Source organism: Pristiophorus japonicus, chromosome 12 (assembly GCF_044704955.1).
Source record: "Pristiophorus japonicus isolate sPriJap1 chromosome 12, sPriJap1.hap1, whole genome shotgun sequence".
In the NCBI taxonomy this organism is placed as follows: domain Eukaryota; kingdom Metazoa; phylum Chordata; class Chondrichthyes; family Pristiophoridae; genus Pristiophorus; species Pristiophorus japonicus.
In genome coordinates this window covers 172,568,448-172,638,128 of record NC_091988.1, presented here as the reverse complement: position 1 = coordinate 172,638,128, position 69,681 = coordinate 172,568,448, and the positions used below count along the sequence as shown (strand labels likewise).

General features: G+C 45.3%; 2 protein-coding genes and 2 non-coding genes across 5 annotated transcripts; 1 reads left to right on the top strand and 3 right to left on the bottom strand.

The window, feature by feature from the left end:
* Positions 1 to 21,191: 21,191 nt before the first annotated feature.
* On the bottom strand, positions 21,192 to 36,826 carry LOC139277053 (pancreatic progenitor cell differentiation and proliferation factor-like protein). The gene is made up of 5 exons (XM_070895066.1): positions 36,467 to 36,826; positions 36,146 to 36,218; positions 27,355 to 27,453; positions 27,182 to 27,263; positions 21,192 to 23,701 (listed from the first exon to the last, which is right to left on the bottom strand). Exons 2-5 carry the CDS (start codon positions 36,198 to 36,200, stop codon positions 23,689 to 23,691), a joined length of 249 nt encoding a protein of 82 aa, XP_070751167.1. The 5' UTR covers positions 36,201 to 36,218; positions 36,467 to 36,826; the 3' UTR covers positions 21,192 to 23,688.
* Positions 36,827 to 43,855: 7,029 nt separating this feature from the next.
* LOC139277052 (pancreatic progenitor cell differentiation and proliferation factor-like) lies at positions 43,856 to 48,378 on the bottom strand. 2 transcript variants are annotated; one of them, XM_070895064.1, is made up of 6 exons: positions 48,217 to 48,378; positions 47,432 to 47,519; positions 46,562 to 46,650; positions 45,376 to 45,453; positions 44,280 to 44,379; positions 43,856 to 44,142 (listed from the first exon to the last, which is right to left on the bottom strand). In XM_070895064.1, exons 3-6 carry the CDS (start codon positions 46,614 to 46,616, stop codon positions 44,064 to 44,066), a joined length of 312 nt encoding a protein of 103 aa, XP_070751165.1. In that variant the 5' UTR covers positions 46,617 to 46,650; positions 47,432 to 47,519; positions 48,217 to 48,378; the 3' UTR covers positions 43,856 to 44,063. The 2 variants fall into 2 exon arrangements, with proteins under 2 accessions (XP_070751165.1, XP_070751164.1); XM_070895063.1 differs by lacking the exon at positions 47,432 to 47,519.
* Positions 48,379 to 48,707: 329 nt separating this feature from the next.
* On the top strand, positions 48,708 to 48,779 carry trnae-cuc (transfer RNA glutamic acid (anticodon CUC)). Its single transcript has one exon. It is a non-coding gene; the product is annotated as a tRNA-Glu (tRNA).
* Positions 48,780 to 49,018: 239 nt separating this feature from the next.
* Positions 49,019 to 49,090, bottom strand: trnae-cuc (transfer RNA glutamic acid (anticodon CUC)). The gene has a single exon. It is a non-coding gene; the product is annotated as a tRNA-Glu (tRNA).
* Positions 49,091 to 69,681: the final 20,591 nt, after the last annotated feature.

The window sequence follows — 69,681 nt, the reverse complement described above, 5'->3', positions numbered from 1 at the left end:
TGTGATTTCAACTGATTGCCGGCTCTGGGGAGTTCCACAGTGCAACCCATGGTGGAGCAGTGAATGACTGACCGTAACTTCAGGATTTCTACGTTTATCCTGACAGTTTCACCATCATTATCACCGCAAAATCCGAGCCACAGTCTATTTCAGATATGAGATTTTGGTAAATGATCCTTGGAGGTGCAACAACGGTGCTTATCTGTGGAAGCACAGTACAAAAATAGCACATTAATAAGTGACTTGGCTAATATTTGGTTTTCTATATATAAGCATTTGCTGTCAAAAAATATTTGTTTTGGATAGTCAGTATGCCTGAAGAATTTGATCTTCAAATCTGTTTTCTGTATTTATCAGTTCAAAGGTAAAGTTCTAAGTTTTAATTAGTTAAGGAGTGCAATTATATGTCATAGTCAACATTTGGAAAAATTCACATTTAAAGAGTTTGAAAGAGATTAAAATCTTTGACATGCAATGTACTGGAAGCCTGTTGTATTGTAAAGCAAAGACATACTTGGGAGGGATTTACAAAATTAATTCAGCCAACCCACACTCATCCAACAATGATATACTGTACATGTCATGCACAAGCCTTGAGTAACTCTGTCTCAGAATCGTTGAGCTGGAGCGCAAGTTAGAGATACTCCAACACATAAAACAGTGGGGTAGGAATATATAGATAGTTTATTTTTTTTTTATTATTCGTAGCCAATCTTTCCAATTCTTTGTCAAATCACAAACGCCAGAGGTCACCTTGCACACATCAAGGATCACTCTGCGCCAATGCTCTTAGCCAAAAGGCCGAGAGCCACTGCACCGTTCCTGGAAGTACTGCAATACCAGGTTCGTGCCATGGAGGTGGATGGGTCAGGTCCCCCACACACCTCCGTGGAGGTGGATGGGTCAATCCACCCCACCCATTCCAGGAATTATACTCAACAGCTGAAATAGTTCCCTTTCTGTGGTGGGAAAGGTTGATTGATGTTGCATGAACAATTAACACGCCATTAAAAGGTACTTATGCTGTTAAGTACTAGCTCTAACTTTCTGCACTGAGTTTAATGGGCAATTAATGTACAGATCCAGCAAGTTCTTAAAAATAACAGGGAGGTTGAGGGCGAGATGCCATTTGTGTGAAGCAAATCGACCAGCAAGTTATGGCATTTCGCAACTCATGGCGTATCTCTGCTTCACCTGCAGTTGCTGGCTGATTTACACATTAATAACGGTGTGCGTCGTGAACTCGCAGTTATTTTGGCAGCAAGATTTGGGTCAATATTTCGTAGAGCTGACAAGAACATATGCCATATTAGATTTAGTGATGAGTAACAAACCAGAATTAGTTAACAATCTGACTGTAAGGGAATGTCTTGCGAATCATGGCCATAATATGATTGAATATTAGGTTTGAGAGGCAGAAAGGAGAGTCACAAACCAAGGTTTAAAATTTAATTAAGGTAAACATCTAAGGGATAAGAAATGCATTGACTGCAGTTAACTGGGCCGAGCTGTTAATGGATAAACCTCGAGACAAACAGTGGGAAGTATTCTGTAAAATACAAAACCAGTACATATCCCTAAAAGGCAAAAACTCCACTTGTGCAGTTAAGCAACCAAGGTCAACCTATGAGGTAGAGACAATATCAAGCTAAAAGAAAAGGCTGACACAAATGGAAGTGGAAATATAGCATTCAGGGTGCGTTAAAAAAATCGGGTGTATAGGCCTACACAGCTGATTCACAGTGAACTGCATTTTGCTGCAAAGAAAATGGCGAGGCAAATGGAGGCTATGTTGCAGGCCAGCAAAAATTCATTCAGGATCTGAATTATGTAAAACAGATCCTATGCTGATTGTAACATTCTTATGATGAGCTCCATCACTGCATTCATCTTGCCCATAGAAAATTGGCATGTCTACAGAAACTGGATAAAGTTGGGACTAACACTGAAAAATTGCTACAAAACTTTTTTTCAACAAGTGTTAATATATAATTGCATTTCACTTCCCTATTAGTTTCTTGCAATTGAAATAGCAGAAATCAAAGTGCTGAGGATGGGAATTATTTTAAAGGTCGCTATAGTGCTCCACGATTTAGATGAAGAAGACACATTTATGAGAGGTCATCTAATGCAAGTATGACAATACCCAAGGTGCTGCTTCTGCACCTATCATTAACCCAGCGTCTACATATATACACCCTGACCATCCTACAACAGCATGTCAGGGAAGGCTTGTCTGCATCACCTCTGCTTCACAAAGAAGGCTGTACTGAGTTATAACATCTACTCCAGGTTGACCTAGGTACCTTCCAGAACAGGGATGACTCTTCCTCTAGCTGCAAAGATCACGACAGCATTAATATTAAATGTATCCAAGGCAACTTAAGAGACATTGACCAAATCAGCAAGTAAAATGTAAAAGCAAGTGATAGGCATGATGCAAGGGGCAATGCCTTAATCACGTTTCATTTGGAAAGGAGGCATCAGCGGGATAGGGTATCGAGCTTTTAGTGGAAGACCAAGTTCCCAAGAGTAAAGGGTGCAGAAGATGGCATCAAAATTCCTCTCATCAACCTTATTGTCTACATTAACAGAAAGACATTTCATTTGAATAATGTTCAGATGATATCTGACCACAAGAGCTTAATAATTCAGATAAATGCAGATTATCCCAGAACTGTCCATGATGTCTTCATTATGCAGCAGTCCACAGTACGTACATTATTTAATGGTCCAGATAGATTAGGCAGATGGCTGCTGAGAGCAGGGATATCCTCTGCAGTCATTGCATAATGAGGTGCTTTCCTTTTTCCTAACCAAGTACTAACTTTAAGTGTTCCCTGTCTGGAAGGAGCAAATGTATTGTCAGTTGGCTGTTGTTCAGTGTGGGTGCCAAGTGATGGAAGTGCCTATGTGCCTCTGAGTGCAGGGTCATGAGATGATCTTGCTACAACTGCAGCCATGTCCGAGAAGGGCCGACAATAGCCTGATGCCTAATAGTATTTCTTCAGTCCTTTGAGGGGGGGTTAGGTGGGTTGGATTGATGTGCAGTCGCCCTGAGGGCAGAATGCTATATCTATCCCTTCTGCTGCCATGCTCCTGGTGTGTGTACTCCAGCAGGGTATCTGGCAAGCTGCATAAGAGCAGACTATATTGTATCACTGAGGAGTGTGAAGCCCACTATCTTTGGCCCTCTCAAATTGATCCCCCAGTTTATGAAATTTGGCACCAATGGACTGGAGGTTGTAAATTGGAGCCCAATGTTCAGTAGCCCCAGTAACAGCATTCTTTAGAGAAATAGGAGCTGAAATTGCTCTCCGCCCGAGACAGGGCACACCTACCGATTTTATGCATGAGTTACCGCCCCAATCGATGGGGCAGACATTAGAGCGAAATTCTTACTTTGACAAAAAAAAAATGAGGAGGTGGTGATTGTGGCAGGAATGAGCTCTTTGTAGTGGTGTGAGGGCGGACTGACCGATTATCTCGAGAAATTTAGCTGATTCCCATTGAATGATGGCAGTTGCTCCCTGGCCTTCTTAAAGGGAAGGTTTTGCAGCAATGTCCTGAGCATTGGGAGTTTGTCTTTGGTGCTTCTGATGGTACATAATGGCTAATGCAAGAGATTCAAGGAGGGTCAGCCGCTTCTCCAATGCAGAAATTGAAACCCTCATCCAAGCTGTGGAGGGAAGGAGGCGTGTACTATATCCGGACACAGGAAGACCCAGTTGGGAGGTGTTCGTGAATGCCTGGAGAAAGGTAGCTGTCAAGATGTCGGGAATCTCAGTTCATGACCAGACCGCCACCTAACAACATCACTCCCAACTCCTGACCTTGTATTTCTGAGCCTCTCCTTCACCTATTCTTATTTTTCACCTTCACTTTATAGTTAGTGAAGCACCATTTGATTGCTGAGGCATAAGAACATAACAATACAAGAAATAGGAGCAGGAATAGGCCATTTGGCCCCTTGAGCCTGCTCCGCCATTCAATAAGATCATGGCTGATCCGATCATGGACTCAGCTCCACTTCCCTGCCCGCTCCCCATAACCCTTTACTCCCTTATCGCTCAAAAATCTGTCTATCTCCAGCTTAAATATATTCAATGACCCAGCCTCCACAGCCCTCTGGGGCAGAGAATTCCACAGATTTACAACCCTCTGAGAGAAGAAATTCCTCCTCATCTCAGTTTTAAATGGGCGGCCCCTTATTCTAAGACTATGTTCCCTAGTTTTAGTTTCCCCTATGAGTGGAAATATCCTCTCTGCGTCCACCTTGTCGAGCGCCCTCATTATCTTATAAGTTTCAATAAGATCACCTTTCATTCTTCTGAACTCCAATGTGTATAGGCCTAACCTACTCAACCTATCCTCATAAGTCAACTCCCTCATCGCCGGAATCAACCTAGTGAACCTTCTGTGAACTGCCTCCAATGCAAGTATATCCTTCCTTAAATACAGAGCATTTACATCTATATCTATGTGTGCATACTCACAATTGAGGGTCCCTTTCAGTTGAGAGTTACACTTGCATGTAATGGACCAACATTTGCACTAATTGCCGATGTGTCAATACACTGCTACTCCCCAACACTTCTTTGCTTTGCAGTCCAAGGTGTCACATAATCGATTGTGTCAAGAGAGGGCTGGTGGGGGCGAGACCAATATCCAGAAGCTCACTGACATCGAGGAGGGGGTGCATCGGCTAATGGGCCCACGTGTTGCCTGCCCGGCAGCATCGGTGAGTGAAGGCCTTCCTTTAATGTCATCTGTCCCTGAATGTCCAAACGCCTATCAGTCAATTGGTGATGAATGTGTGCAAATTACTTCCTGGATGATGCAATGCCCTACCTCACCCTCACGGAACCCTTGTGCCATTTATGATTACAGGTGATACCCCGAGTGTGAGCCAGAATCAGACCGACACTCTTGAGCCAAGTGCAGAGATTGGCGCCATGTCCGGTGAGGGTGATGAAGAGGGGGTCACTGCTGCGAGTACCACATCACTGTTTCCTACACTCGCACGCACCAGCTCAGATACTGGGAGTGTGCAGTAGTTGCAGTTAGATTTAGGAGAGAGGTCTGTGCTGGGTGATGCACCAGGGCCTAGCGGGCTGCAACGTGGTGAAGGGCAGAGGGAACCTCGGGTGCCAGCTCTCCGGAGGGTGAGTTCGCACGCGATTTCTGCTGCAGAGGACTCGGACGAGCCACTCGATGTGACGGCCTTTGAAAAAAGGGTGGAGGCCATGCATTCGCAGATGTTGCCGGCAATGGCAAGGATGCCCGAGTGTCTCTCGCAAGTGGTCAGGAGCATGGAGGAGTCCGCCTCCCGCATTGTGGACAGCTTTGCGCACACCATGGAGCCCATCATTGCCAGTGGGCCTCACCTGAAATAAAATCCGCCCGAAATTCACCTAAATCCATCGACCCCCCCCCACCCACCCACCCCGTTGCGCGGTACCCCCGACAGCTTTCTGTGTCGGTGCATCTTATCCGCATTGAGTGAGGCCCGCCAGCATGGCGGCCCTTCAAGGGGAGGGTCCACTGCCGCGGCCACCATCTATTTATTTTTGCCAGCTGACTTCCCGACCAGCCGGCAAGATAGTGGCCACGGGTTCGGACGGGGCAGCCTGGCACCCCCTCTTTAAGCGCAGTGACGCACACGCGCTGTGACATCACCACGCCACTACTCCGCCACTGATTGACAGTGGCACAGTCCCCGACCGACCCAAATTCAGCCCCTTCCTGTCTATCTCCCACCCCTACTATGGCCGACTTCCGGTGGGATTTTGGAATAGTCATGAATATCGATCCTCTGGCCACATCATGGATCCCTGAAGTAAAAACAGAAAAATAATCATAGGTGCACCAGCTTTCTTGCACTACTGAATTTTGGCCCCAAGATCTGCTCAATGATGAACCGGTCATTGTAGGATTGCTGTGCAGCAGTGCTGGGGTGGTGAAGGGGAGTCAGCAGCCAAGTGCAGAGTGGCTACCCCTTGTCTCCTCAGAGCCAGCCACAATCTTGATTTGAGCCAGCAAACACACCTGGCACAGGATGAAAGCATTGTGGCTGCTGCCAGGATACCGGGCATCAACATATGAACATAAAAAATAGGAGCAGGAGTAGGCTATTTGGCCCCTCGAGCCTGCTCCGCCATTTAATAAGATCACAGCTAATCTGATCATGGACTCAGCTCCACTTCCCTGCCCGTTCCCCATAACCCTTTACTCCATTATTGCTCAAAAATCTGTCTATCTGCCTTAAATATATTCAATGACCCAGCCTCCAAAGCTCTCTGGGGCAGAGAATTCCAAAGATTTACAACCCTCTGAGAGAAGAAATTTCTCCTCATCTCAGTTTTAAATGGGCAGCCCCTTATTCTTAGACTATGTCCCCTGATTTTAGTTTCCCCTATGAGTGGAAATATCCACTCTGCATCCATCTTGTCAAGCCCCCTCATTATCATAAGTTTCAATAAGATCACCTCTAATTCTTCTGAACTCCAATGTGTATAGGCCCAACCTACTCAACCTATCTTCAGAAGTCAACCCCCTCATCACCGGAATCAACCGAGTGAACCTTCTCTGAGCAGCCTCCGTCGCACACCAGCTGGGCATTGAGGGAGCAAATCCCTTTCGGTTATAGAACACCTCAGGATTGTTCTGTGGCACCCTCAATACGATGTGGGTGCAGTCTATGGCGCCCTAAACCCTGGGGAAGCCCGCTAGCTTCATGAATCCGGTCTGCTGCTCCAACTGCTTCTCCCTGGTCATTGGAAAGGATATGTAGTCCGCCCACCTCTTATAGGGGCCAAGTTTCGGCCTGAGTTGCTCCTGTTTTTTTGGAGCAACTGGTGTAGAACGGAGTATCTTAGAAATTTGAATTCTCGGCATTTAGTTTGCTCCAGTTCTAGTCAGTTAGAACAGTTTCACTTTGGAACAGAATTTTTTTTTCAAAAGGGGGCGTGTCCGGCCACTTACACCTGTTTTCAAAGTTTAGACAGTGAAAACTTACTCCAAACTAACTTAGAATGGAGTAAGTGAAGATTTTTGTACGTTCGAAAAAACCTTGTCTACACTTTAGAAAATCAGGCGTAGGTTACAAATTAGGCGTAGGGAATGGGGGGGTTTAAAGGGAAGTTTACAAACATTAAACACTTCAGTTTTACAAATAAAGAGCCATCATCAATAATAAATGATAAATACATCAATAAATCAACCAATAAGTCAATCAAAAAAAATTAATAAAAAAGAAAAAAAAATTTAAAAATCAATAAATAAAACATTTTCTACTTACCGACTGCAGCACCGGGAGTTCTCCAACAGCGTGCTGGGACGGCCCCCCCAGTGTGTCTCTGTCAGTGTCTCTATCTCTCTGTCTGTCTGTGTGTGTGTCTCTCAATCTCTGTCTGTCAGTGTCTGTGTTTCTGACAGTGAGGGGAGGGGAGCAGGGGGGAGGGGGAGAAGGGGGGGAGAGGAGAAGGGGGAGGGGGAGTAGGGGGTAGGGGGAGAAGGGGGGTGGGGGGGAGAGGGGGAGGAAGGAGGAGGGAGGTAGAGGGGGGTGGGGTGGGGTGGGGGAGGAGGGGGGGTGGGTTGGGGGGTGGGGGGGAGGAGGGAGGTAGGGTGGGGGGGAGGAGGTGGGGGGAGGAGGAGGGGGGCTGGGGGAGGGGGTGGGAGGGAGGAGGAGGGGGGATGGGGGAGGAGGTGGGTGGTGGGGTGGAGGTGGGGGAGGAGGAGGGGGAGGAGGTGGGTGGTGGGGAGGAGGTGGGGGGTGGGAGGAGGAGAGGAGGGGAGAGGAGAAGGGGGTAGGAGAAGGGGGGGAGGAGGGGGAGAAGGGGGGAGAGGGGGAGAAGGGAGAGAGGATGGAGGGAGGGAAGGAAAGGGGAGGGAGGGAGGGAAGGAGAGAGGAGGGAGGGAGGGAAGGAGAGAGGATGGAGGGAGGGAAGGAGAGAGGGGGGGGGAAGGGAGAGAAGGAGGCTGAACGGCCGGGCCCAAGACTTCGGACTGGATTTACAGGTAGGCGGCGCCGGGTCTCGGGAGGGTGGGGTCGCAGAGGTCCGGGGTTGGGGGGGGGGGGTGAAGAGTCGCGGAGATCCGGAGGGGGGGGAGAATCGCAGAGGTCCGGGGGGGGAGAGGGAGAGTCGCGGAGGTCCGGGGGTAGGGGGGAGCGGAGGTCGGGTCGCCAAGGGTGGGGGAGGGGAAGCAGAGGTCGAGTCGCGGAGGTCCGGGGGGGAAGGGGGGGGAGAGCGGGGGTCGGGTCGGGTCCAGTCAGGTGGAGGTGAGCCTTATCCACGCAGCCCCAGCGAGGCCATTTGGCCAGGGCTAGGGGCTGCATGCTTCGGGCCCCTTCCACAGTTTTGAGTGCCTGGAGCTACTGCACCTGCGCGCCCACTGTAGCGCGCATGTGCAGAGGTCCTGGCACTGTTTTCAGTGCAGGGACCTGGCTCCACCCCCTACAGCTTGTGCTACACCGCGCCCAGCTCCAGAGGATCTGCAGGGAGCCGGAGAATAGGTAAGTTCTTTTTAGGCGCACTTTCTGGCGCGAAAAACGGGTGTCCAAGTCCGGGCTGCGCCGTTTTAGGCGCGGCCCGAAACTTGGTCCCATAAAGGGCATCTGTGACCCGACGGTTGGAGCAGTGCATGGCAAATTGTGAGATGTTAGAGATGTCTGCTGTTGCAGCTTGAAAAGATCCAGTGGCATAGAAATTCAGGGTGATGGTGACCTTGCAGTGGTGCCGGAGGACTCGAGGGCTGCTAACGGGTACCGTTGTCTACAAATGGAGAAAGGGATAGACCGAGTAATTACAGGTCAGTCAGCCTAACCTCGGTAGTGGGAAAATTATAGGAAAAAATTCTGAGAGACAGGATAAATCTTCGTTTAGAAAGATAGGGGTTAATCAAGGACAGTCAGCGTGGATTTGTTAAAGGAAGGTCATGTCTGACTAACTTGATTGACATTTCTTAAGAGGTAACAAGGAGGGTCGATGAGGGTAGTGCGTTTGATGTAGTGTATATGGATTTTAACAAGGCTTTTGATAAGGTCCCACATGGCAGACTGGTCATGAAAGGCAAAGTGGCAAGTTGGATCCAAATTTGGCTCAAGGCAGGAAGCAAAGGGTAATGGTTGATGGGTGTTTTTGTGACTGGAGGCTGTTTCCAGTGGGATTCGTAGGGCTCAGTACTAAGTCCCTTAATCTTGTGGTATATATCAATGATTTGGACTTGCATGTAGGGGATATGATTAAGAAGTTTGCAAATGATACAAAAATAGGCTCTGTGGTTGATAATGAAGAAGAAAGCTGTAGACTGCAGGAAGTTATCAATGGTCAGGTGGGCAGAACTGTGTAAACTGAATTCAATCTGGAGAAGTGTGAGGTAATGCATTTGGGGAGGGCTGACAAGACAAGTGAATAGACAATAAATGGTAGAACACTGAGAAGTGTAGAGGAACAGAGGGATTTTGGAGTGCATGTCCACAGATCCCTGAAGGTAGCAGGCCAGGTAGATAAGGTGGTTAAGAATGCATTCGGGATACTTGCCTTTATTAGCCAATGCATAGAATATAAGAGCAGGTAGGTTAAGTTTGAACTGTATACAACACTAGTTAGGCCACAGATAGAGCACTGCATGCAGTTCTGGTCACCACATTACAGGAAAGACGTTAAAGAGGGTACAAATAATTTCTACGAGGATGTTGCCTGGACTGGAGAATTTTGGCCAAGAGGAAAGATTGGATAGGCTGAGGTTTGTTTTCTTTGGAACAGAGGAGACTTGGGGGTTATCTAATTGAGGTGTATAAAATTATGAGGGGCCTAGATGGAATGGATAGGACTGAGTATCTCTAGTCCAGAGGGGTCAATAACCAGGGGGCATAGATTTAAAGTAATTGATATAAGGTTTAGACGGGATTGGAAGAGAATTTTTTTCACTCAGAGGGTGGTGGGAGTATGGAACTCATTGCCTGAAAGGGTGGTAGAGGCAGAAACCCTCATAGCATTTAAAATATACTTGAATATGCACTTGAAATACCATAACCTACAAGGCTATGGACCAAGAGCCGGAAAGTGGGATTAGGCTGGATAGCTCTTTGTTGGCCGGCATGGACACGATGGGCTGAATGTCCTCCATCTGTGTTGTAAATTTCTATGATTCTATGAAGAGAAAGTATGATACCTGCCTAAGGATGTTGCTGTGCAGAATTGCTATTTCTGCCATGCATGCTACACCCAACATCAATAATATGTGCAAAAACCTTAGTACTCCTAATACCAGAGAACTTCATGCTCATTTGTTCCCAGGTTGAATGGACTTTGGTAACTCTATTCACTCTCTGGGCAACCTTGATCCAGCCAGTTTGGACCTCCACTTTGACAGAATGGTGCCCTTCAGCTGCAAAAAGGCCCACCCTCCTTTGCTGTACCTCCTGTAGCAGGACCTCCAGTGTGTTCTCAGGAAATGGAGATGTTTTTCCAACATTCCCACTTGCACACATTTTGTAATGGCACACTTGTTCAAACATTTGAGGAAGCAGTCATGTTTCTTGCCAGTGCACAATAACCGCATCCCTTTTAGAGCAAGTATACGGCTGACGAGTATCCCTCCCAAACCAATCACGCTGCCGGTTATGCTCCCCGTACCCATGTTTCTTGTGGAGGAGCCTATTAAAATTTGGAGGAGGGGCTAGACTTGAAAAAATAGTGAGGTTACGCCTCCCTGTTGCTAGATCAAGCAAGTCCTCACTCCCATCAAGCCCAGCTCCAATTTTGCTTTCATAGCATAATCAGGACTATCATGTAAACTGTAGCATGGCAGCACTGAGCTTCCATCACAGGAGGAACTATAGGATCTTTATGAATGGATGTGCTAAGTGTCCTTCCTCAATTGTATCTATCGCAATTTTGTGAAAGATCTCTTAAAATGCACAGTCTGGAGTAGCACGGTCTGCAACAAGACGCATGGCCTAACTTGCATGCATACAAATAACCTGCCCCAACAGTAAAATGGTACAACTCCCAAACTTGGTAATTACGTCAAGCACAAAGGTGGGCATGCAATGAATGCTTGCTCTGGACTAGAGATACTCAGTGATAGGAGAGTGTGTTAAACGCTCATTACATTAACACAACTACTGTATCTTCATCATGACTTAGTGTCAGCTGTGGCTCAGTTGGTAGCATCTTTGTCTCTGAGTCTAGAAGATTGTGGGTTTGTTATGTATGCAATAAAGATTCAAACTGAGTACTGTTTAACTAAGCAAGGTACAACCTTCTTTGCTTTATTTAGGACCAAAAGGCCTGACTCTCAAAATGGCTGGCCTTTTATACCTGAGCAGCACCATGTGCGTGCTACTCAGTGGCCTCCAACAATGACACCATCTGGTGGCTACAAACAGAATGTACATACATGACAATACCCCCCCTCTGAGATCTTATTACAATCTTTCACAGGTTGAGATGGTCCGGTGCTTTGCGCTCCCAGGTTGACCGTCTCAGTTTGATTCCGGCCTTGGGTGAATGTGCGGGGTCTGTTGTGGCTGATGGCTGGATGACTGACTTGTTGGGGGTGGCAGTGGCCATGTCAGGAATTGCAAGTCCATTTTTATTGAACAGGTCCGTGATGGAAATTCTGGGTTCACTGATGACCCTTGAATCCTCTGAAGATTGCTGGTAGGTTGGTTGTTCTTCGATGGTTTCTTCATCCGACTGTTCTGGCTTGTCTGTGTGCCTCAGCTTTGTCTGATCCATGTGTTTGCTGCAAATTTGCCCATTCTTGAGCTTAATAACAAATACTCTGTTGCCCTCCTTGGCCATGACCGTACCAGCGATCCATTTGGCACCCTGACCATAGTTCAACACATATACAGGATCATTAACAGAAATCTAGCATGACACAGTTGCGTGATCACGGTACCCTTGTTGACTTTGTCTTCTGTATTAACATGATTATTTAAATCCGGGTGTGCCAGAGACAGATTGGTCTTAAGACCTCTTTTCATCATGAGTTCGGCAGGCGAGACCCCTGTGAGTGTGTGGGGTCTTGTCCTGTAACTCAGCAGTATGCAGGACAAGTGGGTCTGCAGTGACCCTTAGGTTACTCTCCTCATGCTTTGCTTGATAATTTGTACTGCACATCAGCTTTCCCGCTGGACGCAGGCTTGAACGGTGCTGACTTTACATGTTTTATGCCATTAAGTTTCACAAACTCCTGAAACTTCTGACTGGTGAAGCATGACCCATTGTCGCTCACCATTATGTCAGGCAGACCATGTGTCGCGAACATGACATTGAGATTCTCTATAGTTACCGTGGACGTGCTGGAGGACATGATTATGCATTCTATCCACTTCGAATAAGCATCCACCATCACTAAAAACATCTTGCCCAGGAAGGGACCTGCAAAATCTACATGGATCCTGGACCAAGATTTGGATGGCCACGACCACAGACTCAGCGGTGATTCCGCTGGTTCTTTGCTGAGCTGCATGCAAGTGTTGCACTGATGCACGCATGCTTCCAGCTCAGAATCAATTCCTGGCCACCATACATGGGACCTGGCCATCATCACTATACCCGGATGTGTGCTGTGTAACTCACGCACAAACTTCTCTCTCCCTTTCTTGGGCATTACAACGCGATTGCCTCACAATATGCAATCTGCTTGAATAGACAGTTCGTCCTTGCGACGAATGTACGGTTTGGCCTCCTCGCACAATTGCTTAGGTATGGCAGACCAAACCCTTTTGAGGATGCAACCCTTTACCACCGATAAAATCGGGTCCTGGCTGGTCCAGGTCTTAACTTGTTGAGCTATGGCAGGGGTTCCTTCACTCTCAAAAGCATCCATGATTAATATTAGATCCACCGGTTGTGGCATTTCCACCTCTGGTGTGGGCAACGGCAACCGGCTCAAAGCATCGGCACAATTCTCTGTGCCAGGACTGTGGCGAATGACATAATCATAGGCAGATAATGTCAGCACCCACCTTTGGATACGGGATGAAGCGTTGGTATTGATACCTTTACTCTCGGAAAACAATGAAATGAGCAGTTTGTGATCAGTCTTTAATTCGAACCTCAGACCGAACAGGTATTGATGCGTCTTTTTAACACTGTACACACATGCTAAAGCTTCTTTTTCTACCATGCTGTAGGCTCTTTCCGCTTTAGACAAACTTTTGGATGCATACGCGACAGGTTGAAGTTTCCCCAACTCATTGGCTTGTTGGAGTATGCAACCAATTCCATATGACGATGTGTCACAGGCCAAAACTAAACGTCTACATGGGTCATAATGCACCAGCAGCTTGTTCGAGCAAAGCAGATTGGTGGCTTTCTCGAAAGCTCTGCCTTGCGATGTGCCCCACACCCAGTTGTCACCTTTTCTCAATAGCATGTGCAGTGGTTCTAGTAAGGTGCTCAATTTAGGTAGGAAGTTACCAAAGTAGTTGAGTAGACCCAGGAACAAACGAAGCTCCGTCACATTCTGCGGCTTGAATGCATTCTTGATGGCCTTGGTTTTCACGTCAGTTGGTCTGATGCCATCAGCGCTGATTTTCCTCCCGAGGAATTCGACCTCCGGTGCCATGAAGACGCACTTTGAGTGTTTCAGTCCGAGTCCCACTTTATCCAAATGCAGTAGAACCTCTTCCAGGTTGTTCAGATGTTCCTTGGAGTCATGACCGGTGATCAGGATATCATCTTGGAACACGACGGTTCTGGGAATGGACTTCAATAGACTTTCCATATTTCTCTGGAATATTGCTGCAGCCGAGCGAATTCCAAATGGGCACCTGTGATAAATAAACAGTCCTTTATGTGTGTTAATGCACATAAGCCTGTTCGATGTCTCGACCAACTCCTGTATCATATAGGCCGACGTCAAGTTCAGTTTTGTGAACGACTTCCTTCCGGCCAGCGTCGCAAACAAGTCATCAGCCTTTGGTACCGGGTACTGATCATGTTTCGAAACCCTGTTGATCGTAGCCTTATAGTCTCCACAGATTCTGACTGTGCCATCACTTTTCAGCACAAGAACAATGGGGCTGTCCCATTCATTAAATTCGACCGGTGATATGATCCCTTCACACGGGAGTCTGTCCAGTTCAATTTCGACCTTCTCCCTCATCATATTCGGCACTGTCCAAGCTTTATGATGGACGGGTCTTGCATCTGAATCCACGTGGATATGCACCTTGGCTCCCGTGAAGTTGCCGATACCTGATTCGAACAGCGAGGGGAACTTGCTCAATACTTGGGCACATGTCTCTTCCTCTGATGACAATGCCTTTATGTGGTTCCAGTCGCATCTGATTTTCTCCAATCAGCTCCTGCCGAGCAGCATTGGGCCATTGCCTGGAACAATCCACAGCGGCAACTCATGAACCGCACCGTTACATGACACATTAATTTGCGCACTGCCAATCACCTTTGTCATGTATTCAACTGTCTTTGTAATCCATGTATAAACTGATCTAAGTTGTACACCATGAGAACACTGACCACTAAGTGGTGAACTTGTGGGAGACACTTCTAAGCTGGACTTTCAGGTAAAAAAGGGGAAGCTCCACCCACCTTCTTCACTTCAGTGCTGGCTAATAAGGTTACTGGTCACAGAGTGACCTTCTCTCTAATATGGGCCTCGTATGCATTTGTACTGTATAGTAAGGACATATCATTGGCGACGAGAAACTGGGATTTAAACCACGCGAGCATGGCCACTAGCAGCACAGACGAGAGGTACTGTATTGGTGATGATTGGGACAATTTTATTGAGAGACTACAGCAAAGTATCGTCACTAAGGAATGGCTGGGACAGGATTCGGCCGACAAACGCAGGTCTCATCTCCTGACAGTTTGTGGATCCAGGACGTACTCCCTGATGAAGGACCTTCTAGCGCCAGAGAAGCCGGCGGACAAAACTTTTGAAGAGCTCAGTAAGTTGATCGGGGAACACTTTAAACCGGTGAGCAGCATGCACATGGCGAGACACCGGTTTTACACGCACCGGCGGCGAGAAGGGCAAAGCGCTCCAGACTTCGTGGCAGACCTCCGGCGACTGGTGAGCCTTTGTAAGTTGCCAGATGCATACAGAGTGGAGATCCTGTGAGACTTTTTTATTGAGGGCATCGGGCATGCTGGGGTTTTCAGGAAACTGATTGAGACCAAAGACTTGACCCTGGAAACGGCGGCTTTGATGGCCCAGACATTTATCTCAGGGGAGGAAGAGACCAGAATGATGTTTGACAAAAATCTTGGTTTAAATGCAGCAAATGGACAGGGAGTCAACATTGTTAATGCAGCACACAGTTCTCCAGGCAGACAGGGGCAATCGGACATGCCCGAGCATGTAGCCGAACCCAAAGGGGGAATTCAACAGAGACAATGGCTAGCTAAACAGCGATTCATGCCATCGCAAGGGACAATGCGGCCAGTAATGGGGCCATCAACACCTGTCAATGGTGCATTTAAGGACAGTTACAGAGACAGTCAGAGACGATCGACTGGTAATGGATCTTTTGTTTCCAACAACGGCTCATGTTGGAGGTGTGGAGGCAAACACACAGTCAGAGCTTGCAGATATCAGCAATATACCTGCAGAAATTGCAATGTCAGCGGTCAGTTGGCGCGTATGTGCAGGAAGCCGGCAGCCAGGTTGATGTACGAGGAGGACGGGCCCGATGTAAGCCCTACGAGGCCAAATGGACATTGGGGGAAATCGCTGGAAGCTGAAGTTCAGCGAGTTCATGTGGAACACATATACAGTTCATACACCAAGATGCCACCAATAATGATAAAAGTGCTCCTCAATGGCATCCCAGTATCAATGGAGCTAGACACGGGAGCCAGCTCGTCCCTGATGACTATCAAACAGTTCGGCAAGTTATGGGCGTCCAAGGCCAGGAGGCCAAAATTATTGCCGATTGATGCACAGCTACGGACATATACAAAGGAGATCATTCCGGTGTGAGGCAGTGCCACGGTAGTTGTGACCCACAAAGATTCGGAGAACAGGTTGCCACTCTGGATTGTCCTGGGTAAGATGGTCCCGCACTACTGGGGAGGAGTTGGCTTGCTGTCATGAACTGGAAATGGGGCGATGTCAATGCAATTTCATGCTCACAGGTCCTGGACAAATTTGACTCACTATTTCAACCCGGCATTGGCACTTTCATGGGGACCAAGGTAGTGATTCACATAAACCCGGACCCCAGGCCAGTACACCACAAGGCCAGAGTGGTGCCATACGTGATGCGGGAAAAGATAGAAGGCGAATTGGACCGCCTGCTGAGGGAAGGCATCATCTTGCCAGTCGAATTCAGTAACTGGGCGAGCCCGATTATGCCAGGGCTCAAGGCGGATGGGTCGATCAGGATATGTGGTGATTACAAGGCCATCATCAATCGGCTGTCACTCCAAGACCAGTACCTGCTATCGAGAGCGGAGGACCTCTTTGTGACGCAATCAGGTGACAAACTTTTTTCAAAATTGGACCTGACCTCAGCTTACATGACCCAGGAGCTGGCGAGTGAGTCGAAGAAGCTGACCACCATCACGACACACAAGGGGTTGTTTGAGTACAACGGATATCCATTCGGGATTCGTTCGGCCGCCGCGATCTTTCAACGAAACATGGAAAGTCTCAAGTCGATTCCAAAGACGGTGGTCTTTCAAGATGACATCCTCATCACGGGTTGCGATACTGAAGAACACCTCCACAACCTGGAGGAGGTGCTATGCAGACTGGACCGGGTAGGTCTGCGACTGAAAAAGGCAAAGTGCGTCTTCCTAGCTCCAGAGGTAGAATTCCTGGGGATGAGGGTAGCAGCAGACGGGATCAGCCCTACTGTGTCCAAGTCGGAAGCGATCCAGAGAGCACCCAGACCCCGTAACATGACGGAGCTGCATTCGTTCCTGGGGCTCCTGAACTATTTTGGTAACTTTCTTCCCAAATTGAGCACGCTGCTAGAGCCGCTACACGTGCTCCTACGCAAAGGTCGCGAATGGGTTTGGGGGGACAGCCAGGAAAGGGCTTTTGATAGAGCACGCAATTTGTTATGTTCCAACAATCTGTTAGCGCTATATGACCCATGTAAGAAACTTGTTTTAATGTGTGAAGCATCATCCTATGGGGTCGGGTGTGTATTGCAGCAAGTTAATGCCAAGGGTCAGTTACAGCCGGTAGCTTATGCCTCCAGAAGTCTGTCCCAGGCAGAAAGGGGCTATGGGATGGTAGAAAAGGAAACGCTTGCATGTGTATAGGCAGTAAAAAAAATGCACCAGTACCTGTTTGGCAGGAAATTTGAGCTGGAGACAGATCACAAACCCTAATGTCCCTTTTGGCCGACAACAAGGCCATAAATGCAAATGCGTCGGCTCGCATACAGAGGTGGGCACTCACGTTAACCACCTATGACTATACAATTCGGCACAGACCAGGCACTGAAAACTGTGCCGATGCACTCAGCAGGCTCCCACTAGCAACCGAGCATGCTGCTGAGATGGTCATGGCTGTTGAAGCTTTCGAAAGCAAAGGCTAAACTGTGACAGCACCTCAGATCAAAGTCTGGACAAATAGAGACCCGCTACTGTCTTTAGTCAATAAATGTGTCCTGAATGGGGACTGGGCAGCCACGTACGGGGCATGCCCTGAGGAATTTAAACCATTTCACAGGCGCAAGGATGAACTCTCGATTCAGGCCGATTGCCTACTATAGGGGAAACCGAGTAGTCATGCACCAGATGGGCAGAGAGGCGTTCATCCGAGAACTCCACAATGAGCACCCGGGCATTGTCATGATGAAGGCAATTGCCAGGTCACACGTTTGGTGGCCAGGGATAGATGCAGACCTGGAACTTTGTGTTCGCAGGTGCAACACGTGTGCCCAGCTGGGCAACGTGCCCAGGGAAGCCCCCCTTAGCCCCTGGTCCTGGCCCGCCAAGCCATGGTCATGCATCCATGTGGACTATGCAGGTCCTTTCATGGGAAAAATGTTTTTGGTTGTAGTAGACGCCTACTCCAAATGGATTGAGTGTGACATTCTCAATTCAAGCACATCCTCTGCCACGGTAGAAAGTCTATGGGCAATGTTCGCCACCTATGGTCTACCGGACGTCTTGGTCAGCGACAAGCATTGAGTTCCAGGACTTCATGGCAGGAAATGGTATCAACCATGTCAGAACGGCACCGTTCAAGCCGGCCTCAAATGGCCAGGCGGAACAAGCAGTGCAGATAATCAAACAGGGGATGCTCAGAATCCAAGGGGGTTCTCTACAAAGCCGCTTATCACGCCTCCTGTTGGCCAATAGATCCTGACCACACTCGCTCACAGGGATTCCACCCACAGAGCTGCGAATGAAAAGGATGCTCAAAACCAGGTTATCCCTCATACACCACACCATGAAAGAAATTGTTGAGAGCAGGCGCTGGTCACAATGTGACTACCATGACAGGAATGCGAGGGCGTGATGTATTGATGTCAATGACCCTGTGTTTGTCCTCAACTACGTTGCAGGGCCCAAATGGCTTGTAGGCACTGTGATTGCCAAAGAGGGGAATAGGATTCTGGTAGTTAAACTTATCAATGGACAAATCTGCTGCAAACACGTGGATTAAACAAAAAGGAGGTTCAGCAACCCCATAGAAGAAGCAGAGGAAGAACACGATGTATAGTTCACTCCACCACAGGTGACCGAACACCGGAACCAAGTGGAGGAGAGCCCAGTCACTGTGGGCAGTCCGGATAGGCCTGAGGCACCGCAAACAGCAGACACTCAGGCCAGCGCCCAACAACCGGAGACCCAACTCAGGCGCTCTACAAGGGAGCGTAAACCACCAGAGAGACTTAACCTGTGATCCCAATAAGACTTTGGGGGGGAGGTGATGTCATGTATTCAACTGTCATTGTAATCCATGTATAAACTGACCTCAGTTGTACACCGTGAGAACGCTGACCACTAGGTGGTGAACTTGTGGGAGACACTCCTAACCTGGACTTTCCAGTATAAAAGGGGAAGCTCCACCCACCTTCATCACTTCAGTGCTGGCTAATAAAGGTTACTGGTCAAAGAGTGACCTTCTCTCTAGTATGGGCCTCGTGTGCATTTGTACTGTATAGTAAGGACATATCAACTTTTATCAGTTCTTTGGTGTACATGCGCAGCTTGGCATTAACAGGGCTCAGCCTGGGCCTCAGTCTTAGTATCCCACAGCTGATAAAATTCCCTCTCGTTGATGATCGATTGACTCGCCCCGTGTCCAGTTCCATCGATACCGGTATCCCATTAAACTTCACACTAATCAAAATTGGTTTACTCTTGGTTACGAAGGAGTACAGTCCATACACTTCCTCCTCTGGCAGCTCGGATTGCATATCCGGATCCGGATCCATGACAGTCTGACTCTCATCCTCCACGTGTTGTGTCGCAGCTCGCTTGCTCATCTGCAGACACTTGCGCTGGAGATGCCCCACTCTCAGACAGCCTTTGCAACTATTTGCTTAAATTGGCACTGCTGGTGCCGATGATTTCCCCCACAACGCCAACATGGAGAAGTCTGATACATTCTCGCTGACGGACTTTGGGTAGCCACAGGTTTCACGAACGCAGCCGGATAGGCCCTGCCATGTGCCGCTCTGCCGAACGCCGAATCAATCGCATTTACAGTACTTTCCGAGGTTTGGTTTTTCACCGCTATTTGCTTTAGACTCCTGTCTGTCATCATACATGATTGAGTGTTCTGGATGACCTTTTTTAAATCCAACTCTTCCACTGCCAGAAGTTTGTGCAGGATCACCTCGTGGTTGATACCGATAACAAAGAAGTCCCGCAGCATGTCTGTCAACACCGTCCCGAACTTGCACGGTCCCGCTAGACGTTTCAGGTCGGCAACGAATTCCGCCACGCTCTGGCCCTCCGATCGAACATATGCATAAAACTTGTATCGCGAGGTGATGATGCCGTCATCTGGCTTGAGGTGCTCCCGTACCAATGTACACAACTCCTCGTATGTTTTCTCTGTTGGATCACTGGACATGAATAGATTCTTTATCACACCGTAGATCTTTGAGCCACACACAGTGAGAAACACGGCCCGGCGTCGATCTGCATCGTCGACCTCCTTCATTTTGTTGGCCACGAAGTACTGGTTCAAACGGCTCACAAAGTCTGCCCGATCTTCTCCCTCCACGAATCGCTCTAAAAATCCAATCGTGCTCATTTTGCAAAAAGGTTCTTGTATTCTCGTTGCCAAATGTTATGTATGCAATAACGGTTCAAACTGAGTACTGTTTAACTAAGCAAGATACAACCTTGCTTTGCTTTATTTAAGCCCAAAAGGCCTGACTCTCAAAATGGCTGGCCTTTTATACCTGAGCAGCACCATGTGCATGCTGCTCAGTGGCCGCCAACAATTACGCCATCTGGTGGCTACAAACACAATGTACATACATGACAGGGTTCAAGTCCCACTCCAGAGACTTGAGCACAAAAATCTAGGCTGACACTCCAGTGCAGTACCGAGGGATTGCTGCACTGTTGGAGGTTCTGTCTTTTGGATGAGATATTAAACCGAGACCCTATCTGCTTTCTCAGGTGGATGAGGAAAAACATTTTTATTCAGCGAGTGATTAGGATCTGGAATGCTCTGCCTGAGAGGGTGGTGGAGGCAGATTAAATTGCGGCTTTCAAAAGGGAATTTGGTAAGTATCTGAAGGAAAACAAATTGCAGGACTACAGGGAAAGAATGGGAAGTGGGACTAGCTGAAGTGTTCTTCCAGAAAGCCAGCACAGGCTCGACGGGCCAAATGGCCATCTTCTGTGCTATAATCAGTTTATGCTAAAATAACCCATGGCAATATTTTGAAGAAGAGCAGGGGAGTTATCTCCGATGTCCTGGCCAAGGATTATCCCTCAACCAACATCACAAAAACAGATTGTCTGGTGATTATCACTGTGCGCAAATTGGCTGCCGCGTTTCCTACAGTGACTACATTTCAAAAAGTACTTAATTGGCTGTAAAGCACTTTGGGACGTCCGGTGGTCGTGAAAGATACTATATAAATGCAATTTTTTTTCTTTCTTTTTAAATTACTTTATAGTTTAGGAAGTAAATGTATCCAAAAAAAAAGGCATTTAAACAAAATAAATTAATCTTTGGGAGTTAAAAGTTGATTAAATAAATCAATGCAAGTATTTTTAAGAAGATATTAAATATATTTTATTACAAAAATATAAAAGTAAACAATTCAAAAAATACAATCGGGTATATTCTGTGAGACAAGTGCTGTGGCCTCACAGGCAGCTACAGCATGTAAGGAAAACAAATGTCTGTCCATTGAAAGCAATATACCAAGCTCGGTGAAGCCAAATTGCAAATGATTTTCCAATATGCGTTGGCTGCATGTAAGTGGCATGGAGCCTCACAAAATTCAGCCTTATACCGACAAAATTACATGACCAAAGCACATGATCACTTTGCTAAATTACAGAAGACTTTGATGCCAGGACTTCCAAAATCATGTTACTTTTGTATGTATAAAAAAAACAATCAGCAGAATAAGCCTTTAAGTTTAAGCGCATAATTTTCCTTATGATGAAAAATTTGGGAGGAAGAACTGTTCTGGTCATTATGTACAGTGAGATGGTAAACACCTTTTTAATCCCTTATGAAGTGACCAGTGACCAGAGCAATTTTTCCCATCCATGTTCTACTCAGGAACAAACCAGTCCATTCTGGGTGAAAGTTGAAAAATGCAGTGAATATAGAGGTAGATTTTACAAATTAGGATTCCCAGTACAGAGATTTATTCACTAGGAGCATTAATTGGAATATTGACTGCAGAAGTTAGCACATCCTTTAATTTTAATAGCTGAAAAATCAGGCAAGCCACAAAATGGTCACACTAACTTCTGTACCTGACAGCCCACTTAGCACTTCCACCACGCAAATCTCTGCACTGTGTGCGCTAATTGGCAAATTATACCTGCTGCTTTGGTATAAACTAAGCTGATGATTACTCCACATTCCTGCTCGCCAAGAAAGCCATCATATGTAAACAGCTGTCCTGAAATTTACACTTTTTATCCGTATGGCTCAAAGACATGGACCATGTACAGTAGACACCTCAAGTCGCTGGAGAAATACCACCAGCGATGCCTCCGCAAGATCCTACAAATCCCCTGGGAGGATAGACGCACCAACATCAGTGTCCTCGTCCAGGCCAGCATTGAAGCACTGACCACACTTGATCAGCTCCACTGGGCAGGTCACATTATCCGCATGCCAGACACGAAACTCCCAAAGCAAACGCTCTACTCTGAACTCCTTCATGGCAAACGAGCCAAAGGTGGACAGAGGAAACATTACAAGGACACCCTCAAAGCTTCCCTGATAAAGTGCAACCTCGGAGTCCCTGGCCAAAGACCGCCCCAAGTGGAGGAAGTGCATCCGGGAGGGTGCTGAGCACCTTGAGTTTCATCGCCGACCGCATTCAGAAGACAAGCGCAAGCAGCAGAAAGAATGTGCGGCAAACCTGTCCCACCCTCCCTTCCCCTCAACAGCTGTCTGTCCCACCTGTGGCTCTCGTATTGGACTGTTCAGCCACCAAAGAATTAATTCTAAGAGTGGAAGCAAGTCTTCCTCAATTCCGAGAAACTGCCTATGATGATGATGATTATCCAGGAAAAACTAAAATTGGTTTTGTGGCTTTACCCCAATATTTTAAGCACACACAGAGATAACATTATTTTGAAATAATTGGTAGGGTCCTACATTCTGAACTTTGGTTGAAGGACATAAGGGATTACGTTTACACGCTAGGTGTCACTGAAATAAGTGAAATTGTATCTGACCCCACAGACCATGGTTAAATGACAACCCGGCACATGCAATATGTATGCACTATATCCAGGGCCACTGCTTTATAGTAATCAGATTAAGTCAAAATCTGTTTTTATTCCATTGAATGAATAATTGTTTACTAGTGTTTTGGAGATTGATTTCTGCAAATCTGCCCAGTTTCCCATGAAAAATGTAAATCTGTGACCTTGATCATATTATTTATTGTTATCTTTTTTCATAATTTCACTAGAATATCTGTGTATCACCTAGAATTACCTACTGATTCAAAGCCCTGCAATTCATCCCATTTGTATGAAGGGTATATATTTACATATTCCTCATTTCCTTCTGTTAATTGAGTTGACTAAAAGGGTATTTTAGTCAGTTTTATTGGCACATCAGTGAGCCCTAGTTACACAATAGCATTTCCCCCACATATATGTTGTCCAAATATATATATTCCACACCATTGCGCATTTTCTTTCTCATTTTGACAACATTTGCCGAGATTCCTAAATTCCACAAAAAGCTTGTTGCTGCAGGAAAGGTTGTTGTTTCTAGGTAACTAACAATGGCAGGTTTGAACACAATGGAAATGGTCATTTATACAGTAAATAATACAGGAATCTGTTAAGGGAACCATTAAGGTGATGTTGCTACAGATTTTCCATTAAATGAGCAAGCGATACCTTTCAATTACTCCTCCCTGGAACCTTCTTTCTTTTAGGGTAACATTATCCAAAGTATTAAACATTTGGATGAAGGTGCTGGTTTTAGATAATTAAGCAAAAGCATATGACAATTTATAAAATGCCAAATATGTGCTCAGTAAGTCTAGGAAAAATATCTTCATCTGTGAGTACTGAAAGAAAAAATAAAATGTGTTTGTTAACAAAATATTTTATCATTCTTTCTTATCACTGGGCTAGTAGTGTTTGCAAAGACCGACATGCAAAGAAAAAGATAAAAGAATTGTATCATTGTATTCATCTTAAACTGCATTCCAAGAAAACCAATTAAATGAAAATTACCCCACTGAGTCTAGCATGCAAACACATTAATCTGAAATGCTTCTCTCTGTTAAAATAGCAAAGATACTAATCTGTTTGTTTTAAAAGAGGTAGGTACACACAATGTAATTGCAGTCTAATTCCATAGATGTAATTTACTTGAATTTTCAAAGGGTTTTCAACATTTCCTCATACAGAACCAGTAGGGAAGGTTAAGATTCATGGAAAATATGACAAATTATCTGGAAGGATTGGGAATTGGCTTAAAGAAGTTAAGGATAGCATTTGATTGAAAGAAGAAGCTTATAATGTTGCAAAGAATAGTAGTAGGCCTAAGCATTTGGAGAGTTTCAGAAACCCGCAAAGGATGACCAAAACATTGATAAAAAGGGAAAAAATAGACTATGAGAGAAAACTAGCAAGAAATATAAAAACAGATTGTAAGAGCTTCTAAGTATGTAAAAAGGAAGAGAGTAGCAAAAGTAAACATTGGTCCTTAGAGGCTGAGGCAGGTGAAATTATTATGGGGAAAAAGGAAATGGCAGTAAAGTTAAACAAATATTTTGTATCAATCTTCACAGTATAAGACGCAAAAAGCATACCTAAAATGGTGGGGAACCATGGGCCTAATGAGGTTGAGGAACTTAATGTAATTAATGGGACTAAAAGCCGACAAATCCCCTGGACCTGACTGCCTACATTCTAGGGTTCTAAAAGAGGTGGCTGCAGAGATAGTGGATGCATTGGTTTTGATCTTTCAAAATTCCCTAGATTCTAGAACAGTCCCAGCAGATTTGAATGTAGCAAATGTAATACGGCTATTCAAGAAAGGAGCGAGAGAGGAAACAGGGAACTACAGGCCAGTTAGCCTGACATCAGTCGTCGGAAAAATGCTGGAATCCATTGTTAAGGAACTGGTATCAGGGCACTTAGAAAATCATAACATGATTAGGCAGAGCCAACATGGTTTTATGAAAGGGAAATCGTGTTTGACAAATTTATTAAGAGTTTTTTGCGGATGTATCTCGCAGGGTAGATAAAGGGGAACCAGCGGATGTAGTATATTTGAATTTCCAAAAGGCATTCAATAAGGGGTAGGTTATCATCATCATCGATAGTCCCTCAGAATCGAGGAAGACTTGCTTCCACTCTTAAAATGATTTCTTAGGTGGCTGAACAGTCCATTACGAGAGCCACTGATTCTGTCACAGGTGGGACAGATAGTCATTGAGGGAAGGGGTGGGTGGGACTCGTTTGCTGCACGCTCCTTCCACTGCCCGCACTTGATTTCTGCACGCTTTCGGCAATGAGACTCAAGGTGCTTGTGCCCTCCCGGATGCACTTCTTCCACTTAGGGTGGTCTTTGGCCAGGGACCCCCAGGTCAGTGGGGATGTCGCACTTTATCAGGGAGGCTTTCAGGGTGTCCCTGTATCATTTCCGCTGCCCACTTTTGGCTTGTTTGCCGTGAAGGAGTTCCGAGTAGAGCACTTGCTTTGGGAGTCACATGTCTGGCATGCGAACTATGTGGTCTGCCCAGCGGAGCTGATCAAGTGTGGTCAGTGCTTCAATGCTGGGGATGTTGGCCTGGTCGAGGACGCTAATGTTGGTGCGTCTGTCCTCCCAGGGGATTTGTAGGATCTTGCGGAGGCAACGTTGGTGATATTTCTCCAGCGACTTGAGGTGTCTACTGTACATGGTCCATGTCTCTGAGTCATACAGGAGGGCAGGTATTACTACAGCCCTGTAGACCATGAGCTTGGTGGCAGGTACACACCTGGTAATTGCAGTCAAATCCCATAGATGTAATTTACTTGAATTTTCAAAGGGTTTTCAACATTTCCTCATATAGAACCAGTAGGGAAGGTTAAGATTCATGGAAAATATGACAAATTGTCTGGAGGGATTGGGAATTGGCTTAAAGAAGTTAAGGATAGCATTAGATTGAAAGAAGAAGCTTTTTGGAGATAGCAATTAAGTAACATGAAATTTATCCTGTCTTGTGCAATAGGCAAGATACTTACACGAAAAGTAGCTGAACAGTAATCCCCCCATCCCTCTCCACTGAGCAAGAATCAAGCGCCCCAGTCTCCCACTCAGCATCACTTAGCTGATTGGAGCCAAACTCCCCTCACGTTCCCAACCGCGCACCCCACTCCCTCACACTTCTGACTCCTCCCCCTCGCTCCCAACACTCCTCTCTCGCTCTCGACCCATCCCTCACTCCCACCCGCTGCCATCCTCCTTGTTCTGACTCACTGACCTGTTCTCATCCTCTGCCCATCCAATTGTCTTCTTTCCCTTAATCCAATTTAATTTTCTTCGTCCTCTAATCCTGCTTATCGTGAATTCTGTTCTAGGCCTCGATTATCCATATGCAATGCTTTGGGAGATTGAGTAGTTATTCTGGAAACCTGCCCATGCAGCGTATCCCAGTCAGCACATTTCTGAGGCTGGAGAGTTGACATTTCTTCAGTCAGGCTGGGCTTCTAGCAGTCCTAGCTGCTTAGTTACTTTGGTGCAATGGGAGAAGGAGTTGCTGGAGATGAGATTAAATAAAGTGCATCATATTTCGGTAGCAACTTTTGGAAAGAGCATGAAAATATTGTGGGTCTTGGCCAAGAATATTTCTTCAGTATGTAAAGCTTATTACTAAAAACACATGGCAACTAGTTCTTATCTTGAGCATCTTCGTTTAAGTGCTCATCAGTTCCAGACCGCTATACAGCCTTGGTCCCAACATGGACAAAAGAGCTGAATTTCAGAGGTGAGATGAGAGTGACTGCTCTTGACATCAAGGCAGCATTTGACCAAGTGTGGCATCAAGGAGCCCTAGTAAAATTGAAGTCAATGGAAATCAGGGGGAAACTCTCCATGGGCTGGAGTCATATCTAGCACAAAGGAGGATGGTTGTGGTTGTTGGAGGCCAATCATCTCAGCCCCAGGACATCGCTGTAGGTGTTCCAACCATCTTCAGCTGCTTCATCAATGACCCTCCTTCCATCACAAGATTGGAATTGGGAATGCTCGCTGATGATTGCACAGTTACATTCTTTTCACACTCCTCAGATAATGAAGCAGTATGTGCCCGCATGAAGCAAGACCTGGACAACACTCAGGCTTGGGCTCATAACTGGCAAGTAATATTCGCGCTATAAGTATATTCCCACCACCCCCTCCTGCTCTGTTTCTGTCTCTGCCTCTGCTCTCCTTCCCTTCCCTCTGTTTCTCTGCCCCTCCTCTTTGACAAAAGTACTCCAATTAGACTTTCATTCCAAGTTCAAGCAACCGAAACATTTAAGAAATAATAATCTATTATGAACACAGAACCTACCTCCCTCCAGTGAACTTTGAAAATACTGGACTTGCAAACAAACTGGAAATCCACCTGCTTTTCTCCAGTGCTATAGGTAAACCTGGAAAGATAATTAGATCGTGTTTTCAGTGAATTTTACTACAAATGTAAGTTAAAACGTAATTGCTTGCAGAAATAAATATTCATGCTACCTTGATGGCTACTCTCCTGAGCTGGTATAAGAATAGCTTTAGGAACATTATTTCTGTAAGAACTGCAAGAAGAAGCACTCGAAATTGGATTCAGTCTACCTACACGTGAGATAAATAAAAGAATTGTTCAAAGTTATGTTAATTTATATTAAGGCAACTGCAATAACAATGAACATTGGTAACTATGAACTGATTTGTCGTCCTCATTTTTGGAACACTTCATTATTCACACTCTCTACTTGTAGCACATTGTGTAACTGGGATCCTACTGAACTCTTGGATATCAACTGCACTGTTTCATTTTGAAACATATGTTCCCTTTGAAATAAAACTTACTCCATGACAATTGCTTTTATAAATTAGTTATATACAACCTCCCAAATTACACGGTTATTTCTCAATCGATAAATTGAAGAATTAAAGCAGAATTTATATTTTGCCTTATTAAAAAATCACTCTCCATAACATTTTTTTAAAATTACTCCTCAAGGAGGAGAACTGTGAGATTTCAAAAGCTCACGTTTACTAAATCTGTGTCTGATTAGGTACCGCCTTCATTATTTGTGAACAGTGGAAGGCCACTGGCCAAAGTTTTAGAAACATTCACAGCCTAGTCTCAATGATGGGAACAAGGCTGAAAATAGAAAACCTGTTGAAAAATGATTACGTAGTATTCAGTGTGCATTTTCTAGCATTAACCATATGATCTTGAAATAAATAAAGTAAACTGCCATACAGCAGAACGAGTTCTACCAATACACTGGTTGGGATACATATTCAGCAGAACTTTAAACAACTAAAACTGCATCAGGAATGGAGCATGTTGCATCAGTTTTCCAGTTTGCAGCTTTCTTTAGCTGAACAAGCTGTTTTTCAACTTTAAAAAACATTAAGACAAAACTTCTTCCCACCTGCAAAAGGAGAAAAATTAGACAAGCTTTAGTGGAAGCTGTGACACTGATTTTATTTTAGGGGAAAGGGGAAGGAAAGAGAAGATATATTAGATCAAGTAACGAAAGAGTCCAATTTTGTTTTAGATGGAAAATAGCTAGGTGGAGTTAAAGTGCCAGTTAGGTTCAGTAATAGCCAAAATTTACTGCTCAACCAACAGCACTAAAAATAGTTTGTCTGGTCATTTATCTCATTATTGTTGTGTGCAAATTGGCTGCTACATTTGGCTAGATAACATCTACACGAAAAATAATTAATCGGCTATGAAGCACTTGAGGACATAATTAGGACATGAGAGGTGCTATATAAATGCAATTTATTCCTTAAAAATGGATGACAGGGGGAGCACAAATTAAGTGATGGTCTTGCAGGCCGGGACCGCGCCGATTTCCAGGCCGGGCCGCCACACGGGTAGTCTGTGGCGGCATACCACTTCAGGGAGCAGCGCGTGCTGCTGCAGGAGGACGATGGCTGAATGCAGTGCAGGCACGTACATCAGGAGGGGCGAGGTCGAGGCGAGGAGCGGCAAGAATTCGTAGAGGGATGTGATCGGGGCCCAGGAGAGGGGAGGGCCCAGGGGCAGCATGAGCCAGCCCACACTGCAATATGTGTGCGCACTAGGTCCGTGCAGCAGAGCTGGTCTCCAGTCGTCTTGGGTAATTCTTGCCACTGGACCAAGACCTAGCTCTGTCAAGCCCGTGTGGTGGCTGGTGTGCAACGGCCACCACACGTTAAAAAAATCCACGCACAGGCATCTTCCACCCTTCACAATGTAGTTCAGGATCCGGAATATTAGGTCCTTCATTAAAACACCTGTGAACTCATCCCTTTTCGGCATGGAAGCAAGTCATCCTCGTTTCGAGGGATTGCCTATGATGATGAAATTAAGTGATTACAATTGTTATTTTTAGTTAAAACTATGGAGAAAGATGTATTTTAGTTCTATAAGGTTAAGGTTACAGCAACAAAAACTATTTCTAAAGTTTGATAGCAGATCAGTAAGTGAGCTGAAGGCAAAAGCAGACAGCCAGGGAGACAAAAAAAATCCCTCTATCTCTCAGCATGGCGTGGAAGCAATTCATCCTCGTTTCGAGGGACTGCCTATGGTGATGATGATGACTCTAAGAGGTAGATTTTGCAGAATTTGTGGCTTGCTGAGGTAGTGAGTTACTCTTCACTGAGGATGTTTATGAACCGTGAGTTAGGCACACAATCTTTTGGGTCTGCAGCTGCAATAGTAAATAATTGAGAGGGAAGTCCTAATTATCAAGAAGAAACACTGAAGGGAAACTTGGTGGTACCCAATTATTCAGAGATAAAACCATTGATGCTGAAGAAACTTTGCAGTTGGCTGCTGTATTTCCCTACATTACATATGAACGAATATACGAACAATGACAGGTAAAGACTCTCTGGTTCATCAGCCTGTCCCACACAATTGTGATACCTTGTGTATCACAATATGTATTCTCCACCCCATCCAAAACCATGTGATCTCCTGGGAGAGCCGAAAAACCAGATTTATAAAACTAACAAAAATTACAACAGCAAATTTAAAAGTACTTCATAAGAACATAAGAAATAGGAGCAGGAGTAGGCCATACGGCCCCTCGAGCCTGCTCCGCCATTCAATACGATCATGGTTGATCCGATCATGGACTCAGGTCCACTTCCCTGCCTGCTCCCCGTAACTCCTTATTCCCTTATCGGTTAAGAAACTGTCCTTCTCTGTCTTAAATTTATTCAATGACCCAGTTTCCACAGCTCTCTGAGGCAGTGAATTCCACAGATTTACAACCCCCTGAGAGAAGAAATTCCTCCTCATCTCAGTTTTAAATGGGCGGCCCCTTATTCTAAGATTATGCCCACTAGTTCTAGTCTACCCTATCAGTGGAAAACATCCTCTCTGCATCCACCTTTATCAAGCCCCCTCATAATCTTATACGTTTCGATAAGATCACCTCTCATTTTTCTGAATTCCAATGAGTAGAGGCCCAAACTACTCAACCTTTCCTCATAAGTCAACCCCCTCATCTCTGGAATCAACCTAGTGAACCTTCTCTGAACTGCCTCCAAAGCAAGTATATCCTTTTTTAAATATAGAAACCAAAACTGTATGCAGCATTCCAGGTGTGGCCTCACCTCTTGGTAGTCTGTCATATCCGACAAAGACGTTGTTGTGCTAATCATCAATGGCATGTGTCTTCAAGTGGCTGTACAGGCCAATTCTGGATGCACATAGTCTCTTGCACGTCGGACAAGGGAAGTTCGATGTGCCTGATGCTGACAGTACTGCTACCTGATGTCGTCTATCTCTAGTGTCCCGAAGGCATTGACATCGGCTTTCTTCGAAGGTCTGGCAGGCAGTCCTCGTGAGAGTTCGCCACTGGATTTTATTAGCTGCTGTATTCTCGAGGTCCTTTGGTCGGATGCCACAGTACTGGAGGTTAGCTTTGATGCAATCTTTGTAGCTCTTGCGGGGGCGCCCCTGGTGTCTTCGACCTTCACAGAGCTCGCCGTGAAGAAGCTGACGAGGGATCCTTGACTCATCCATGCGGATGACATGTCCAGCCCACCGGAACTGGGCTCGCATGATCATCACCTTGATTGAGGTTCTGGAGAGAGCACAAAGTTTGACATCCGGTCTTGCCAGCGTATGTGGAGTATAGATCTGAGACTGCGCATATGGAAAGCTTCCAAGTTTTTGATGTGACAGCTGTAGGGTGTCCAGGTCTCACATCCATAAAGGAGAGATGAGAGAACGACTGCTCTATACACCAACAGTTTAGTTGACAGTCGGATGTGATGGTGACTCAACACCTTAGTGCGCAAGCGACCAAGTGCCTGGCTGACTTTACAGATCCTTGCATCAATCTCTTGATATGGTGCTGCCAAGGTACTTGAAGCTGTCCACTGACTTTAGTTGTGTACTGCCGATGAAGACTGTGGGAGCAGGTGCTGTGGTGCCAGGGGCAGGCTGATAGAGAACCTCGGTTTTACTAAGGCTGATGGTTAGGCCAAACAATTCTGTTGCCTCAGCAAATTTGCTGAGTATGAATTGGAGGTCACTCTCCTTGTGTGCCGTAAGGGCGCAGTCGTCAGCAAAGAGTGCCTCTAGGATGAGTCGTTTCCATACTCTGGTCCTTGCAGCAAGGCGGCGGAGGTCGAACAGTGAACCATCTAATCGATATTTCAAGTAGACCCCGAACTCCAAGTCTTTTATGGCATAGTTCAAGACGCAGGTAAAGAATAGGTTGAACAGAACTGGAGCGAGTACACAACCTTGTTTCACTCCATTTGAGATGGCAAATGGGGCCGTGGTTGTGCGGTCTGAGAGCACTTCACCTGACATTGTTGTCATGAAACAGCTCGATGATGTGGACAAACTTTCTTGGGCACCCAAGTTTCGTCAAGATTGACCACAGCGCTGCTCTGTTGACAGTATCAAAGGCCTTGATGAGGTCAATAAATACAGCGTACAGGTCCATGTTCTGCTCAATGCACTTCTCCTGCACTTGTCTGAGTGCAACGATCATGTCCGCTGTGCTCCGACCAGGTCGAAAGCCACATTGTGTTTCTAGAAGATTTACTTCCGAGACACTAGCTATGAGTTGGTTCAATACTATGTGGGCGATGATCTTCCCAGCAATGGACAGAAGCGATATCCCCCTGTAGTTGCCACAGTCTGCTTTTTTGCCCTTGTTCTTGTAGAGAGAAACTAGCATAGCGTCACGGAAGTCCTGTGGCATGTCTTCATCTTCCCAGATGCTAGTTATTATGTCATGAAAGGCCTCGAGAGTTGCTGGGCCTACTGCCTTGTAGATTTCGGCAGGGATTCCATCCTTTCCTGGAGCCATTCCAGTACTCATCTGGTTGAAGGCTTTCTTTACTTCGTCCATGCTGGGAGGAAGATCAATATCTTCTTTTATAGGTTACTAGGGTATGGCGTCAAGTGCTTCTTCGTTCACTGGTGAAGGTCAATTAAGAAGATTACTGAAGTGTTCTCTCCAACTCTCATTTATGCCAGTCCTGTCTTTGATCAAAGTGCTGCCATCTGCTGAAAGGAGTGGAGTAGTGCTGGGTTTTGATGGACCATAGACTGACTTGATGGCGCTGAAGAACATCTTGGTATTGTGAGTTTCAGCATAATGTTCCACTTCCTCTGCTTTTGTCTGCCACCATTTATCTTGCATCTGGCAAAGGTCTCTCTGTGCTTTGCTCTGCATGTGTCTGTAGCGGTCCCTCTTGGAAATTGAGGAAGGGTCATTTTGCCATTCTAGGTATGCTTTTTTCTTTTCATCCAGCGTCTTGCAGATCTTAACATTGTTTTAATCGAACCAGTCTTGGTGTACCTTCTTTTTAAGTCCAAGAGTTGTCTTTGCTGAGTCTGTCACCATCTGTTTGAGCTTTGTCCACTTCTGTGTGGTGTTGCCGATGAGCAGTTCGTGAGACATCAGTCTGTTATCGAGGTCATCCTGGAACTGCTCATGGTAGCACTGATGTTTCAGCCTAGCTGTGTTAAAGACACTCCTGCTCGGTTTTCGACGCTTGCGCTGAAGTGGAGCAAGGTACAGCTGGAGAGTGGATCTGACTAGACGGTGATCTGTCCAGCATTCTGCTCCCCGCATGGCTCTTGTGATTTTTACATCCTTGATGTCTCGCCTTCTTACAATGACATGGTCTATCAAGTGCCATTGCTTAGACCTGGGGTGCATCCAAGTTGTTTTGTACTTGTCGGCCTACCTGAATAGAGTATTTGTGATAGTCAAGTCGTTCTCTGCGCACATACTCAAGAGGAGGAGGCCATTACTGTTTAATTTTCCTGTGCCGTGCTGTCCAATGACTCCCTTCCAATGCTTGCTGTCTTTTCCAACTCATGCATTGAAATCACCCAGGATGATCAACTTCTCCCCAGCAGGTGTGGACCTGACCAGTCTGTCTAGACCTTCATAGAACCTCTCTTTCGTCTCATCGGGGCTCGGAAGGGTGGGTGCATAAGCACTTATAATGGTGATGTGGCGCTTGGCATTCAGGGGGAAACGCAGTTTCATAAGTCTTTCGTTAATCCCTTCGGGCAGATTCGGAAACTGTTGCATAAGAGAAGTCTTCACTGCTATGCCAACTCCGTGGATCCTATTCTCATTCTCTGCCTTGCCTTTCCAATAGAAGGTGTAGCTGCTACCTAGTTCACTCACGCAGCCTTCCTCTGCAAGTCTTGTCTCACTCAGAGCTGCTATATCGATGTTATAACGCTGCAGCTCTCTTGCAATAAGGGCAGTCCTTCTTTCCGGTCTTGTAGTGTCTGCTCTATCTAAGAGTGTGCGAACGTTCCATTGTCAGAGAAGAAGTTTTCTTGTGTTATGAAGTTTTCGACTGTTGCTATGGGTTGAACTGCCAGCCGCGGTATACTGGCCAGTTAATGGAAGGGCAGGCAATGTTTGGCCCACCATTTCTAGGCCCCTCCCTTATAAAGGGTGAGCAGTGCTGTCCTAAAGAGGGCTGCTCAGTCGCCTGGGGTGCTGCCGGGTTCCTCTGCTGCCCTGGATACAGAGTCAAACCTATATCCTGTATAACTGTAGCAAGACTTCCCTGCTTTTATACGCCATCCCTTTTGCAATAAAGGCCAAGGTTCCATTGGCCTTCCTGATCACTTGCTGTACCTGCATGCTAACCTTTTCTGTTTCATGCACGAGGACCCCCTGGTCCCGCTGTACTGCAACACTTTGCAATTTTTCCCCATTTAAATAATAACTTGCTTTTCAATTTTTTTCTGCCAAAGTGCATAACCTCACATTTTCCAACATTATACTCCATCTGCCAAATTGTTGCCCACTCACTTAACCTGTCTATGCCCTTTTGCAGGTTTTTTGTGTCCTCCTCACACATTGCTTTTCCTCCCATCTTTGTAACGTCAGCAAACTTGGCTATGTTACAATTGGTCCCTTCATCCAAGTCGTTAATATAGATTGTAAATAGTTGGGGTCCCAGCATTGATCCTTGCGGCACCCCACTAGTTACTGATTGCCAACCCAAGAATGAACCATTTATCCCGACTCTCTGTTTTCTGTTAGTTAGCCAATTCTCTATCCATGCTAATATATTACCCTCAACCCCGTGAACATTTATCTTGTGCAGTAACCTTTTATGTCGTCATCATCATAGGCAGTTCCTCGGAATCGAGGAAGACTTGCTCCCACTCTAAAAATGAGTCCTTAGGTGGCTGAACAGTCCAATATGAGAACCACAGTCCCTGTCGCAGGTGGGACGGATAGTCGTTGAGGGAAAGGGTGGGTGGGACAGGTTTGCTGAACGCTCTTTCCGCTGCCTGCGCTTGGTTTCTGCATGCACTCGGCAATGAGATACGAGATGCTCAGCGCCCTCCCGGATGCACTTCTCCATTTAGGGTAGTCTTTGGCCACGGACTCCCAGGTGCCAGTGGGGATGTTGCACTCTATCAGAGAGGCTTGGGGGTGTCCTTGTAACATTTCCTCTGTCCACCTTTGGCTCGTTTGCCGTGAAGGAGTAGAGCGCTTGTTCTGGGAGTCTCGTGTCTGGCATGCTTTCATGTGGCACCTTGTCAAATGCCTTCTGGAAGTCCAAATACACCACATCCACTGGTTCCCCTTTATCCACCCTATTCGTTACATCCTCAAAGAATTCCAGAAAATTTGTCAAACATGACTTCCCCTTCATAAATCCATGCTGACTCTGCCTGACTGAATTATGCTTTTCCAAATGTCCTGTTACTGCCTCTTTAATAATGGACTCCCAACATTTTCCCAATCACAGATGTTAGGCTAAGTGGTCTATAGTTTCCTGCTTTTTGTCTGCCTCCTTTATTAAATAGGGGTGTTACATTTGCAGTTTTCCAATCTGTTGGGACCTCCCCAGAATCCAGGAAATTTTGGTAAATTAAAACCAATGCATCCACTATCCCTGCAGCTACTTCTCTTAAGACCCTCGGATGCAAGCCATCAGGTCCAGGGGATTTATCCGCCTTTAGTCCCATTATCTTATTGAGTATCACCTCCTGAGTGATTGTGATTGTGTTAAGGTCCTCCCCCCTATAGCCCCACTGTTGGGATATTTTTAGTGTCCTCTACTGTAAAGACTGATTCAAAATATTTGTTCAGAGTTTCTGCCATCTCCATGTTACTCATCACTAATTCATTGGCTGTAAAGTGCTTTGGGGCGTCTGAGGTCGTGAATGGCGCTATATAAATGCAAATTCCTCATTATTTTCAAAATATCAGCTAGCATAACTATATTGAATTATCGGTGTCTTTATTTTCAGTAAATTATTCCTTTAAGAAACATTCTCTGGGATTGCTTTACCATTACTTAACTGATAATCTCATCCGCCAGTTATAGTTTCCGCAGATAAAATAAACGGAATAATCGGATTTAATTCTCAAAACACTGGTAAAATTCCTGGAATCACATACAATAAGACAGAATATAACGCATTCTATATCAGTGATAATCAGTGGCCTTGCTGATGGGTTGTTTTGTACTGTCAGACGCTCTGACTTCAACAAGCCCCATTCGGAAAGGAAACCAGAAAGCAAGCTGTAAGGGTCATTTATCTAGATTGTTTTTGTTTTAAGTTATTAAAATATTTTATCTTATGTTTTGGACAAAACTCGGATACAACTGGCTCTTTTCACTCTTGATTAGAAATCTAAGTACAAACGTTCTGAAGTCAGCAGAAAATAAATTAAACGGACAATTCTACTTAACGTGCGTAGTGCAAAATTGAGCAATAAAGTATACCCCACACCCTGTATCTCCAATCTATATAACGTGAGAAAGTGTCGGAAATAGCTACACTGTAGCTTACTTCGATAAAATTGATTCCTTGCCAGCAGGCAACCGGCAGCAGGTACAGTGGTCATGGTTGAAACAGGTCCAAACTGTAAAAAAATCCAAATGTCAATATTCAAGAGCTACAGAACATGACATACAGACTGCAATAACAGGATAGCTATGCAATACAAATAAGTGCCAATATTCCGTGTACGCAAATACGCCTTTTATGTCTAATTGTGCACTTGTCAATAATGCATTTATAAAATCAAGTCACATTTCGCGATTACTGATTAAACCCAAAAGTTTCCGTTATGTTTTTTTTCTAGTATTCAAGAAACTGCATCTCACTTACTTAATAAAATTAGGCTGGTTCTCCATTACATGCAATGTACATTCTCCCTTCCCGTTTTTCATACATTTTCGCTTGTTTTTCAGTCTTGTAAGAAAATCACTTGAGTTTCCATTAGACCAAGTCTTTTGTGATTGGTTTAAAGTATTCGGGCTGTCTCGGCCAGCCAATGGCGTGTGAAGTTGCCCCAGCGACCAGCTGCTGCGCTGTCCGTCAGTTTGCTCGCTTCTGTCAATTTCTCTTCATTTCCACATTCATTTCGCAAACAGGTTTCAAGAACAGAACATGGTGGCGCCGTGCATGCGCACAGCCACCTGTTTACAAAACGACTCAATCTGGAACAAAGGTTACTAAGTGCAACGTGAAATTCCTTTACAAGGACACGCTGGAATAACAAGCACACATTTTGGATTTCTTACTTCAGTGATGTTATTTACTGTCACCTACCTTTATTTATAGCTTTTATTTCTAATTCTGTCTCCTGCATGGGCTGATTCGTGCAGGGCACTATCCCATGGATAGCTGCAGCCCTCTGCCTCTTCACCTAAGTGGCCATTCTTTGCATGTAATCCTTCCAAGTGCAGGCTATTCGAATACGGGAGGCATCACATTCAAATGTTGTCTAAACACACTTTCCACCAAAAGTAATTGGATAACAGTCTGGATAAGGAACCTTGGCTGTTTTCAACCTCCTTTACTCAGTGGTGCACAGACCAATGAAAATACTTGCTTTTATTAGCTGAGGCATTGAATACAAGAATAGGGGAGGTTATGCTTGAACTGTATAAAACAGTAGTTAGGCCACATCTAGAGTGCATAAAGTTCTGGTCACCACATTACAGGAAAGATGTGATTGAACTAGAGAGGGTACAGAGGAGATTTATGAGGATGTTGCCTGAACTGGAGAATTTTAGTTATGAGGAAAGATTGGATAGGCTGGGGTTGTTTTCTTTGGAACAGAGGAGACTGAAGGGAGACCTTATTGAGGTGTATAAAATTATGAGGTGCCTAGACAGAGTGGCTAGGAAGGACCTATTTCCCTTAGCAAAGGGATTCAATAACCAGTGGGCATAGATTTAAAGTAATTGGTAGGAGGTTTAGAGAGGATTTGAGGGGAAATGTTTTCACCCAGAGGATGATGGGGGTCTTGAACTCACTGCCTAAAAGGGTGGTAGAGGCAGAAACCCTCACCACATTTAAGAAGTATTTGTATATGCACTTAAAGTGCCGTAACCTACAGGGCTACGGACCAAGAGCTCGAAAGTGGGATTAGGCTGGATAGCTCTTTGTCGGCTGGCATGGACACGGTGGGCCGAATGGCCTTCTTCCCTGCTGTAAATTTCTATGATTCTATGAGCACCTGGATGGCTGCTCCAAATTGAGATCAGCCAATTCAGTATCAGGAAAAGGATCATATTTGGAACATTGTGAGTGGTCAGTAGCAGACCAGGCAATGCATTTTATCCAATAGTACTGCTGTACTACTGCCATTGCATTAATGCAGAGCACACTGACGTAAAAGCGATAGTGTAGCTTGGGAGCAATTTGACTGCCAAGTGCATTGAGGCCAAGAGATCTGAGACCATCTCTAGCCGACAGTCTCACACTACTTCAGCTGGACATCCAGTTTAACATAACTCCAACCTGATGAAAAATCAAAATTTTAAAGTGTCAGATAGTCAATTAAGTAAATGTGCACTGAGGTGAACACCAGAAGAAACCTTGCTCTTCAAATAGTGCCATGAGATCCTTTATGCCCACCCGAACCACCAGGACAGGCAGACAGGGCATTCATTTAACATCTCATCTGAAAAATGGCCTGTGACAATCCACCGCTCCTTAGCACTGCATGGAAGTCGCTGACTAGGTTACGTTATCAAGGTCTAGATTGGGGCTTGAATCCACAAACCTCTGACTCAAAGACAAGAATGCTACCAGCTGAGTAAATTGGCTAACTGCAGATCACACTCTACGGATACCGATAGAACACTGTATCTGTGTAGACTATATCTGCATTGCAACGCACCCCGAGCAGTTATCTGTTTTTATTTCCAACTCCTTCTCACATTGTTTCCGGGCCAAGAGGGTGTACAACAATGTTCCCTTTAAGCTACGCAGCCACGTGGTCGCGCAGCGCTCTGGATGTCCCGCACAGCCAGCTCACCGGCTTTTAAATGGAAAAACCGCGCATGTGCGGAATTTTGAATGGACCGTGCAGCCCGTTAAAGGGGCTTAAAAAAATTAGAGGGAACCAGACAACCTATTTCCAAGTCTCTGTTGTTCTTTTACAAAATGACAATTAATTAGTGCAGTGGAATAATCTGTCATCCAATTAACCATCCCAGCCCATATCTGTGGGGAGAACTGTGTCTCTCCTTGGTGAGGTATATAAACATTAAGAACATGCTGTGTGGAAAAACATGAGCACCAACTGCATCATACATAGTACTGCTTATTGAACAACAACACTGTGTGCAACCATAACATGTTGCTTAAATAAAGAAAAGTTGCAAAATGTTGTGTAAAATGTATGCCATTATTTCAGACTCCATTTTTGCATTCAGAGGTGAAATAATAGCACGATAACTTGTATTTAAGGATATACTAGCTTTGGAGGGGGTACAGAGACGATTCACTAGGCTGATTCTGGAGGGTTACTTTATGATGATCGATTGAGCAGACTGGGTCTTTACTCGTTGGAGTTCAGAAGGATGAGGGGTGATCTTAGAGAAACATTTAAAATAATGAAAGGGATAGACAAGATCGAGGCAGAGAGGTTGTTTCCACTGGTCGGGGAGACTAGAACTAGGGGGCACAGCCTCAAAATACGGGGGAGCCCATTTAAAACCGAGTTGAGAAGGAATTTCTTCTCCCAGAGGGTTGTGAATCTGTGGAATTCTCTGCCCAAGGAAGCAGTTGAGGCTAGCTCATTGAATGTATTCAAATCACAGATAGATAGATTTTTAACCAATAAGGAAATTAAGGGTTACGGGGAGCGGGCGGGTAAGTGGAGCTGAGTCCACGGCCAGATCAGCCATGATCTTGTTGAATGGCGGAGCAGGCTCGAGGGGCTAGATGGCCTACTCCTGTTCCTAATTCTTATGTTCTTATGTCCACAACTGAGACCGGATGCCTCACAAGTGCCTTGTATTGGTGAAATGTTTCACCAAGGAAAGAAATGGTCAAGAAGACATGGCTCACCACACAAGGCCAACGTGGAGCAATATTGATGGCAACTTTGATTATATTCATTGCCTAGAATAGGACCCTTTTCCCCTGCCCCCTTCCTCAACTGAAATGAAGACTGTGTGGAGACAGGGTGTAAAGAAAGATTTAAAAATATTACAATTCTAATGAAATAAGGGCAGACTATCCAGAAAGAAATAAGCTGAATGATACAACAAACAAAAAAGAGCCATAAAATGATCACTTAATATAATAAATATAACTGTTACAATAATATGATGAAAACTTCCTAAAACAAATAATTTTGCAGGTTCCACCATAGTGCCATTCATGTTAGGCACAGAGGTTACCAAAAACTGAGGTACAACGGTCCCCAGCAATGTAACTGCTGCAGACATGGATCTGTAGGATGAATAGGCCCTTTGGAATCCCATGTAAATATAATTGAGGATTCAGTTTTCAATATTTCAGTAGTTAACCAAGATGTTGCATTAAGGTAACCATGGTTTTAATTTCCAAACAGAATTATCAAAAAAATTCTCCTGTGAATATATTGACAGTAGATTTTGCATCAACCAGAAAACATGTTTGATTAAGATTTCTCAGACAAGAGTAAATAATTCCACTATATAAAAACATATCTAAGTCATGTGCTATTTGAGCCGTTAAGCAACAGTGTGTATAGATAGGAGTGTGTATTTTACGCTATGGATCATTGACAAAATCCAAGCTGAAACTTATGTCAGTATTGTGTGTTTTCCTTAACCCACTAACTCTGACTCTTAAAAATAGTTTGTATTTACCTCACAGCTTATCATGTCTACGAAACATCCCGAAGTGCTTCATAACGGATGAATTACAGTGTACATTTTTGTCATATGGCCAAATACAGAAGCCATTTTGTGTACAGCAACATCCCACAAACTGCAGTAACCAGTTAATTTGTTTTTGATGGTGTTGAGAGAGGAATGTTTGGCAGGACCCGAGAACTCATTGTCCTGCCTCAAATACTGGCACGGGATTTTTAACCACTGACTCAATGGGCAGATGGGGCTTCAGTTTAATGTCTCATCCAAAGGACTTCGAACAACGCAGCACTCCTTGGGGTTGATTCTGACTTTTGGATGCTGGCAGGTCATCCGCCCTCGAAGTGAAGGGGTTTTACATTGGGCTGTTGGCTGCCCGACAAGCATCTTGATGCAGCTCGCTGGATTAAGGCCATCAGCTCAGTAAATTCGGGGATGATCGGAATTGCAGGGGGGGGTCCTCGGTTATTTTTGCAGTGCTCCACCAAGTCCCGCAAAAATAATTCCAAACTTACCTTTGCTGGGCCTCTTCGGCTCCATCGCCTATGGAACTGATCAGAGCCTGCACAATGCATCCTCCACCCAGTTCCAACTGGCAATCGGGCTCCTATTTATGTCGGAGGTCCTTGATTTTGCCTATTTAAATGGGTCTACCACTTGAAACAGGTGCTTTGGGCGGCAAGTGGTAGACCCCTTTCAAAATGAAGGTGGCCACATCATCAGGGTTAACTGGCTGCTAAGGCTACTGACCCCTTTTTGATACCCCGTTAGCAGGCAGCGCATGTGAAAAACAACCCACTTCAATGTTGCCTATGGTGTGGTCTTAGAGAAAGACTTCAATTTATATAGCGCCTTCCACGACCACTGGACATCTCAAAGAGCTTTACAGCCAATGAAGTAGTTTTGAAGTGTAGTCACTGTTGTAATGTAGGAAACGCGGCAGCCAATTTGCACACAAGCTCCCACAAACCAGATAATCTGTTTTAGTAATGTTGAGGGATAAATATTGGCCAGGACACCGGGTATAACTTCCCCGCTCTTGTTCGAAATAGTGCCATGGGACCTTTTACATTCACCTGAGAGAGCAGACGTCTGATACTCTATACCTCTACTCATGAAGCCCAGGATCCTGTAAGCTTCATTCACTGCTTTCTTAACCTACCCTGCCATTTTCAACAAATTGTGCACATATACTCCTAGGTGTCTGTCCATGCACCACCTTTAGGATTGTACGCTTTAGCTTATATTTCCTCTCCTATTTTTCTAGCAAAATGTATCACTTCAACTTTTCTGCATTAAATTTCATCTGCCACATGTCCACCCATTCCACCAGTCTGTCCATGGCCTCTTGAAGTCTAACACTATCCTCCTCACTGTTCACTATACTTCCAAATTTTGTGTAATCTGCAAATTTTGAAATTATGCCCTGTACACCCATATCCAAGTCATTAATATATATCAAGAAAAACAGTGGTCCTAGAACCAACCCCTGGGGAACACCACTGTATACCTTCCTCCAATCTGAAAAACAACTGCTCACTACTACTCTGTTTCCTGTCACTTAGTCATTTTCTTATCCATGCTGTCACTGTCCCTTTGATTCCACGGGCTTCAACTTTGCCGGCAAGCCTATTATGTGGCACTTTCGAACGTTGTTTAGAAATCCATGTACACCACGTCAACTACATTTCCCTCATCAACCTTCTCGGTTACCTCATCAAAAAACTCAATCAAGTTGGTTAAACACGATTTGCCTTCAACAAATTTGTGCTGGATTTTCTTAATTAATCCACATTTGTCCAAGTGACTTAATTTTGTCCCTGATTATTGTTTCTAAAAGCTTCACCCCTACCAAGGTTAAACTGACCAGCCTATAGTTGCTGGGTTTAACTTTACACCCTTTTTTGAACAAGGGTGTAACAATTGCAATTCTCCAGTCTTCTGGCACCACCCGTTTCTAAAGCAGCTTGGAAGATTTATGGCCAGTACCTCTGCGATTTCTTCCTTCACTTCACTCAGCAGCCTAGGATACATCCTATCCGGTCCTGGTGACTTATCCACTTTATGTACAGCCAGCCTTTCTAGTATTTTGTCTTTATCAAATCTTATTCCATCCAGTAACACCTCTACCTCCTTCTTTATGTCTATGGCAGCATCTTCTTCCTTGGTTAAGACAGATGCAAAGCACTCATTTAATACCTCAGCCATACCCTCCATCTCCATGTGTAGGTCTCCTTTTTGGCCCCATCCCTCCTCTTACTACCCATTTACTATTTCTATGCCTATAGTTGTTGGACTTCGTCATTCAGATTGATACCATCAGCTCAGTTGCCTTGCCCACGAAGCCAGGCCTTAACCCAGACTCACCCTGACCCCACAGCCTTCTCTAGTTTATCTCCTCTCGGCTTATTTTGTATGGGGGAGTGGGACTAGCTGAAGTGTTCTTGGAGAGCCAGCACAGGCTCGACAGACCAAATGGCATCTTTCTGTGCTGTAACCAATGATTTTATGACCCTCTCATCTCATTCCCATTAAACTGCTGACCAGACAACTTCCTCCTTGACCCTATGCTGACATTGTAAATGGTTCCCTCTTCGAAGGTATTGTCTCTCCGCCTTTCAAAACTAGCATTGCCATCACCAGCCCCTCCTCAAAACACCATATACTTGACCTTCTATCCTTGTAAGCTACTGCCCCATCTCCAACCTCCCTTTCATCTTGTCATTGAAAGTGTTGTCACTTCCCAAATACATCTGTGCAATCAGGTTTCTGTCCCCACCCCACCATTGAAATGGCCTTAGTGAAAGTCATAACTGACATCTTTGATTGTGACCACACTGCATTAAGCCATCACCTACTTGCAAACTGCTACAACAGTAGCAGACCAATCTTACACCACTCATCTGTTCTGGTTCCTCCACCAATGCAGACAGACATCTAACATCTAAAGCTCTATGGCTCACTAGTTGTGTACCAAAAATGGGCACTCCCAAATTTCTAGACCATTATCTGAAGACATGGGATAGTTGCAGCTGTACACCCAGTGCTACCTCTCCACCACCACTGCCAACCCCTTCATTGCTTGTCCAGTATCCAGTCTTACTGAGAGCATTTAAACAAGTTTTTTTACATCTCATCCAACTTTAATCTCCCTTTCTCTCTAAAAAGGAAGTAACCAACCTTTCAATCAGCAATGATGATGTTAGGAGTTGCTAAATTGTTGAGAAACTTACTGATTTGGTTTTCGGCTATCTTGCCAAGTCTTAGTTGCATATCAATTCATGATTAGGGATTATGTCTGCATGTGATTCAGTTAATCTAGAATTTATTGTTTTCACAGTCACCCAGCAAAAGAAAATCAAAGAGCAGTAGGCTTGGAAGAATGGAAAAAACTAGACAGTTGGGCTGCTAAAGTGCATTTGTTTATTACTAGATGTTGGAATAAGCCCAGTAGGCACAACAATTCTCAACAATGACATGGAAGAGAAGAAGAAATAATTTGTATTTAAAAAAAAAGTGTAACAAACTTAAAACAGCCTTTATTTTTAGGGTTAAGATTTCAGAACACCCTAAATTCCCAACATCTTTTTCCAGGAGCTAAAGGCAAATCATTGCAAAGGTTTGCTGGGCTCACTGGCATGTCGTTTCCTCATCACTTCTTGAGGCAGAATACAGCTGATCTTGCCACTAGAAAGACAATAGATAATGATTGTAGCATCTGATGGAGACATATCTTGAAAGATATGCATTCAAATTAATAGTTTCATATATCTTGTTCATTACTTGACCACTTTCCATTACTATTCTTCACATGGATATCTCACCTCTCTGAAGACTCAGATAGGGTTGTCATGACTGGAAGGTTCTGAGTTTTCCCAAAGAAAAAGCTGATCCACCATTGGCCCGATGAAGACTTTGGTAATCCTGAGAATACAAAGTTAATTAATAACTAATGATATCTGCCTACCTGTGTCCTTGATATAGGTCATACACAAAACAGGTCAATAAACATATGCCTATTTTAAGTTAACAATTGTTGAAAGCTATGCCATTTATAAAAAACAAATACTGTTGTGACAAGTGTACATTCAACTCAGTCACTAAACAATTAAACACTAGTTTCAAACTCCCAAGATGTTCTAGCCTTGATCTGACAACTTCCTTGGCACAGTTTTATAATTTAGGTTCAAGTTTAATATGAGCACTGACCACATTTCAGGAGTAAATCTCCTGCTGTTGAAACATTTGAAAGTTTCATGATAAATTCATGCAGCAAGAGTTACAATAATACTGAAACCCTATTTGCACAGGGTAATATTACCAGGGATGCTTTAAGGACTTGTTGACTGATAACTGAACATGCAGGCATGCCCATGAAGATAATTTAATCAAATTTTACACCTGCATGTACTGGTCTACAAAACAGTGGTCACGTTTTTCTATTATGGATTCCTACATCTATAATGTAGCCTGCTTCTTCAAACACACTCCTGTCTGGTGGCACTGTAGTGTCTGTTTTGTATTGCCCCAGCTTCACAGCCTGATTTGCCAAGAAACTCCTATGCTCTAACCAACTAATTATCTTGCTTTCCAAATTGCCAAAAAAATTCACAATTATAAATACAAAATATAATATAAATGGTAGACTGTATGACTAAAATACATCCTGTTCAATTATCACTACTTATAATCTGGATTCACCTCACCTTAGAGTAACCACAAGAGACCAATTAGTTAATTAAAAGCAGTTTTGAATATTGGTGGCATAATTAAATTCAAACAATTTCCAAATATAGTTTTAAGTTTAATTAGATCAGACAGATTTGTTTAACTCATGATGAAATGAAGCAAACTGTTTATCAATAGCTTTTAACAAAAATACATTGCATTATGCTTAGTGCTTAGTAAAAATCCTCTTACCTGGGTTGTGTGGAATCACTTCTCCAATGTGCTCAGAGCTGCCACAAGAGCTATTACTGGAAGCTGAACCAAGGCGCCCTGGAATTAGAGATTTGTACTTTAAGGCAAGCGTTTATCACACATTAGCTTTTCTGTAAACTATTAAGCTCCAATTCTCTAATATGCCCAATATGTTTAGAACAGTTTTGAAGCCTACCTCAAAAAAGGAAAATACAACACTAGAAATAATGTGCCAAGTTAATACAGAAAGCCAAGCAAAAGTCAGAATCATTTGAGGAGCTCAGCCCCCTCAGGATTCTCCACCCACCAAACTCTTGGGGTCCAGCAACCTCTGATTGAAAGCCAGTGGTTTTGAATACAGATTTCCACCTAAACAGAAGTTACAGTTCTTACTCATTGGTTACTGACATTAATGTCATGTGCGGTATAATGTCAACTATCATTAATTACACAGTTGAAATCATGCAATACAAAATTATTTTTATTTAACAAAAAATATTAACCCAATTAGCAGGCTGACAAAAAAGGAACAAAGCCATGACAAGGACCTGGAAAAATGATGATCCCATTAGCATCTTTGTTAAAACAGCAATTTGATCTGAAAATTAATAGTCACCAAAAATCTAACCACTAAGCAAGTTGTTTTCAAACTTCTGCTGTTTACCCCTGCAAAAGACTGACACTTCAGAAATTAATTTCCCTAAAGGGGTGGCCAGGCAACTAGATGAAAAAAAGTAATTGCAGAAACACAAGTACAGATACAGAACAGAAACAGCATGCAAGTCAATAAATACAGGAATCTAATTACCTCAGGGACCTCCTTGGACCCCGTTTGAAACATCATCTAATTAAAAAGTTTATGGATGTGATCTACATACATAGCTGCTGAAACAAATTATTGAACTACAAATTTAATCCTATTGGATATAGATACAGTATGAAAAAGCCATTAGAAATAAACAGTACAAAGAACTGACACTAGGAATACTAGCCTATCAAGTTCAGCAAGCTGGACTCATGGAAAGTAAAACTCATTGCTATGAATTTTATTACAACCTCAATAAGTTATTCAAGTTTGCAGCTGCTTCGTTGGAAGTAGCCTAACCAGTAGCACACATCACATGCAATTCAGTATTTCCCCTCCTCCCCCCCCAAAAAAAGTAAGTTTTCCAGCAAAATTACTTACTCCTGTAATAGTCATGGGTTGCTGCAAGAGAGCCAGTTGATGGAATGGATGCCATTATGATCTTTCAAACTAGTATCTGGATGGTAACCCTGAAATAGCAGTGGGAAACAAAGAAAACTATATGTTTAGATTAACAGGATTACCACTAACTTACACTCAGCTGGTAGTTCAACAAGTTCGTCAAAATTAGTGTGCCATTCTAATGTAGAGAAATGCCCAGCAATCCTGGTCACAGAACTGAACAACATATTGTAGGTCAGCTTTAGGTCACTACTTATAATTAGCAAGCACATCAGTATTGTTACCCATATCATATTTCCATCCCAAATCATATTCTGCATCAAAAGTAATTTGTACATTAAGCACTTTGCCAAGTTATAAAAATAAATTAAAGCTTTCCCTTCCCACCAAAAAAGTACATTTTAGTCTAAATTTTTTTCTAATCGGCTATAAGGTTTAAGTCTTTATGTAAAGAAACTAAAAGTTTGAGAATATCCAGCATACTTCAGACAGCCAAAGTATAAAAAGCAATTTTGATCAATGTCAATCACATTTGAAAGAAGTTTGCAGGTTGAACTAGAGAGAGTCCAAAATAAAAATCACAAGTAAACCTGACTATGTTTTTAACCAGGATATAGCTAGACTGCCCTCATTTGATATACCTGAATCCTTAAAACAGGTTAGCAGCTACACAGCACAACTGTGCTCAAGATCCCAAATTATCCATGTAGCATCACAGGAAATCAGATCGTCTAAAATGATGAATTATTCAAAAATTCAGAGTTAGTTGGGACCATTTTATAGTTTATTGAGTGTGGGAGGGGAAGAGGGAAAGGGGCATTAAGAATTGGTCCGACCCAATAATCTTACCAAAATCAATTGCTACAACTTCAAGACTGCAAAACTCAGTTGTACTCCTGGGATGAGATGGAGCAGTAGGGAAAGGAAAGTTGTATTCCTGGGATGGGGTAGAGAAGTAGGGAGACAGAATTTATAGAAATCATCAAGCTGCTGTACAAGAAATTTACCTCCAGTTTAGCTACAGAATTCAACAGGCGTTAAGCGGTCTGGGCAATACTCGTTATAAACAGAATTGTGGCCCGTGTAACATCCTATGAACCCCAGAGACTGCGAGGGATCATCCAGAGTATAAAGCTACTTAAGTGTCACTTATTTTAGGAGTGACTGTTAAATTAACATATGTACAAACATGTCTGTACACTGTCATCACAAGTCACTGAATTTCCCAAACTTAACGATAATTTTGACACTTCAACCTTCAAATAATAACGATATAAAAGAGCGCCAGATAAATCTGGAACAGTTAAAAAGAAAAAAGTTGCTTGGCTCCAATACAGACATTGCCAGGAGGATACACTCAGCGCATAGCACAGCTGTCAGCCGACGGCTGAGTGGGCTTAAAAAGTTGCTGAAGACAGGAAGTGAGCAAATGCAGCGCAAACACTGGCATTAAAACCCTACCCTGCAGGCTTCTGGTGTCAAGAGGCCTCGCAACCAGGAGCGCTGCCAGCAAGAACAGAGGGAACGGGATCCCGCAGAGCCCAGGGTCCGGGAGGACGGCTGATTGTGGGGGACCCCAGCCCCAGACAGCGAGTGTGTCCCCCTCTGCCCAGTCCCCCCACACACACACATACCTTAACACCACCCGCACCAAACAGGAACCCGACAGCGACGACCGAGGAAACTAAACGCTAGGCGACAGGGCCCATTGAATCAGTTGACTGGCACCAAGCGCTCCCACTTCTATAAAACAAGTTTCTTTTTATATCTCTCACAGGCAATGATCTATAATCGCTAGCGGTCCAGCTTTTATAGCCTCTGGGCGGCTCACCAGCCGCCCGCTGCCCGTCAATCAGCGGCATCCAGTCATTTGGTGGGCGCCCCATAACCCTCACCCAATCAGCGGCGTCAGTCAGCCGCCCGCCGTCAGTCATTGGTGGGCGCCCAACCACCTCACCCAATCAGCGGCTCTAGTCACCGCTCGCCCGACCGTTAGTCGCCGGTGGACGCCCCGCCCCTCGCCCAATCAGGAGTCTCGAAGCTTCTGCCACCGTGGATTCAGTCTGAATGAGATCATCGCGCACCACAGCTTCGAGAGGACCAAATGTCAAGAGCTATTGCAGCTTCCCTGGTGGTCTAGTGGTTAGGATTCGGCGCTCTCACCGCCGCGGCCCGGGTTCGATTCCCGGTCAGGGAACGGTATTTTTGTTTACCGCTTCAGATTATTTTTTAAATAATATTGGTAACCTGCATTTTCGTTAAAATCGAGAACAGAGGAAATTACTATAGATTCTGTTAATTGCAAACAAAAAGAATTGATGCTAGAAACACACAGAAGGCCAAAGGAACAAACACTGAGTGCTTCATGTCTTATCCCTTCGTTTATGGAGTCCCTGCAATTAGATTTTTGAAAATAGCCGCAATGTAAAAATACTGTTCCCTGACCGGGAATCGAACCCGGGCCGCGGCGGTGAGAGCGCCGAATCCTAACCACTAGACCACCAGGGAGCTCTGTAAACTACGCTGGCAGATCTGATCTTTGAACACTTTGAAACCATGTGGTGGTTCCAAATTTTTATTTTTGTTTCTATATGTTCACACTTGTGGGGTTCCATTATAAACTCATTCTTTTCTTCAGCCTTTCAAGAACAACAATGGATTTATTCAACATTAAACACATTTACAACATCATGATCATTCCTTTGTACCATACAATCATTCCTTTATCAGTTTTTAGCTGCAGAAATGATAAAAATTTCAAACCACTTCAACATTACTCCTAACATAAGGAACGTCAGGGACCAGAGAAGGTCAGAATGTGGGACTCGCTTCCAAATGGAGTGGTTGAGGCAAATAGCATAGATGCATTTAAGAGGAAGCTGGTTAAGTACATGAGGGAGAAAGGAATGTTGATCGGGTGATATGAAGTAAGCAGAGTGGGAGGAGACTCGTGCGGAGCATAAACACCGACTTGAAATATATATAATATGAGATTTGTATATTTGTTAACTTACTCTTGTGGGGGAGTCGAGAACATAGGAGCTTAGCCTTAAAATTAGAGTGTGGCCGTTCGGGTTGATGTCAGGAAGCACTTCTTCACACAAAGGGTGGTACAAATCGGGAACTCTCTCCTTCAAAAAGCTGTTGAGATTAGTTCAATTGAAAATTTCAAAACAGGGATTGATAGATTTTTGTTGGGCAAGGGTTTTAAGGGATATGGAGCCAAGGTGGGTAAATTGAGTTACAATACAGATCAGCCATGATCTAATTGAATGGAGGAATTGGTTCAAACGTTTGAATGACCTACTCTTGTTCCTAATATAGACTTTCGCCTTCATTTTTGGCGGTTTTCTCAGCGGTACAGCTGTTTTTTGAAGAAAAATCACCCGCGAAAGTTTCCTCTTTATTTTTAAAGAATTCCACCCGTATTTTAAAAAGACCACCAGGGAGCAAACCGCCCACCTGCATCTGCATGCACTGCCGAGAAAACCGCCCAGAAAAGCTGCCAGAACAGGGCAGTAGGTGAGAACCCTGCAAAGAAAGGTAAGTTAAAGGTTTTTTTAAATTATTTTAAAAATAATTTCTGTGGAGAGAGAAACAGAGTTAACGTATCAGTTCGATGACCCTTCGTCAGAACTGGAAAAAGTTAGAGACGTAACAGATTTTTAAGCAAGTGTAGGGGCAGGGAAAGGGGGGAGGGACGGAAAGAACAAAAGGGAAGGTTTGTGATAGAACAAAAGAACATAAGAAATAGGAGCAGGAGTAGGCCATTTGGCCCTCGAGCCTGCTCCGACATTCAATAAGATCATGGCTAATCTGATCTTGGCCTCAACTCCACTTTCCTGCCCGCTCCCCATAACTCTTCACCCCCTTATCATTCAAAAACCTGTCTATCTCCACATTAAATATACTCAATGACTCGATGTTGAATCCAGAAGGCTGTAAAGTGCCTAATCAAAAGATGAGGTGCTGTTCCTCGAGCTTACATTGAGCTTCATTGGAACAGTGTAAGAGGGACGAGGACGGAGAGATCAGAGAGGAGTGGAGCGGAGAATTAAAGTGACAGGTCACCGGAAGCTCAAGGTCATGCTTACAGACTGAACAAAGATATTCTGCAAAGCGGTCGTCCAATCTACACTTGGTCTCCCCAATGTAGAGAGACCATATCGTGAACAGCGAATACAGTATACTAAATTGCAAGAAGTACAAGTAAATCACTGTTTCACCTGGAAGGAGTGTCTAGGGCCCTGGACAGTGGGAAGGGTGGAGGTAAAAGGACAGGTGTTGCATCTCCTGCATTTGCATGGGAAGGTGCCCTGGGAAGGGGAAGAGGTGTTGGGGGCGATTGAGGAAAGGACGAGGATGTCGCGGAGGGAATGCTGAAAGGGGAGGGGAGGGGAAGATGTTTGGTGGTGGGATCAGGCTGGAGGTGGCAGAAATGGCAGAGGATGATCGTTGAATATGGAGGCTGGTGGGTTGAGAGATGAGGACAAGGGGAGCCTGATCGTGGTTCTGGGAACAAGGTGAAGGGGTGAGAGCAGAAGTGCAGGAAATAGAACGGACACAGTCGAGGGCCATGTCAACCATGATAGAGGGGTGATACGTCCTTACTATACAGTATAAATGCACATGAGGCCCATGCTTGAGAGAAGGTCAGTCTGTGACCTGTCCTTTATTCCTTAGCACTCCAAGTGATGAAGGTGGGTGGAGTTTCCCCTTTTGTACCTGAAGGCCCAGGTTCGGAGTGTCTCCCACCTAGTGGTCATTGTTCTCACAGTGTACAACTTAGGTCAGATTATACATGGGTTACAATGCTGGTTGAATACATGACATCACCTCCCCCCCAAAGTCTTATTGGGATCACAGGTTAAGTCTCTCTGGTGGTTTACGCTCTCTTGTAGAGGGCCTGAGTTGGGGCTCCGGTTGTTGGGCGCTGGCCTGAGTGTCCGCTGTTCGCGGTGCCTCAGGCCTATCCAGACTGCCCACAGTGATTGGGCTCTCCTCCCTTTGGTTCCGGTGTTCGGTCACCTGTGGTGGACTGAACTCTACAAGGTGTTCTTCCTCTGCTTCTTCTATGGGGTTGCTGAACCTCCTTTTTGTTTGATCCACGTGTTTGCGGCAGATTTGTCCATTGGTAAGTTTAACTACCAGAATCCTGTTTCCCTCTTTGGTAATCACAGTGCCTGCGAGCCATTTGGGCCCTGCAGCATAGTTGAGGACAAAAACAGGATCATTTACATCAATACATCGCGCCCTCGCATTCCTGTCATGGTAATCATATTGTGGCTGGCGCCTGCTCTCAACAATTTCTTTCATAGTGGGGTGTATAAGGGATAACCGGGTTTCATTCGCAGCTCTGCAGGTGGAACCCCTGTGAGCGAGTGTGGTCGGGATCTATAGGCCAACAGGAGGCGTGATAAACGTCTTTGTAGGGAAACCCCTTGGATTCTGAGCATCCACTGTTTGATTATCTGCACTGCTCATTCTGCCTGGCCGTTTGAGGTCGGCTTGAATGGTGCCGTTCTAACATGGTTAATTCCATTGCCTGCCATGAAGTCCTGGAATTCAGTGCTTGTGAAGCACGGGCCATTGTCGCTGACCAAGACGTCCGATAGACTGTGGGCGGCGAACATTGTCCGTAGACTTTCTACCGTGGCAGAGGATGTGCTTGAATTTAAAATGTCACACTCCATCCATTTGGAGTAGGCGTCTACTACAACCAAAAACATTTTTCCCATGAAAGGACCTGAGTAGTCCACATGGATGCGTGACCAAGGCTTGGTGGGCCAGGACCAGGGCTAACGGGAGCTTCCCTGAGCGCATTGCCCAGCTGGGCACACGTGTTGCACCTGCGAACACAAAGTTCCAGATCTGCGTCTATCCCTGGCCACCAAACGTGTGACCTGGCAATTGCCTTCATCATAACAATGCCCGGGTGCTCATTGTGGAGTTCTCCGATGAACACCTCTCTGCCCATCTGGGGCATGACAACGCGGTTTCCCCACAGTCGGCAATCAACCTGAATCGAGAGTTCATCCCTGCGCCTGTGAAATGGTTTAAATTCCTCAGGGCATGCCCTGTACGTGGCTGCCCAGTCCCCATTCAGGACACATTTCTTGACTAGAGACAATAGCGAGTCTCTATTTGTCCAGACTTTAATCTGACAGGCTGTCACGGGTGAGCCTTCACTTCTGAAAGCTTCAACAGCCATGACCATCTCAGCAGCATGCTCGGTAGCCCCTTCAGTGGTGGCTAGTGGGAGCCTGCCGAGTGCATCGGCGCCATTTTTGGTGCCCGGTCTGTGCCGAATTGTATAGTCATAGGCGGCTAACGTGAGTGCCCACCTCTGTATGCGGGCCGATGCATTTGCATTTATGGCCTTGTTATCGGCCAAAAGGGACGTTAGGGGTTTGTGATCTGTCTCCAGCTCAAATTTCCTGCCAAACAGGTACTGGTGCATTTCATTTACAGCATATACACATGCGAACGCCTCGTTTTCTAACATCCCATAACTTCTTTCTGCCTGGGACAGACTCCTGGAGGCATAAGCTACCGGCTGTAACTGACCCTTGACATTGACATGCTGCAACACACACCCGACACCATAGGATGACGCATCGCACGTTAACACAAGTTTCTTACATGGGTTGTATAGTGTTAACAGAGTGTTGGAACATAACAAATTGCGTGCTTTATTAAAAGCCCTTTCCTGGCTGTCCCCCCAGACCCATTCGCGACCTTTGCGTAGGAGCACGTGTAGCGGCTCTAACAGCGTGCTCAATTTGGGAAGAAAGTTACCAAAATAGTTCAGGAGCCCCAGGAACGAACGCAGTTCCGTCGTGTTACGGGGTCTGGGTGCTCTCTGGATCGCTTCCGTCTTGGACGCAGTAGGGCTGATCCCGTCTGCTGCTACCCTCATCCCCAGGAATTCTACCTCTGGAGCTAGGAAGACGCACTTCACCTTTTTAAGTCGCAGCCCTACCCGGTCCAGTCTGCGTAGCACCTCCTCCAGGTTGTGGAGGTGTTCTTCAGTATCGTAATCCGTGATGAGGATGTCGTCCTGAAAAACCACCGTCCCTGGAATCGACTTGAGGAGGCTTTCCATATTTCGTTGGAAGATCGCGGCAGCCGAGCGAATCCCGAACGGACATCTGTTGTACTCAAACAACCCCTTGTGTGTCGTGATGGTGGTCAGCTTCTTCGACTCACTCGCCAGCTCCTGGGTCCTGTAAGCTGAGGTCAGGTCCAATTTTGAAAAAAGTTTGCCACCGGATAGCGTCGTAAAGAGGTCCTCCGCTCTCGGTAGCGTGTACTGGTCTTGGAGTGACACCTGATTGATGGTGGCCTTGTAATCACCACATATCCTGACTGACCCATCCGCCTTGAGCACCGGCACAATCGGGCTCGCCCAGTCACTGAATTCGACTGGCAAGATGATGCCTTCCCTCAGCAGGCGGTCCAATACGCCTTCTATCTTTTCCCGCATCATGTACGGCACCGCTCTGGCCTTGTGGTGTACTGGCCTGGCGTCCGGGTTTATGTGAATCACTACCTTACATGGGTCCATGAAAGTGCCGATGCCGGGTTGAAATAGTGAGTTAAATTTGTCCAGGATCTGTGAGCATGATACTCGCTCCGCAGAAGAAATTGCATTGACATCGCTCCATTTCCAGTTCATGATAGCAAGCCAACTCCTCCCCAGTAGTGCGGGACCATCCCCTGGGACAATCCAGAGTGGCAACCTGTTCTCTGAATCTTTGTGGATCACGACTACCGTGGCGCTGCCTAGCACCGGAATGATCTGCTTTGTGTAAGTCCGTAGCTGTGCGTCAATCGGCGATAATTTTGGCCTCCTGGCCTTGGATGCCCACAACTTTTCGAACTGTTTGATACCCATCAGAGACTGGCTGGCCCCCGTGTCTAGCTCCATTGATACTGAGATGCCATTGAGGAGCACTTTCATCATTATCGGTGGCGTCCTGGTGTATGAACTGTATACGTGCTCCACATGAACTCGCTGAACTTCAGCTTCCAGCGATTTCCCCCAGCGTTCATTTCTGCAATTTCTGCAGGTATTTTGTTCATCTCTGCAAACTCCGGCTGAGTGTGTGCCTCCACACCTCCAACATGAGCATTTGTTGGAAACAAAAGGTCCCTTGCCAGTCGATCGTCCCTGACTGCCCCTGTTATTGTCCTTGAGTGCGCCATTAACAGGTGTTGATGGCCCCATTACTGGCCGCATTGTCCCTTGCAATGGCGTGAATCGCCATTCAGCTTGTCATTGTCTCTATCGAACTCCCCCTCTGGGTTCGACTACATGTTGGGGCATGCCCGATTGCCCCTGTCTGCCTGGAGAACTGTGTGCTGCTTTAACAATGTTGAATCTCTGTCCCAACCATTCCTTAACACAGTACCTCTCGTCTGTTCTGCTCGTGGCCATGCTCGCATGGTTTAAATCGCCATTGATAGGTTCTTACTATACAGTATAAATGCACATGAGGCCCATGCTTGAGAGAAGGTCAGTCTGTGACCTGTCCTTTATTCCTTAGCACTCCAAGTGATGAAGGTGGGTGGAGCTTCCACTTTGGTACCTGAAGGCCCAGGTTCGGAGTGTCTCCCACCTAGTGGTCATTGTTCTCACAGTGTACAACTTAGGTCAGATTATACATGGGTTACAATGCTGGTTGAATACATGACAAGGGGAATCCTGGGTTGAGGAAAAAAACGCTATTTATATAGTGCCTTTACCGTAGTAAAACGTCGCAAGGCACTTCAAGACAAACGGACATGTTACCAGAATAGCCGGGACTCAGACTGACTGAGAATCCTGAGAGAAGAGACGAGAGGCCCAGAGGCACCGAGAATGGATTTGCAGGAAGGAGTCGCCACATCAGCCTTGTCCAAAGGCCTGGAATGACAGTCAAGCAGAGCTTCGTTCATTGAGTACAGCAGCTGGGCCTGTGACTTGACCTGGACGAAAGCCACGCGGTCCCAGTTACTGGCGGTGGTCCAATGGCAGAAATGCTGCACACCAGGCAATGTATCAACAATATTCATGCACATTCAGGCCATAATCAGCAAAGGGGGAGGAATAAATGCTGAAACACTCAGCAGCTGTGTGGTGAATAGGCAGGCAGTGGAGGGTTACACCTGAAATGCAGCCACTGAGCTAATTCCACTCTAGAAAGTGCAGGGAGATGCCATGTGGTGAAGTATTCAACAGGCATGTTGCTGAACCTTAAAGTTATCTTTCAGCTGAAGGGAAGATAACATTTTCACATCACCAATCATATCATTGTTCTCTATATTAGATAGCCCGGCAAAATTTCATGCAAGTCCCTTTAACAGGACACTGATGAACTTTAGATTCAGAACTGTAAATGTGCAAGGAGTTTATAGTATTATAATTTAGATGTGGGTCCGTGATTACCAATCTATTTTAAAAGGGTCCTTCAAACAAAAAAGTTTGAGAACCACTGATCTATACAGTGGATCAATGGAGGAGCGACTAATACAATGTATGTAGAGCACTGTCATTGTGCAGTTTCATAGCAATCAACCACCCTACATTTTCAAACTGGTTTCTTTGCAAAAGACAAGAAGTTCGTTCTACGATACTTAATTAATAAAAATAATGAATCGAAACTGGAAGTGTGATTACTTGAAATGATCGTCATGACAGGTGTTAAAATGGGTTCACAAATGATCGAACATTCTCCAACACCCAATCCATATTTACGACTTGGATGAAGGGATCGAGTGTAACGTAACCAATTTTGCTGACGATACAAAGATGGGAGGAAAAGCAATGTGTGAGGAGGACACAAAAAAACCTGCAAAGGACATAGACATGCTAAGTGAGTGGGCAAATATTTGGCAGTTGGAGTATAATATTGGTAAGTGTGAGGTTATGCACTTTGGCAGTAAAAATGGAAGAGCAAGTTATTATTTAAATGCAGAAAAATTGCAAAGTGCTGTAGTACAGTGGGACCTGGGGGTCCTGGTGCATGAAACACAAAAAGTTAGTATGCAGGTACAACAAGTGATCAGGAAGGCAAATGGAATCTTGGCCTTTATTGCAAAGGGGATGGAGTATAAAAGCAGGGAAGTCTTGCTACAGTTATACAGGGTATTGGTGAGGCCACACCTGGAATACTTGGTAATATTGCACATCAGGTGAAAGTTCTATCCGACTTCCCTATTTAAAAAAAAACTGCGTACAGTTTTGGTTTCCATATTTAAGAAAAGATATACTTGCTTTAGAGGCAGTTCAGAGACGGTTCACTAGGTTGATTCTGGAGATGAGGGGGTTGACTTATGAGGAAAGGTTGAGTAGGATGGACCTCTACTCATTGGAATTCAGAAGAATGAGAGGTGATCTTATCTAAACGTATAAGATTATGAGGGGTCTTGACAAGATGGATGCAGAGAGAATGTTTCCACTGATAGGGGAGACTAGAACTAGGGGGCATAATCTTAGAATCATTTAATACTGAGATGAGGAGGAACCTCTTCTCTCAGAGGGTTGTAAATCTGTGGAATTCGCTGCCTCAGAGAGCTGTGGAAGCTGGGTCATTGAATAAATTTAAGACAGACATAGACAGTTTCTTAACCGATAAGGGATTAAGGGGTTATGGGGAGCAGGCAGGGAAGTGGACCTGAGTCCATGATCAGATTAGCCATGATCGTATTAAATGGCAGCCTACTCCTGCTCCTATTTCTTATGTTCTTATGAATGAGAGGCCATGTTAATTGTGCCTTTCATGCCCCTCTGTGCAATGTATTTAAAGGTGCAGTTGTACGGCCCAATCTTATGTTGATGGACTATTATTTTGGGCGTCCATCAATACAAAAGAGGCCACACAACTCAAACACCCACCGAGCACACTATAGCCCTGAGGTGTGAGATCCCTCTTGCATGCTGTCTCATACCTCTTTGTTTTCCCAGAGTATAGTCGAATTCCATTCTGAATTTTAATAATTGGTCTCTAAACCGGGTTCATCGTTTTTATATTCCCAAATCCTCACTACCTAAATAAATAAATCCAAATATCAAAGAAATTACCATTCTGTATTCTTCAACAACAACTTGCATTTAGTTAGCATTTTTAACGTAATAAAACATCCCAAGGCGCTTCACAGGAATATTATAGACAACATTTTATTTATACCGAGCCACATAGGAGAAATTAGATGAGATGACCAAAAGTTTGGTCAAAGAGGTAGGTTTTAAGGATTGTCTTGAAGAGGATAGAAAGGTGGAGAGGTTTAGGGAGGGAATTCCAGAGCTTAGGGCCTAGGCAACAGAAGGCACAGCCACCAATGGTTGAGCAATTATTATCCGGGATGCTTAAGAGGGCAGAATGAGAGGAGCGCAGATATCTCTGGGGTGGTGGGGGTGGGGTGGGGGGTTTGTAGGGCTGAAGGCAATTACAGAGAGAAGGAGGGGCGAGGCCATGGAGGGATTTGAAAACAAGGATGAGAATTTTGAAATCGAGGCATTGCTTAACTGGGAGCCAATGTAGGTCAGCGAGCACAGGGGTAATGGGTGAACATGTCTTGGTGCAAGTTAGGACATGGGCAGCTGAGTTTTGAATCAACTCAAGTTTATGTAGGGTAGAATGTGGGAGACCAGCCAGGAGCCAAGTCTACAGGTAGCAAAGGCACGGATGAGGGTTTCAGCAATGGATGAGCTGAGGCAAATGCAGAGATGGGCAATGTTACTGAGGTGGAAATAGGCTGTCTTAGTTGTGCTGCGGATATGTGGTTGGAAACTTATTTCAGGGTCAAATATGACACCAAGGTTGTGAACATTGTGGTTCAGCCTCAGACCGATGTTAGGGAATGGTATAGAGTCAGTGGCTAGGGAACGGAGTTTGTGGCGGGGACCGAAAACAATGGCTTCAGTCTTCCCAATATTTAATTGGAGAAAATTTCTGCTCATCCAGAACTAGACAATTTAGAGACCATAGAGGGGTCGAGAGAAGTGGTATTGAAGTAGAGCTGGGTGTCATCGGCATACATGTGGAAACTGATGCTGTGTTTTCAGATGATGTCACCAAGGGGCAACATGTAGATGAGAAATAGGAGGGGGCCAAGGATAGATCCTTGGGGGACACCAGAGGTAATGATGTGGGAGTGGGAAAAGAATCCATTGCAGATGATTCTCTGACTACGATTAGAGATAGATATGAATGGAACCAGGCGAGTGCAGTCCCATCCAGCTGGACGATGGTAGAGAGGCGTTGGAGAAGAATAGAGTGGCCAACCATGTCAAAGGCTGCAGACAAGTCAAGAAGGACGAGGAGGGATAGTTTGCCTTTGTCACAGTCACAAAAGATATCATTTGTAACTTTGATGAGAGCCTTCGATACTGTGGCAGGCGCAGAAACTGAATTGGAGGGATTCAAACATGGAGATTTGGGAAAGATGGGCACGGATTTGGAAGGCAACAACACATTCAAGGACTTTGGAGATGAAAGCGAGGTTGGAGATAGGGCTGTAGTTTGCAAGGACAGAGGGGTTAAGGGTTGTTTTTTTGAGTGGGGTGATGACGTTAGATTTAAGGGAGAGGGGGACAGTACCTGAGGAGAGAGAACTGTTAACGATGTCACTTAACATAGGAGCCAGAAAAGGAAGTTGGGTGGTCAGCAGTTTAGTTGGAATAGGGTCAAGGGAGCAGGAAGTGGGTCTCATGGACAAGGTGAACGCGGAGAGCTCATGAGGGGAGATCGGAGACAAACTGAAGATGTGAGTTCAGGACTAGGGCAGGGGGCTTCCTTCGAGGAAATTTGGCCTGGTGGGCTAGGGGAAGGAAGGGAAGTGGCAGAGGCAGCTGAATGAATGGTCTCAATCTTAGAGACAAAGAGGTCCATGAGCTCCTCACACTTGCTGTTGGAGGTGAGGGTGGAGGAGACTGGGGAAAGGTATTTAAGAAGATGGTTGGCACTGGGAATAGAAGCCGGGATGTATCTTTGCATTCCAGAATAATTCTGGAAGAATGAGCAATTTTGGCAGACGAGAGCAGGACACGATATTGCTTTATGTGGTCCAGCCAGATTTGGCAGTGAATGGCTAAACCAAATGTCCACCATATCCGTTCAAGTCTGCGTCCCTTGGACATAAGGCAGCGAAGATGTGGGCTGTACAAGGGCGAGCGGCCAGGGTGAACATATTCAATGTCAGAGGCTTGTTCGATTTCTGGATCAAAAATATTTTATTTTACACTTTATGAACTATTGGTACAGGATTGCTCAGTAAATGAGCAGTGTGCATAGGAACAGTGTGCACAGGAACATGGGCACAGGGACATGGGCACAGGAACAGTGGTGTGCACAGAAACATGGGCACAGGAACAGTGTGCACAGGAACATGGGCACAGGAACAGAGGGCACAGGAACAGTGTGCACAGGAACAGAGGGCAGAGGAACAGAGGGCACAGGAACAGCGTGCACAGGAGCATGGGCACAGGAACAGAGGGCACAGGAACAGAGGGCACAGGAACAGTGTGCACAGGGAATAGAGGCACAGGAACAGTGTGCACAGGAACATGGGCACAGGAACATGGGCACAGGAACAGTGTGCACAGGAACATGGGCACAGGAACCTGCGCACAGGAACATGGGCACAGGAACAGAGGGCAGAGAAACAGAGGGCACAGGAACAGAGGGCACAGGAACAGAGGGCACAGGAACAGTGTGCACAGGAACATGGGCACAGGAACATGGACACAGGAACAGAGGGCACAGGAACAGAGGGCACAGGAACAGTGTGCACAGGAACATGGGCACAGGAACATGGGCACAGGAACAGTGTGCACAGGAACATGGGCACAGGAACATGGACACAGGAACAGAGGGCAGAGGAACAGAGGGCACAGGAACAGTGTGCACAGGAACAGAGGGCACAGGAACATGGGCACAGGAACATGGACACAGGAACATGGGCACAGGAACAGAGGGCAGAGGAACAGAGGGCACAGGAACAGTGTGCACAGGAACAGAGGGCAGAGGAACATGGGCACAAGAACAGTGTGCACAGGAACAGAGGGCACAGGAACAGTGTGCACAGGAACAGTGTGCACAGGAACATGGGCACAGGAACAGAGGGCACAGGAAAATGGGCAGAGGAACATGGACACAGGAACATGGGCACAGGAACATGGGCACAGGAACAGAAGGCACAGGAACAGTGTGCACAGGGGAACAGCGGGCACGGGAACATGGGCACAGGAACATGGACACAGGAACATGGACACAGGAACAGTGTGCAGAGGAACATGGGCACAGGAACATGGACACAGGAACAGTGTGCAGAGGAACATGGGCACAGGAACATGGACACAGGAACAGAGGGCACAGGAACAGTGTGCACAGGAACATGGACACAGGAACATGGACACAGGAACAGAGGGCACATGAACATGGACACAGGAACAGAGGGCACAGGAACAGTGTGCACAAGAATATGGACACAGGAACATGGACACAGGAACAGAGGGCACAGGAACATGGACACAGGAACAGAGGGCACAGGAACAGAGGGCACAGGAACAGAGGGCACAGGAACAGTGTGCACAGGAACATGGACACAGGAACATGGACACAGGAACAGTGTGCACAGGAACATGGACACAGGAACAGAGGGCACAGGAACATGGACACAGGAACAGAGGGCACAGGAACAGGGCACAGGAACAGAGGGCACAGGAACAGTGTGCACAGGAACATGGACACAGGAACATGGACACAGGAACAGTGTGCACAGGAACATGGACACAGGAACAGTGTGCACAGGAACATGGACACAGGAACAGTGTGCACAGGAACATGGACACAGGAACAGAGGGCACAGGAACATGGACACAGGAACAGAGGGCACAGGAACATGGACACAGGAACAGAGGGCACAGGAACAGTGTGCACAAGAATATGGACACAGGAACATGGACACAGGAACAGAGGGCACAGGAACATGGACACAGGAACAGAGGGCACAGGAACAGTGTGCACAGGAACATGGACACAGGAACATGGACACAGGAACAGAGGGCACAGGAACATGGACACAGGAACAGTGTGCACAGGAACAGTGTGCACAGGGGAACAGAGGGCACAGGAACAGTGTGCACAGGAACATGGGCACAGGGACATGCGCACAGGGACATGGGCACAGGGACATGCGCACAGGAACAGAGGGCACAGGAAACTGTGAGATGCAGAGCAATGTGGTGATAAGAGGTAGGATTTTTAAAACGTTTTTTGTAATGTGTTTTCAGAGGCAGTACTATGGTTTTTGTAAAGAGCTGTGACCTGTTAGAGATTAAATAAGTCACTAATGAGGTGAACTTGAAGAGTTTTTTGTCTCTTGGTTTATGAGACAGTGGGATTGGCATGTCTGACACTGCAATAATGACATTGTTTTCCTTTCGTAGCTGACACTGTATTCATAGGTTGAGACAGGGAGACTTGGGAGTATAGCAGCTAGAGTACTGCGTGCAGTTCTGGTCACATCACAGGAAATATGTGATTGCACTGGAGAGGGTACAGAGGAGACTTATGAGAATGTTGCCTGGACTGGAGAATTTTAGCTATGAGGAAAGATTGGATAGGCTGGGTTTGTTTTCTTTGCAACAGAGGAGGCTGATAGTAGACTTTATTGAGGTGTATAAAGTTGAGAGGCCTAGATAGAGTGGATAGGAAGGACCTAGTTCCCTTAGCAGAGGAATCAACAACCAGGGGGCATAGATTTAAAATAATTGGAAGGAGGTTTAGAGGGAATTTGAGGGGAAATTTCTTCACCTAGAGGGTGGTGGGGTTCTGGAACTCATTGCCTGAAAAGGTGGAAGAGGCAGAAACACAGTTAAAGGGTACTTGGATATGCACTTGAAGAGCCGTAACCTACAGGGCTACAGACCAAGAGCTGGAAAGTGGGATTAGGCTGGATAGCTCTTGGTTGGCAATATGGACACAATGGGCCGAAATGGCCTCCTTCCCTGCTGTAAATTTCTCTGATTCTATGAAAATATTTGTGTGGAGCCATGCATAGAAATGTTTGAAAATTAGTGATAAATGAGATATAAATTAAGAATTATAATTGATGCCATTTTATTGCAGTACCTTTTTTGTTGGACGGCCTTAAAAGTAACAGCATTTAAAATGTTAATACACCTGTCATTCCAAAAACAACTCTGTTAAAAAAGAATGAAATGATTATAGAACATTTTCCTGGACAGGCCAATGTCCCCCATGGCTTGCTAAGCATCTCCTTTTACAAAATCTAACTTGGTCAAAAACTCTCTGCCGACTTCCTATTCCACGCTAAGTCCTGCTCACCCATTACCCCTCCCAATCTTCACAAATCTACACTCCTCATCCCAAACACACTGAGTTTAAAATCATCCTCATAATAATTCCTCCACCTTTGCTCTGAAATCCCAATCCCTGTGCAATCCCTCTCCTACTCCACTGCATTTCAGATGTCTTGGCCCTAATCGCAGGAACTTCCCCCCTATGTCCCTTTGCCTTGGCACCTCTCTCCTCATCTTTAAAAGACTCCTTAAAACCATATTTCTGCTTTGGTCATGTATCTTAACTTTTTCACTTCTGCTCAGCATCAGGTTCTCTCTCCACTCTCGGGGTGTTTATTGCATCAAAGACTTTATAAAAATGTTAAGTTGTTGTTTTTGAATTATTCTTTGTTGCCTCCAGTTTATGGATAGTCTGTCTTGTTAATTTGTATACTTTTTAAGATTAATTCTTAAGATTTTGCATAGTCTTTGTGAAAATTGATGTTTGTACAGGAATTGAATGACTTGGAGTTGGTGGACCAAGTTTAAAGACACATGTTTAAAGTGGCATTGCTGCAGCACTAAAATTTTAGATCCTATAAATTGCGAAACAGCAACTGGCAGACAGATTATTTCATGAAATAGCCAGAAATCGCTTACTTTGTCTGGAACAAAAGTTTGCACTTCTGAAAGCTGTTTTGCTTTGATGTCAGATTTTGTGTCAGTGTTATCTGCTGATGTTAGTTCAGCTCCTCCCACTATGGGAGTAACTTTTCCTAACTACCTTCCCCACTGATAGATCAACTCCTATCGTGTAAGCACAATCAACAGATATTACAGAAACAAGAGGAAACAAAAGTTTAAGTTAATCAGCAAGCTTTGTAACTTTGATTCATAAAAGGAGTACTGATAGTGAGATTATTTAAATACAATGTATTTCTAAAGGTAATAAACAATGGCTAGCATTGGTGCAGCATTTCCGTGAGGCATCCGTTGATCGTGTTTTTACAGCTATATTTGGTCACTCAGTTAGTTCCCTTACAGTTTTTCAGCCACTCGATCTGCTGGCATATTTAGTTACCACAGTACACAGTGGATCAGAGACATCTCATGGTGAAACCAGAACTGCTGGTGCTTTCACACTAGTTTTCATCTGTAACTAAAAGAGAAGTGAATGATCTCATGAAACAGTGATAGATAGGGAGCCTCACTTGATGGGAATACCTGTCGGAGATAAAACAACACTGCAGTGCCAATTCTCTGACTCATGTGCCTGCCTAGCAAGGCAGGATCACTGAAACGAGCTGCAATGCTTTCACTCGTAAAAGAAAGAAGAACTTACATTTATATAGCGCCTTTCACGACCACTGGACATCTCAAAGCACTTTACGGCCAATGAACTACCTTTGAAGTGTAGTCACTGTTGTAATATGGGAAACGCAGCAGCCAATTTATGCACAGTAAGCTCCCACAAACAGCAATGTGATAATGACCAGATAATATTTTTGTTAAGTTGATTGAGGGTTAAATATTGGCCAGGTCACTAGGGATAATTTCCTTGCTCTTCTTCGAAATAGTGCCATGGGATCTTTTATGTCCATGTGAGAGAGCAGACTGGACCTTGGTTTAACGCTTCACCCAAAAGACGGCACCTCCGACAGTGCAGCATTCCCTCATCATAGGCAGTCCCTTCGTAGCATGAGTTCTTAGGTAGCTGAGCAGTCCAATACGAGAACCACAGTTTCTGTCACAGGTGGGACAGATAGTCGTTGAAGGAAAGGGTGGACAGGGAGCCTGGTTTGCCGCACGCTCCTTCCACTGTCTGCGCTTGATTTCTGCATGCTCTCAGCGACGATACTCAAGGAGCTCAGCGCCCTCCTCCAAGGACTCCCAGGTGTCAATGGGGATGTCGCACTTTATCAGGGAGGCTTTGAGGGTGTCCTTGTAACATTTCCTCTGCCCACCTTTGGCTCGTTTGCCGTGGACGAGTTCCGAGTAGAGCGCTTGCTTTGGGAGTCTTGTGTCTGGCATGCGAACTATGTGTCCTGCTGTATTGTATAGGGTTAATCACATAGGGTTAATTATGATATTTAGTCATTCACAGTGTGTCTCTGCTCCATGCTTTGTGGATTGTTGTTGCTATATATAGAGAGAGAAAGCGAACTTGGGACGCACACCAGCTTGTTATGAGACGGTCCGCGGCTTGAGATCTCATGCTTTGTGGATGAGCACCTGGGGCCTTACAGATTAGGATTTGGCCATAAGCCACATGCACCCATGTTTTGTTCAATAGTATGTTCATTTGATAGTATAAAGGTACAGCACTGTCCCGTAGCTCTTTGAACTTCACCTTGGACCGTGATTCGCGAGCGGTGCCGGGACCCCCAATGCTCCAGACCAGCCGTCGCTGTGGAGTTCCCGACGGGTGGAAGGCCGTGAGCGTTGTTGCATCTTATCATACTTCTCTTTTCTTCGTAAACTGTATTATTAATGTTTCTTTTCTCTCAGTAAACGGTGTTTTATTCTTTACTTCATTTGTTTTGTCTCTTATTTAACATTCATCCAGATCCCGAACCTGGGTCTATTATTATTGATCCAAAACATCTGCCCAGCGGAGCTGATCAAGTGTGGTCAATGCTTCAATGCTGGGGATGTTGGCCTGGATGAGGACGCTAATGTTTGTGCGTCTGTCCTCCCAGGGGATTTGCAGGATCTTGCGGAGACATCGCTGGTGGTATTTCACCAGCGACTTGAGGTGTCTACTGTACATGGACCACGTCTCTGAGCCATACAGGAGGGTGGGTATTACTACGGCCCTGTAGACCATGAGCTTGGTGACAGTTTTGAGGGACTGATCTTCAAACACTCTTTTCCTCAGTTGGCCGAAGGCTGCACTGGTGACCTGGAGGCGGTGGAAGCACTCCCTCAGCACTGCACTGTCAGCCTAGATTTATGTGCTCAAGTCCTTGGATGAGACGTTAAACCCCACGACGTTCTGACTCAGAGGTGAGTGTGCTACCCACTGAACCACAGCTGATACATAATAGCTACGAGTAGCACCTAATTGATATTTTCACAAGACTTCACTGCCAGTACAAAGCCACGATGTAGGTTAGTCTCATGCTCACTAGCATTGGAGCCTTGCAACATTACCCCTCTACTTTTCAAACAGAGCTGGATTAAGAATTATTGGGACCCTGGGATATAAAACACCAAAGTAGTGAATATTTCAATTGCAGTATTTTTTCTGTATGAATGATCCAAGATAAATCTGCTAAATCTCGTCAGAACTGCACAGCGGTGGGGAAACCCTATCTTTCAGGTTTCCCGACTAAAACTCCTCCCCCAACCCACAGTTCACAAAACCCACCCCAGCAAATATCAGGGCCTTATTTTCCATCTGATATCTGACATAATGATAGGGTTAGATGAAGAGGGGTGCGAGGAGGTTCATGTGGAGCATAAACGTGGCATAGCCGAGTTGGGCCGAATGGCCTGTTTCTGTGCTATGTAAGTCAATGGAAACAAAATTGGTGGACTTACCATCCCCTGCCATCGTTTTCTGGGCGGTCTCCCCTCCAAGCGAGTTTGGTGGAGGCCTCCCGTTGGTGGGGAGGGAAGACCGCTGGGGACCACCCGCTGGTGTGCAACTCGTGTAAGTGTCCTCCCATCCGCTGAGCTGCCAGTTTGGCCTGGGCGGTTATCCGCTGCATTAGGGGGAAGGACCGCCACGTGGAGGCAGGTCTAACCTCAACGGTAAGTATGAAGACCTGCAAAAAAAGGTTAGTAAACGTCTTTTCTTGACTTTTGTTGCAACGATTCAAGTGGATGGGGTCCCCTGAAGGTTTTCTAGTGTTTTAAATGTTATTTAATCAGTTCCCCCCTCTCTGAGCCCGACTCAATCGTCAGCGGTACTTTGCCGAGGATTGCATTTGCTGCCCAGAACGGGAGCTACCGCCCGCTGACACCCAGATTCAGGGCGTACGTCGCATTTTTGCCGACGGGCGGTCTTTCCAGGATTTTTTCATGAAACCTCCGCCCAAAGTACCGTCAGGATTTCAGCGATCCTTTGGGCTGCACTTGATCGGAACTTAGCTTCCATCAAGTTCGGGGCCTATGTACTTCAACTCCTTCAATGAACAGGCAAACATTTTATGGAGGAAGCAATGGCAGTAAATAAATGTGAAATATTTATTCAACGTTAGATGGAATCCAACAGGAGACAGAAAATCCTGTAATTCCCATGAATGTTTAAGATTAATATATATGCAAAATTCTGCAACTGCAGTTTTAAGTAACATCATTTGAACCTATATAAAAACAAAGCCTCGTTCATTGCTAACCATAGCATTCAAACTCAAAATGGCCATTTCCCTGGTGTTGACCGCTCAACACTACAGCCTTTTGTGAGTTTTCACCAGACTGAGGGCAGGATGGGTTTGGTATCAGAAGCCGTCGTGCGGTGTGCAAGAGGTTCCGAGAATCAGGAGGTTGCTGCGAGCAGGTGAAGGAAGTCCACGGGCACAACACGTGAACAGCAAACTCTATTTCCCTATTTTCTCCCGGGTTGCTCGCAGCAGTGCCCGGGACATTAATCTTTCATTCCAAGAGACTCCAGGACAAACCAGGGGGCACAGGCTGTGTAGGTCCCTGCATTAATCCAGCCTGGTTCAGAATGTTTGCAGAAGTTCAGCATCACCATATATATTTTTTTTTACTCGTGTATGGGATGTGGGCGTCGCTGGCAAGGCCAGCATTTATTGCCCATCCCTAATCGCCCTTGAGGAGGTGGTGGTGAGTTGCCTTCTTGAACCGCTGCAGTCCTTGTGGTGAAAGTGCTCCAACAGTGCTGCTAGGGAGGGAGTTCCAGAATTTTGATCCAGCGATGATGCAGGAATGATGATTTACTTCCAAGTAATATATTTAAGTTGGAGATAAGACAGACTTTTGAACGATAAGGGAGTCTGGAGTTATGAGGAGCGGGCAGGGAAGTGGCGTTGAGGCCAAGATCAGATCAGCCATGATCTTATTGAATGGTGGAGCAGGCTCGAGGGGCCAAATGGCCTACTCCTGCTCTTATTTCTTATGTTAAGTCAGGAGGTGTGTGACTTGGAGGGGAATGTGAAGGTGTTCCCATGCACCTGTTGCCCTTGTTTTTCTGTCACTTGTGTGCAACAATTTTAATTTAATTTAAAATATGCCCAATCATGATGCATATTACTCTAAAAAATGAACAGAATGCCATCTGTTTAAATTGGTTTGCAATTTGTGTCACTTTTTTTTTAAGATTGTATCAAAATTCTGGTACCTTTGTTAACAGAAATGAGTGGATCTCTCATGCTGTTGTATTTGAAAACAATAAGCTAAGTTTATAACAGCAGAATCATCATACCATGTAATACATCATGTATTCTATTATTAAGGTGTAATTTATGTAATCCTAACCATTTAGGGCCATAAGACCTGTTATGTATGTAACTATGTAATACTTGCCACCAGAGGGAGTGACTGTTGGAGTCCTAATGGTCACCTGCACACATGTGCAGGGCCAGTATTAAAGGGTGGCTGCTATGTTGTTTAGGCACTCTGGAGTTGTAATAAAGACTAAGGTCACACTAAGTTTAGCTCACAGTAGTCAGCCTCGTGGAGTTCTTCTAGACACAAGATCTACTTGCTAGAGTTAGACAATCGTGACAATTAGAGACTTATTTTGTTATGTACATCCTGAGTTCAGTGCACATGAAAAAAAACAATTTCTTTCTTTATGTAATCTTTCATGTGTTTCTGATGCTATGACTCACTCTTATCCGCCTGAGACATAGCTTGCTTTCTATGCTTCAATGGAATGTAACATACAGAATGGATTCCTTACAGAGGACCTCACAGTACAACCTGAAGGATCAAACCTTCCTTGCAAACAGTGGACAACCATCAACTGCCTCAGAACTGGTCATGGTAGATATTGCCACCTTCTCCATGGATGGAAGATTAAAGCATCCCCGTCATGCGACTGTGGAGCTCCTAATCAGACCCTGGAGCACATCATTGAGTACTGCCCTCAACTTTTTTGGTCTCTGGATCTGCCTCTGACATATCCAGGATCTCCCAGTTGGCCACCTACAAATGTATAAGACACGTAACTGATGGGTTGTTTGCTAGGGCCGACAATTATGTCAACTTTGCCTGTGGTGACACCAGTCGGAATGAGCAGGTGCTTGGGTTTGCATCTATCGTTGGCTTCCCACAGGCGCAGGACGACATCAACTGCACACATGTGGCAATTCATGCACCCCCAGATCAACCTGGAGTATTTGTGAACCGCAAGGGCTTCCACTCCATCAATGTGCAGCTAGTGTGCAACTACAAAAGCATATTTCTACAGGTGCGCAAGATTTCTGGGGAGCTGCCATGATGCTTTCATACTGTGGCAGTCCAAGGTCCCTGATGTCTTTGGACTTGGAAGCACACGTAAAGGATGGCTGCTAGGAGACGAGGGATACCTAACTTCAAACTTGGCTGATGACACTCATCAGAAACCTGACCAATGAAGCCCAACAGTGCTGCAATGAATGTCACATGACCACCAAATGTGTGATTGAACAAGCCATCGGCATGCTGAAGTTCCGCTTCAAATACCTAGACAGATCTGGATGAGCCCTTCAGTATGCACCAGACAGGGTCCAGAAGTGCTGTGGTGTGCAGCGCTCCACACAACATTGCACAGCAGGAGGAACAAGGTATAGAGCACACATCGCCTGTGGATGTTTCTGAACAGGAGGAAGAGAAAGACGAGGAGAAAGGTGATGAGGGC

What these genes read in the sequence shown, in the direction of transcription:
- LOC139277053 (XM_070895066.1), bottom strand. Translation starts at nt 36,200, where the DNA reads ATGACCACTGTACCTGCTGCCGGTTGCCTGCTGGCAAGGAATCAATTT. An exon ending in AAGGAATCAATTTTATCGAA is followed by an intron (nt 27,454 to 36,145) that starts GTAAGCTACAGT and finishes TCTCACGTGTAG; the next exon opens with GTAGACTGAATCCAATTTCG. An exon ending in TCAGGAGAGTAGCCATCAAG is followed by an intron (nt 27,264 to 27,354) that starts GTAGCATGAATA and finishes TTATCTTTCCAG; the next exon opens with GTTTACCTATAGCACTGGAG.
- LOC139277052 (XM_070895064.1), bottom strand. Translation starts at nt 46,616, where the DNA reads ATGGCATCCATTCCATCAACTGGCTCTCTTGCAGCAACCCATGACTAT. An exon ending in AACCCATGACTATTACAGGA is followed by an intron (nt 45,454 to 46,561) that starts GTAAGTAATTTT and finishes CTCTAATTCCAG; the next exon opens with GGCGCCTTGGTTCAGCTTCC. An exon ending in AGTGATTCCACACAACCCAG is followed by an intron (nt 44,380 to 45,375) that starts GTAAGAGGATTT and finishes TTGTATTCTCAG; the next exon opens with GATTACCAAAGTCTTCATCG.